Here is a 72,089-nt window from a genome sequence, read left to right on the forward strand (position 1 = left end):
CTGTGAAACAGGAGCAAAACACCATTTGGGAAACCTCCTGATGCTTAAGTGGCTCTCTTTTTTTTGCAACCTGCTTTTCAGAGTATTTTGGTGGTCTTTTTGTATGGTAGGGACTTAGCTGGCTACTAGCCTGAAACCTTTTGCTGTGCAAAAATGGGGTGCGCAGTGGATTGTGGGATGTTTCTGGAAATTGAGAAAGGTAAAATGTAGCGTGGGAAGGATTTTTTGTTTTTAATTTCATGTCATGCATCTGCCCAACCCTAATTCCCTTCTCAAGGAAATTCAATCTTTGGGACCTTAAGCAGACCAATTCCCACCCTCCACCCACCCCACACACCATTTCCCTTTTTGTTTTCCAGTTGACAGCCTAAACATTCTGTTCTGTTCTGGAAGCCACTGGACATAAGACTTTTTAAAAAATGATTTTAAATTCATATACTCCTGCATAGCTGGGGAATCCCATGAGAATCCAGAACCACTACCTTATTTTGTGGAGACCCTGTGTCACTTCCAAACTGATAGGCATGAGACCATTCAAGTTTGGTATTAGAAGGGATGAAGATATAGCTATATCCATATTAGACAGAGAAACATGCAGATCGATGGATGAGTGATCCAGAATGGACAGATAATGAAGAGTTTGGATTTTTATTTTTTTTTATTTTTTTAAAAAATAGATGTTCAGTGTGGGTGTGAGAGGGGAGGAGCAGATACTTGGCACTAACTGTATCACAAAAGGTAGGCGCTCAGCCTCACAGCATTTGTGCAATCATATGCCACAGAATAATATTAATGGATAAGATATCTGAAGTATGTATCACATTTTCTCAGGTACAAAATATTGGCCCAGATTCAGAGACATAGTCTTTATTTCGGTCTTTGACCAGCACATCAGCGAAACAGACAAAAACAATTCAAAACAATCTATACCTACAAAATAGAAGTCTCTGTAAAGTTACTTAGTGTAATAAGGAGAAGACGCTAAAAGTTAAAACTATGAAAATAAAACTATATATAAAGGTTAATGAAGACTAATAACAGTGACGCGTGGTATAGTGGTTAGAGTGCTGGTCTAGGACCGGGGAGACCCAAGTTCAACTCCCCATTCAGCCATGAGACTTGCTGGGTGACTCTGGGCCAGTCACTTCTCTCTCAGCCTAACCTACTTCACAGGGTTGTTGTGAGGAGAAACCTAAGTATGTAGTACACCGCTCTGGGCTCCTTGGAGGAAGAGTGGGATATGAATGTAATCATCATCATCATCATCTCCTGCCAATTCTTCCTGATTTCATTATATTTGGAAACATATTTTAATTATATAACCCAATGGCTAAATAAGATTCCAGACAAAGAAGCTTCTCTTCAATATAGGCTTTTTTAAAAGTGAGGAGCCCACCGTGACTTTGTGGCCTCTATGTCTCATATTTTGGTATCTTCCATTTTGAGTGGTGTTGCCCTCTATTTCAACTATCATTTAACGATCATGATATGGTTGAAGTTCTCAAAATATGGGTTGGAACCCCCTGGGGTGGGGAGTCATCATGAGCCACCTACAGTATAATCATGAGTGCAAGGATTTGGGGGAGATCAAGTTTAGCAGGGAGAGTCAGAGTTCAAAAAGTTTGAGAAATACTTCCTTAGTGATGGGAACTCCCACCGTACTAAAGGGAAACTTGTCTCTGGATCAGGGTCACAGGAGAGTTTCTTAGCTAGCTAGGGGCTGACACTTTTTGAGGCATGGGCAGGAGCCCGATCTAGCTAGTGGGTACATGTAAAATCAGAGATTTTCTCATTTTGCCATATAACCCCCTTTGAGAATGTTTTTGTTGAAAAGCAGTGTGTACATATTGTTATGATTATTTATAATTATAAGAATAAAATGAACAGAAGCATCAATACTCCTTTTCCTAAGCATCTGTATCATCTATGACTGTAGGCATCAGAAAGGTATAAGCTGAATAAGAACGGTTATATTTACATTCAGAAGCTTTTTACACAGAACAACTTCCTTAAATAAATAATAACTTTGTTACCTCTTATCCTATCTTATTTATTTATTTATTTATTTATCAATAAATAAATAAATAAATAAATAAATAAATAAATAAATTTTCTATGTAAACCACTTTGAGAGCCACTGTTGAACCTCTGGTATATAAATATTCAAAGCAGTAGTACCCCCTTTTGAGCATCCTGTCATATTTAACCACAGTAGCTAATGGGATTCTCCCCCACCTCCAGGTTTTCCAAAAGGCTATTTACTGCTGCTTCACTACGATTAGGGTTGCGGGGAGTTCGGATTAGGGGGTATTTATAGCACATTTAGTATATTAACAGCAAGATTCATACAACCAGCAGGATTATTCAGCTTTTTTTCATGATGACTGGCCCTTAATGCATAATATATGTTTTTTTTAAAGCTTGCACTTTGAGGGAGTTTTGAAAACAATACTCCAGCATTTTTGCAGAGCCCTATGGAGAGACCCCTGAGATAGCATGAGGTGAGGTAGATGTGTGGCTACCTGTCTGGGAGCAACTTTGTGGAGCATTGCCTCTGCCTGCTATCCTACTCCTGGGCATACTTGCTTCTTGCACCCTGCAATCTACTTCCAGTCCAGAGCTCCATCAAATACTGATTTAAAATGAAAGCATTCATGGTGTTCTAACACTCGAACAGCAGTGCACTAGAACAATGGAAAGGTCCAACTAAATCCATAGCAGATTTCAGGCCCTGTAAGGGCTGCAGGGGATGGGATAGATTATATGCCTGGTACACAGAAAAAGTGGGGATTCGAACCAGCAACCTCTTGCTCCCTAGGCAAGTTACTTCGCGTGGTGTAGTGGCTAGAGTGCTGGACTAGGACCAGGGAGACCCGAGTTCAAATCCCCATTCAGCCATGAAACTAGCTGGGTGACTCTGGGCCAGTCACTTCTCTCTCAGCCTAGCCTACTTCACAGGGTTGTAGTGAAAGAGAAACTCAAGAATGTAGTACACTGCTCTACATGCGGGAAATAAATATAATAATAATAAAATGCGGGAAATAAATAATAAAATGCAGGAAATAAATATAATAATAATAAAATAATTAAGTGGCAGCAGCAATATAGGAAGATGCTGAAAGGCATAATCTCATACTGTGTGGGAGATGGCAATGGTAAACCCCTCTTGTATTCTACCAAAGACAACCACAAGGCTCTGTGGTTGCCAGGAGTCAACACGGACTACACGGCACACAAGTTTACTTTACACAGAAAAAACAGGGTTTGGGGGGAGGGGGGCTTGGGAAGCCGATTCCCTTCCACTTGGTTATCCTTTTTTAAATGCACCTCACAGTGCTCTTGTGCAAGAACACCAAGACATCAGAGCAGCCCGGCAATACTGCTTTTCATAAACAGAGAATAATCACAGTTCCGTGATGTTTGGGGAGGGGGCCTGCATCGTGCCCCACTGTCCCATGAGATATCCTTTACAATGAGATAGTGAAGTGGTAGATCTTCCAGTTGCTCTTGTGTACTGGTGCTCTGTTGTACCGGTATTCTTGCACAAGAACACCATCGAAAAGCTATATATTAAAAAAACAAAAACAATCTCCAGGCCACAGGTAAGATGGAAAGTGTTTCCATTCGAGGGAAACTTCCCAGCCGCTGGCCCTACCCCAGCAAGACCGCAAAATATGGTTTGGAGTTAGTGTTTCCATTACACTAGCAAGTAGTTATCATTGTGCAAGAACACCAGGAAAACGTTTTTTAAAATTACTTTGGGGGGGGGGATCCACAAGCATTATGCATGTGCTCACTCATGTACTCGCCCCATTCTCTTCACTACCTGGGCAGGAGGCAGGGCCTCCTCTACAATCCTATTGGCCACAAATGGGCAGAATGGATGCGGGGGGGGGGTTGGCAGGGGGGGTTGGCTGGCTGTAATGTGAATGGGACCAATTTTCTCCAATCTATATATTTAATTCTCTAAGACGTACCCGTGGGTAATCCCATGTGTGGCAGCTCTCGCGAGAGTTTGGAGAGCTGCTGGATAGCGACGGGGATGGGGAAGAAAACAGCCATGGCGGCTGGTGGAAGCGGCCTGCCGGTGGAGCCGTGCTGGCAGGACGAGGAGGTAAAGCCGTGTCAGTGGGAGGAGGTGGATGGCTGGTGGAGCCACGCTGGTGGGAGGAGGCGGCCGGCTGAGCTGTGCTGGCGGGAGGAGGAGGTTGGCCGATAAGGCTGCACCGGCAGGAGGAGGTGGCTGGCTGGTGGAGCTGCACCGTCGGGAGGAGGTGGCCGGCCCGTGGAGCTGTGCTGGTGGGCAAAGCCACGCCACCAGGAGGCAGTGGCCGGTGGAGGCTGCCAGCCGGCCGACAGGAAGAGGTGATGGTGGGCTCGTCGGGCAGAGGCGACCAGCGGGCAGGTGGAAAAGTAAGCTCCGGCGGGTGGCTGGCGAGAAAACAATGGCGATGGCGGGCGGGAGAAAACGGCTGGGCCAAACTAGAGGCGCAGATGCTCTGCGCGTGGCCCAACTTGTTTATGCTTATTTGTGTTTGTATACACTTACATGACTTCCACAATAAAGCCCCCAGGCTCAGAAATCTACAGGATCACTTAATCATGGAAAGGACAATGGAACTTTTGTGGGAAAATCACATTAGACAAGAGAAATCGTGGTTGGGTTGATCTTGGCAGGTTTTTTGGGGGGTGGTATTTAGAACACTACCACTTTGGGGCAATATAGCCACTGCTTGCTTTCTTCTTTCTTTACCAGAAATTTCTCTATTGAGACATTCTTTAAAATAGATAGAAGTTACAATAGAAGTTTAAAGAAATTCTTCTTTAAAATAGAAGTTATAATATCACAGACAAAAGCCTTTAAAATCGGGGGGGGGGCAATAAGGGATCCAGCCTGCTCTCCATCTCTCCATCTGTCTTTTCAGATTAAGTCTGCTGCTTCCTTTTGGGAGAACGAGGATGGGGGTAAAATAAACTGTGACACCGTAAAAATGAAGATTCTGAGACTGGCACTCCTTTTTCTCCGAGCCTATTGGTGTATGTTAATGCATTCATGACATTCTCACGGTCGTTTGCTACTCGGCAGCAGAGTAACTGGGCAGCCGGTGCAAGTATTTGTTTTAAAGAATAAATCGAGGCAGAGAGAAACGTTACTGCGACTAACTCCTCCTAGTTATACGAATACATTTTTCGAAGAGGTCCGCTTTCCAGGATCGTACTCTCTGACTTGCTTTCGAGCTGCATCCATGTTCCCTCCTCTAAAAAAAAACAGCCTCTAAGCCTGCGCGTTGTCACCCCTCTTAGCCTCAGAGCAGCCGTGCCGTCCTCCTCCCTTTGTTTTGTTTTGGCTTTTTTCCGGCGCGTTACAAAACCAGCTTCGGTTATTTCCGTCAGAGAGGCGGGAGAGACCGGACGGCGTGTTTTTCCTGTTTCTTTCATGTTCGGCAGTTTTCGCCACTGGGTCCATCTCGACATCGGCTGTTTCCGTTACCCCGGGTTGGGGGCGGGGACTTGTGTTTATTTATATCTGTGGGGGGAACAGGAGGATTTATTTATTTATTTGCTTTTTGTTTTTAACCAGCTTGGTCACTATAGTTCCGCCGTATGAGATCAATAAATATAGATAAATAAATATGAGGCCGTTCCGCCGGCCGAACTGTTTTCCTGCTCCGACGAGGCGCCGAAGTGCTATTTCGGGCTCTGCAATAATCCCTGCCGGAGGGGGGGGGGGAGAGGGAGAGAGAAAGAAAGACGCGCTCGCTTTTCCTTTGCCCGGTCGTCCCATTTCGCCGCCGCTCAGCCCCCTTCGGGCATTTCCGTGGCAGGCGTTCGGCTGTTTCCGTGCGTGGAAGGAAGGGAGGGGGGCCCTGCGCGAAGGGGGAGGAGGAGAGCCGAGGCATGCTCGGCGGCGCTTGCTCCCTGGCTGGCTCCTCTCAGTCGGCCGCTGCTACTTGCCTGTCGCCGGGGCTGGGAGAGCCTGAGAGGGAGCGTGTGTGTGTTATGTGAGTGACGCGGCGGAGGTGTAGTTTGACGCGGTGTGTTACGTGGGGGAGAGAATAAAACTGCGGCGAGAGCCTAGGCGCGAACGAAAGCAGTGACGGAGCAGCCTGTAGCCGGTAAGAGGAGAAAAGAAAAGAGAGAACGGAGGAGAAACAGACAGACGGAAAGAAGAGAAACGGGGCGAGGGAGGGGCGGCAGCGGCGGCCGGGGCGGGCCGGCTGGCTGGCTGGCTGGCGGCGGGGCTGGGGGGAAGGCGGCGGAGGGGAGCCGCCGGGGAAGGAGGGGGGAGAAGAAGGAGCAGCGAGGGAGGACCGCTCGGCCTGGCGCCGCCGAGCAGGAGGGGCGCCTCCACTTCTCCCCCCCCCCGCTCTTCTTTTTTTAAAATTATATTATTAAAGATGGAGCCTTTTCTTCTTCTCCTTCTTCTCCCTCGCCGCTCCCCCTCCCTCTCCTCTCGGCAGCCGCTGCCTCCTCCGTGCCGAACCCGGCCGCAACCGCCACAGTCGGCCCCGCGCAACGAACAAAGAATAATGGCGGCTGGAGACGGCGGCGGCGGCGGCTGGGCAAAGCCAGGCAGGCGGCAGGGCCAGGGGACGGCTTTGCTGCTGCTGCTGCTGCTGCTGCCGCCGCCGCCGCGCTCCCACCGTGGGGAGGGGACGGCTCGGTTGCTTTCCGGGGTTGGGGGAGGAGAGGAGGAGGTGAAGGATGGGGAGGGGGGGTGGAATAACTGCACCCAACTCCTCCCTCCCCACCCCTCCGCCGCTGCCGCCGGTTCCTCCTCTCCCTGCCGCTGGAAGAGGGAAATGGCATCCGTAGCGCGCTCTCCAGTGTATTTCTTACTCTTGAAGCGCCCCCCCCGCCATCTCGTGGGGCGCGGGAGGGGGCCGGGGGTGATGTGGAACGCGGAAAAAATCCAACCAAACCACGAGCTCTAACAAGCCCTCTTTTCCGCCGGTGCGGGAGCAGCGCCTTCTTTGCGGCTCCACGAAATGGAGGGAAAACATAGCGCTTAGCGCCTGTCTAGGGCGCGCGCACACACACACCCTTATTGTGCGGTGTTTCTAAACATTCACACATCCATGCCACGGTGGTTCTGTCCACACACCCCCGCACCACCACCCCAAGGGGCACAGTGAAATTAAAGGGTGCCGTTCTGCTGTGTGTTTTGTTTCCCCACTTCTCGTTTTGGAGCGAGACGAGAGATCCAGTAGACCTTCCTCCAAGTGTGCCGCTCCCTGCTTAGCCTCCAGCTAAAGAACAGCGTATCCGCCCCACCCCAGAACGCTCCTGCCGCCCTTAGCAGACGTTTGTTTTCCCGCCCCTCTGTAGGCAGGGAGTTCCCTGGCGCTGTCAGCTGAAGGACGGGGGCAGCCCTGCCGCTGCTGCTGGAGCTTTGTAAAAAGGGTGCCTGAACCCGGTGTCCGGAAACTGGCTCAGGCTTGATTGTTCCTCTCCACAGCCAGATAGTTACCAGCGTCTTTTGGCGGGTGTTGAGTTCTTTAAAGATGAACTTTCTTTAAAAAAAAAAAAAGTTTGAAAAGTGCTTTTGAGTTTAAAAGGCCTTTAAGGTTCCCTTAATAAACTGCTTTGGATCAAAAATGCATTCTTGAACACTTTGTTTTCCTCTCAGCCTAGTTTTGGGTATTGTGAAGGGCACAATCAAGGCAATCTTGTCAACTTCAGGATAGCCAGGTTTAATACTCGGGTGCAATAGTTTCATCTCTTTTTACAGTTATTCATCTGTGCTGTGGAGAACAGTTGTATTAAAATGAGGCAGTTCTGACTTTTAAAAATAACTAGTTTTAAATGTACAATTAATGCAACTACATAGCACGGCACTGTAGAGTAGCAAAAACAAGATCCCATACCATCTAAATTTGGGTGGCAAAAGTAGAGGTAAGGATAACAAATCAGTGGGGAGAAGCAAAAAAATGGGAATACGTAGGGTATAACTGCATCTGCTTGCATCCCGCACATACTTTGGCTTTGTTCCACTTCAGGTTGAGGATTAAAAAAGTTAAATCAGAGGCTTCATGAAATAAGTGGATTTTAAGCTGGGGTTTGAAACTGGGACTTTTACTTTCATGGTATTATTTAGAGTAGGATATGTGATTGAGTAGGTCACAAAGTGTGGCTACATTTTGCAATAATACCCCTCATCCTATTAGCATTCTAGAGGATCTACTTTTTTTTGAACAGAACACATAAAGGTCCAGTTCACACTCTTAAAGTCCACGCTGTGTGAATATGCCAGTGGCCTTGTGTTCTGCCACATCTCTTGCACAGCAAAAGTGCAACTCCCTTAGGCATGTTCACATAATGCTAATCTTGGATTAATGTAGTATCTGAACTGGGCCAAAGAGGTTTCATGAAAAAGGGTGAGGTTTGGACCATGTTTACAGAATAGTTCTACACAATATTCTGCCCCATTATCTGACTACTAAAAAGTGAGTTTCATCACAGTTGTAAGTGTAGAACTGATGTTTGCAGCCCCCAAAATTCCAGTTGAAGTGCAGAAATTCTGGTGTTTTGGTATGTGTTTTTAAAAATGTTTTTCAGTTTATATCCAAAACAACTATTTCCTCTCTAGAAGTACATAAAATAATTTTAGCTTAGTTAAAAAAGAAAAAAAGATTGTTTCCATTTTTAAACTTCAAAAAGTCTTTTGGCACCTTGAATACTAACAGAGTTCTTGTGGCACATGAACACAGTTCATCAGTTGCATGCTGTTCTTAGCTGGCAGAAGAAACTAAACCATAGGGCTAGAAAGCCATGAAATGTCTAATATTTCTAAACTTGCAATTTTTAAAACTCATGTTCTCCTGTTTAAATATTTGACAGCAATCATACTTTGCCTTCTCCAAAAAATTTCAGTTGCTTAGTTCTTTGGAAAAAACCTGTTTGCGGGGTGGGGGTAGGGGAGGGAATCTGTGCCAAGATTTTAAAGTAATTTGTAAACATGTCATGTAGTGGGAGGAGGAAGCTGCTTTTCTTAACCTATCACCATAGTAGCTGAAATCCTTGCAAACTTGGGAAGAGTTTAGAGGTATTGGTCTGGAGGCTGTGTGTGTTGGGGATTATCTCCCTGTGCCCTTCTGATCTATCTTGGTTTACTTTGGCTAAATTGTCAGTGGGAGTCATATTCATAGGACCATAGAAAGCTGCCATATACTGAGTCAGACCATTGGTCTATCTAGCTCAGTATTGTCTTCACAGACTGGCTGCGGCTTCTCCAAGGTTGCAGGCAGGAGGAATCTCTCTCAACACTATCTTTGAGATACCAGGGGGGAAACTTGGAAGCTAGATGCTCTTCCCAGAGCAGCTCCATCCCCTGAGGGGAATATCTTACACAGTGTTCACACTTCTAGTCTCCCATTCATATGCAACCAGGGCAGACCCTGCTTAGCTAAGGGGACAACTTGTGCTTGCTACCCCAACACCAGCTCTCCTCCCAAACATACACTGAAGAAGCATTGTGGTAGTCTTCCCCACCCCCGCTGCAAAGCAACTTGTTTTTAATTGCTGAAGAACCGAACGGAAGGAACGTCCTTCATTTGACTTGATTCCATAGGGATCTCATCACAGAGCAACTTGAAAAAAGTAGTAATGGAAATCCCCCTTCATTTTACCAGAATGAGATGCTGTTCTTTGTCCAGTTTTCCAAATGCATTGGATTGCCTTTTCTGGACACCATATATGGAGTCATTGGTTGACTTCAGGCTACTTCTACTCTAGGGTAGGTTCTATGTGCCATAGAGACCAGAACACCTGCATTAAAGAGGTCTTAAGAGGGTGAGGTGTTTTGTTTTTTGGTTGCCACTATATTCTGGAATATGTAACTGTAGTGCAGAAAACTCGCATCAGTGTTATAATGCAACTGTTTCCCCTAGTACAGCTGTAGGGCTGTAACAGACTGCTGTGAATAATCTGGTCTTTGAAATGAATACAGTACAGTATGGCCCTTGCTTTACCTCTTCCTTTATATATATTTTCTGCAAACTGTACCACATATCACTTTGCTTGTTGATATCAACATTTCTATACTTGGCAATCCAAAAGTGTGTTAACTTGAATGCTATATTTAATCATTACTTCAGTCATGTATAATTGGATAGTCGCCTTAAATAAGTGCTGGAAACCCTGACATATATAACTTTAGAAAGGAAGTTTTTAACAGCAAAATCTTCAAGGTTGTCCTCTAAGCCAGTATTCTTCAAACATTACAAATCCAGGACTTGCCTTTTTATCTTGACATGGTATTTTTTTTACTGAATGTGTCCACCTTTCTCTTATGCTTTTCTCCTTCCATTTTTCTTCTCTTAAACTAAGAAACTAAAAAAAGTTAATGGTGCCACTGGTGAAACCCACTTGTGAGTTGTTAAAGGTCCAGTAATTTTCAATCTATCTACTTTATAGGTACTTTCTACACACACACCCCTGTCTGCAAAGGAATCTTAATATCTGCTTCAGAGCCTCTGTGCATTACAGAAGATTTGGGACATGTTTGAGAGTGCACAGTCGATTCATATGAATTCCAAACCATGCCTGTTGAGCCTCATTGGTGCCCTGCTTTAATAGAGTGCTACCTAAAATAGTTCTGAACTCTCAAACATCCTGACTTTTGGATCCCTGTTTTACCTACCTACTGAACTGTGGATGTGTACATGTGCACACACATACACACACACACACACACACCACACCAGCACCATCCATCTGCTTCATAGCAAGCAGGCAGAAACCTTCCATCCAGTCATGTATATTCAGCCTGCTGCTGTGCTGGCACTCTCCAGTAAAATGAAAGCCAATTTTTTTGTTGTTATTGGAGTCTGTCCTCCGTATATCTAAAAAATGCCACATGTCTTCTGTTTTGCTCCATGGGGTTTAATGTGTAATACAAAAAAGAGACACTTGCTTACTGGCTTTACATTTTTTTTCTTTTGGGACTTCTGTAATGTGCTCATATCTCCCTAAGGACTTCATTAGTCATTTATAAGAAAAAGCACTTCAATCAATCAATCAATCATGTTTATTTACAGTCATAGACCAAAATTTACATACATAATAATACACATAATATAGTAGTAATATATACATAATATAATCAGGAACATGGACTCATCCTAATCAGCAGTTTCCCGTTTGCATAATCTGGTTTACCATCTGTTGTCTAGCCTTCTTAGCTGCCTCACAGAACTTAGCAACTTTAAATGTTACTTCCTCCTTCTGATCTGAGAGCAGATAGTTGACGTAAAATGCATCTGTATGACCTGGGAAATCAGTCAGTAATGAGGAAATATAACAAGTTCGTAAGTCCCTATAGAAGAGACAGCGGAGTAAAATGTGAAAGATAGACTCCTGTTCTCCAGAGCCACAAGTGCAAGAAAAAGCACTTGAAACTGATTGAATTCAGTTCTATTTTGCTGCTGTTTTTATTGGCTATACTAAATTCTATCCCAGATGGGATACAGAGATCAACACTGTTAAATTAAAAAATAAAAACAATTTAAAGGGGGAAATACATGTGGAGTTTGCATTTTTTAAACCTCTGAACCCATTGGGTGCTGGGGGGAGTTCATGGATCACAATGGAATATAGTGCCAAAGCTAATTGAGATTGCAGTCTTTGGGCACATGCAGAAGTTAAGTTGCTTTTTTTTGCAAGTTATCCTGATCATTCCTATTCTTAAATGTACATATGTTACTATGTGAGCTGCAAAATCCTGGTTATTGTGTAGCGAGTAGCATGGCCATGGGTGCACTTCTTCATCTTCTAGAATCATAGACTTTGCTGTTTACCAGTAATTGTGATTGCCCAGCTCCTGCATCAGGAGTGTGAGTGTGCTTTCAGGAAGCCCTCAGTAACTGACATAAGGAAGAAGCATAACTCATGAGCTAGATTTTCAGAACTATTGTATTTTGAACATAAAATAAGATTGAGCACTAAAGCTATTTTGTGTACTTTACTGTATTAATGTCCTTGGGGATATCATTTGTATGATCATGGATACCAAGCTACAACTAATCTGTTATTAACCCTGTAATACTCTACTGCTTCTGTTCACTCAAAATGAAATACAGCTAAATCAGTACTTCAGACATCATGAAATTGTCTTTTATTTTCATGAAGAAATCCTGAGAGTTGAAAATGTAATGTTTGCATTTTTACCTGGGTTCTCATTTCTATAGATTACACTGCCTTTTTCTCTTCAAATTTCTGCTATACCATTATGGCTGGAATTCTTGATTGCAATGAAAGCTGGAGTTCTTACTGTTCAATAGCCCATGGGCTGCAAGAAGTTCTCGCCATTGAATGAGGCTGGCAGAATATATGTTCATTCAGGTTTGAGTTGTGTCCTCTAGGATGGTGGGAGACTGGGAGTTCACTTGTTCTCAGCGAGTTTATGCATTCTTTTCCTCTTAATTGTTACTACCAAGAAGTAATTGCTGGATTTACTCCTAAGTAACTTAAAGCATTGGCTAGGGCTGATTCAGTAGAAGTAATTTACTTTGCTCTAGTGCAGCCTGAGATAACTGGAAGCTATTCTTGGGTAAATGCCCCAGAGTATTCAGCATTACTGTTCTTTCTGGGCAGACTGAAAATGTTGGTGGCTTAATACTATCCATGTACATTGTTGAGCCTTACCTCACTAGTAGTAGCATACATAAGGATGATTGGGTCTCTGACTTCCCTGAAATAATTGAAATTTTGTTGAAAAATATAACTGTCTTCAAAAGAAAGTGACTCACATCCATCTTAGATGTGTTTTGGAAAACAGCAGTATCCTGTCTTGCAAATACTGGGTTTCAGAGAAGAGTACAAAAAATGTATGAATGCCAATTGAACTGTAAAAATTCCAGCATCCAGACTAGTCTTGTTAATGTTGTTGCACTAGTATAAGGATGACATACTGGACAGTCATTGTGCAAAATGCACATCTGTTCCAGACTCATTCTTGTGCTTGCATATCATCTTGCACAAGCCTGTATATATGCAAATAGGGAACTCCTTGCACGGCTTCTTACACAAGCCTGCTTGCATTCAAATAGGAAACTTCTTGTACAACATGCATTGGATAGTTCTGCTAGCAAAAAAAAAAAAGTCATCCTGCTCACTCTACTGTGGGAGCTTACCTATATTTAATATCTAAGAGCTGGTTACATTGATACAGCTTTTGAAATTATTGATAAGCCTATTAATGGTTGTACATGGAACAATTAAAATGTGGAGATGACACTTCCAATTATAAGTATGTACATGCTCAGTATTTCAGTGTTTCCTGGGATTTTTTTAACCCCCAAACAATTGGCTTTTTAATTCTGTTTGTCATTTGACTCTTCAGCTTGTTGCTCAGTGTCTCACTCTTGAGCTCACAGTTGCTTTAGCATTCTTTTTCAAATGTTCAAACTCTAGCTGCCACCACACAACTTTTTGGGGGGCATTACATGTGTGAGGGCTGTATTAACTAATGCCTACAGGGCTTTTAATTGCAAATGTACATATGTTATCTTATTTATGGACCATAAACATGTAGGATACAATGTAACCAAAAGTAAACACTTTAACGCCCCATTGATTTATATTGAAGAATTAAGCACATGCTTACATCCCTTCCATTGTGATCAGTGGGATTTTAATGTGCTTCTATTTGGCTGCATCATATCCATATTTATCTGCATTGATTCCCTGTATTGACAGTTGCACTTGTTAAGAACAAAGAATTGAATACAGTACTCAACTGTTAAGTTAAAAGCTGGAAAGAACATGCATGCTATTTGTTCACTCGCTCACTTCTGCACCACTTCCCTGATTGGCCAGTTTGAAAAAGAGGATGTCTTCTCCATATTGTGATGTTTCTGTCACATTCACAGAATACTTGCCTCACTGGCCATATACGTGCAATGTTAATTGCAGCCTCTGTTGATTTGAAGGTTTGATCCTACAAAGTGTGATAGCCTGTTTTATGTTAGTGAATGACTGATTTAAACATTAGATATATCTACTTTAGTGTACTTTAAAGTCTCTTGACATACCTTTTGCTTGGAGCCCTGCAAGTTTTTAATCTGCCATTGCCAGGCACAACATGAAATGTTCACCTTCCTTTCTATCAGCAGAAAAGTCAAATGCACTAATTAAAAATTGTATTTTGGTGTGCTGCACAGAGAACCGCTAAAATGTATGCACTTGCATAATAATAATAATAATAATAGTAGTAGTAGTAGTAGTAGTAGTAGTAATGGCTAGCATCCTGACTAATGAAACATGCACATTGGAAGGGTCTCTGGGAATGTTCAGGGAACCCTTGCACAAGTCCCCCAGATCATCTGTGGTTGCATTGTTGTGCAAGAACAAGCACTTTTTATGAGCACTTTTCACACTCTGGAAGCCCTCTGTAAGAACAGAAATGCGTTGTTGAAGGTCATTGATTGTTTCTGCTCTTACAGACCACTTCTAGTACACAATCAACACTCAGAAGCACAACAGTGCAACTGCAGAAGGTCTGGGTTGCACAAGGGCTCCTAGGACGTCCCTGCAAACCCACGTAACATGCACACTTGGTTAGGGGTGTCAGACAGTACTTATTTATATTTTATTTAAAATACTTATATACCACTTTTCAACAAAGTTCACAAAGTGGTTTACAGATAAGCAAGACAACGGTTCCTTGGCCCAAAGGGACCCTCAATATATTTCTTTCTTTCTTTTTTAAAAAAATGTTGGTTGGGATGCTGTGTTGTGTTGAATAGGAACAGTTGCTCTCCCTCTGCTAAATATTAGAGAGCCATTAGCAAAAGTTAAGGGGTAGTAGGGTAAATAACAGGGTTATATAGTTATATAGTTACTCAGTTATTCTTCCCTGAATTTAATTAATTAGCTGTGTTATTATGTAGACAGAAGCGTCTTAAGAACATGTTTGCACCAGGTTTTTTTTCCTAGGAGGAGCAGCAACAAACTGTCTTTGCTTGTCCCTCCTCACACATTCTGCTTCTGTTCTTTGGAAATGTGGAAAGGATTCATGCTTGTGAGGAACAGAGTAAGACTTACTTGAGCTTTTTATGTGTAGTGACAAGGCTTGCGTACATACTAGTAGATCCACTGGTTCTGAGAGCTTGAGCTAGGGATGAGTGAATCTGCTCGACCTCAAGCTGGTTTGACATTGAACTTGGTCAGCTCGAGGGCTTGCCCTCAAGCCAAACCAGTCTTGGTTCAGCTTGAACTTGAGCCAAACCCCCATGGCTGGTCTGGGGGTTCTAACAAAATAATAATAATTCTTTAAAACTCGCCATGGGGGGGATCTCTGGTGGTACCCCCTCCCCCCAGTCTCCAATTGGCCTGGTTTGGGCAGTTTCCCAGCCATTTTGGCCCATTCTGGGCCTTTTGTGCTGGCGGCAGCCTCCAAAATGGTCACCATCTGCACGAAGCTCTGGGTGTGAAGAGGCCCAGAATGGGCCAGTAATGGCTAGGAAGCTGCCCAAACCTGGCCAATTGGAGACCTGGAGGGAGGCCGGCACGGGGAGGGGGAACCACCAGAGAACCAGCCGTGGCAACAACCCCCCCCCCCGATGGTGAATTTTAAAATATATTTGTTAGAACCCCCAGAACGACTCAAATTCTAGCCGAACTGGGGGGAGTCTCTTTGGGGGGAGGGGAACTGAACGTGCCTGGCTCCATTCGAGTCCAGTTTGGACTCAAACCAGGCATACCCATTTCGTGCACACCCCTAGCTTCAGCCTGTTGCTTGAAAAATAAATTTGGACTCTTTCTAGCAACATTAGGAAAAGCTGAAGACTTTTGCTTGACCCCATTCCATGCCAAACTGATTACTGGGAAGGATTCTAACGCCGTTTTAAGTAGCAGCCCAGACCCCTTCCTGCCACAGGATCTGTCCATGAGTAAGCTTCCTAACTTACCATTAAAATAGTTTGTAAGCTGGAATACTTACTTGTGAATATACCCAATAGTCTTTGTGATGTTTGGACAAATATCCATGGTATGCATTTAACAAAGGAACTCCTTTTTCTGAAGCGATACCCAAAAGTGAAGCACTAAGCAGTTACTTCATCCAGAATTTGGTATGAAGGGTACCCACTTTTTCTGAGACATCCCTGGGAGCGGGGAAGAGTGAAGATGTCTTAAATAGAATAGAGAATGATATTACAAGCTATGTTAATTTTCTCTGCAGAGAAATTCATGATTGGAAATTAAAGTTTGTTTTAAGCACGAGAGGGAGTCTTGATGATGAATACTTCCCTCGTGTCATTAGAACACAACTGCCAATAAAGATTCCACTATGTGCCATATATGGCTATAACTTTCTGATTATGGATAGAATGACACTGCTAATATGGGTCTATCGCGATCAAGACACTATATTTGAAATAAAAAGCCCACCTGAGGGGAAAAACAAACTAGGCTTAATACTACTGCATATGTCTGCAAACAATTGAATATCACATTCTGTCATCATATTTGCACCACTAGCATCTGCCCCTTATTCTGTCCTGCTACCTGTTCCATTTTACATTAATGTAACTCTTTGACACTGACTACATCCAGACAGCAACTTCCCTCAAGGCTAATTTAGACTGTAATTCTGTGCACATATATCTGGGAATAAATCCCATTGAACTCAGTGAGACTTCCTTCCAAGTAGACCTGTGTTGGGCTGTTAGTACTGTTACCTGGAACTGAAGGGGAATATACAAGAAAGTAGTGTACATAAGTATGGGGATTTTATGTGACATCTAGTATTTTGGACTCTGCTGCCCATGCTAATCCTGCTAGACCCTCTTTTGTCTTTGAATTCGTTGGGGTCAGCTTAGGTACATTCCGTGCACGATACTTCCATCTGGCACCAGGATTAAATAATGTGATGGAAATGTTCCTTTAGCTTGTAGCACTTTAGTGGATGAAGATTGGATAATGTTTTACTTTTACTAACCACAGATCTAAGGGATAGGGCAGATTAAAGATTCAGGTAAATAAGGACTTGATAAATCCCAGGTGTTAGGGAGCTGTGGCACCTAGACTAGGAGGCAGTTATTTAGTAAATCTCTCAGGCAATCCTATTTTTGTTCCTTGTTACATGTTACTTGTAAATGGAATAAAAAGAAGCCCATTTACCCTTCCCCTCAACAGTGTTCATCACGAAGTCTGGTAATTTGGTAAAGTGTCCACTGTCTAACTTTCAAATTTGGGGGTTGGCTCCTAGATCCAAATAAAATTTGTCAAGGCCTGAGATAAACAATTTACTTCTACTTTTCTTTTTCCCCATCTCTCTACTACCTGAAAAACTACAAGCAGCTTCATCATCCTGTCATCTAGTCATGTAATATGCTAGCTCAACCACATTGAAACAGCACCTCTGTGTCTTTGCCTTGCTTTTATGGCTATCAGGACAGATTAGGCTATTCTGTAAAGGGGGTCTAGAAATCGAACAAATAAATAATATCAGCATCATGCATGTATCTATATAATTGCAGTGCTTTAGAGCTGTGAAACTGATTTACTACCAGTTCCCAGCATACTGCCTTCCTCTTTGAATGTTCCATCTCACTCTGCTGTGAATGAGAGGTTAATCCTGGATGGGGATGTGCAGACTGGAGCAGCTGGGGTCACTAGGCGCCTTCTCTAATGGTGTCCCTGGGTGCTCTGTATTGTCCCTCACTGTAGTAGCTACCATTCATTCCAGTGAGGAAAAGCAAAGCACTGGTTTTGACATCTTTTGACATTGGATATAGCTTCTGACACCAAGTGGAGTCCAGTCACCACTAACAGATACATGATGGTGAAGAGTAATGCCCCGCCTGAAGGAAACGCCAATATTATGGGGGAGGAGCAGTTTGCTAATCCCCCCTCCCCCACAACACAAAAATGAAGAAGCCAGATTTGGGTGGGAGAAGAGGAAATGCAGAATGTTGCTTCCTCTCAACCCACAGGCTGAATATTATTATTGTTGTTATTTATTATTCTTATTATTACTATTATTATTTTTTTATTAAATTTTATATTCCGCTCTTCCTCCAAGGAGCCCAGAGCCGTGTACTACATACTTAAGTTTGTATGTACAACATACAACAACCCTGTGAAGTAGGTTAAGCTGCAAGAGAAGTGACTGGCCCAGAGTCACCCAACAAGTATCATGGCTGAATGGGGAATTGAACTCGGGTCTCCCCGGCCCTAGTCCAGCACTCTAACCACTACACCACGTTGGCTCTTGTTTATGTTAATCTTGTTTATGTTAAATCTGTTATGTCTTGTTTATATTAAATATGGCTGTTGTTTGGGTTGAGTTTCTTACCTCTTTCTAAAGGCTTGGTGGCCATGTTTGATTTGTGGAAATGGAGTCTAGGACCAGATTTAGAAAGGTTCTGCCTGAGGTAATTGCCTCAGTGATGAAGGGAGAAGGAGTAGAGGAATGGGGCTTCAAAAGGGGCTGGAATTGCTATTTTCAGTCGTCTTTCAGGATTTGATGGGCCTTCTGCCTGAATATACAAAAAAGCCAGTGTTTGGATTCCATCACTCTAGAAAAGGAACCCAGGATGTGGCCATGTAGACAAGAGGTTAGGGCTATGCAGGTAGAGCCAAGATAAGTTATATATGGATTATGGGACAAAATTGATTACAATTTGGGACCCAGGTGAGAGAAAGCACTAGGTGTAGGAGACAGGGATAGCCGCCACCAATGACTGTCATTTTTTCTTGTGGGGAAAACTGAAGCAAAGTACTTACGGGCTCAAAAGCTTCTCTCCAACATCAGTAGGTCATGCTTCACCAAGAATCAGTGTAAGGTGGTGTCTATGCAGTCTCTTGCTCAGTTGTCACCATAGCCACATAAAGCCCAAAGTAATAGGGACAACTTATTTGGACAAAAGTTTTCTTGGTATAAAAAACAGACTGATCCAGTGTAATCTCATACATCCTGCTGTTTCTGTTGTACCATAAATAGAACTAAAACATTACAAAACAATATTTCTATCTATTATTGACTTATTTGGAGTATACCAAAAGTTTTACAAGTGATAGTGTATTTTTTATATTCTAACTATCCTGGCCATATCCAGCGCATGTGAAATTTGATTTCTGATGTGAATTCTCAGCTCTTTAAAAAATAATATGGACCTTGTGGTTGCAATTCTGTTTGAAAAAATGAACATGTCTGCTGAAGACTTTGGGTGGGAGGTTGAGCAAACCACATTTAACTTTGGTTAAGGGTACAAAATTGGACTATGGGATGCATGCTTACTTCTCTCAGCACCTCCCATCTCAAATGCAAATTTTCCCAGCTCTTCCCTTGCCTTCTTGTAGGCAGCTTCCAACCTTAGGTTCAGCTCCTAGTTTAGGAACCAGTCCTGCCTTATGTTGACCACTGCTCACATCAGTTCACATGTAGCACTATAGTATCATTATATAAGCTGTATATAAATGTAACATCTCTTGTGAAGGGCATGAGGAGGTTTCCACTTGAGTGGGGCGATGCTGGGGAAGAGATTATGTGACCACCTCCCATGACCAATCCTGGAAGTTTAAAAGAAAAAGAAAAAGATGAACCTCAAGCATGTGCCACTGGGAAATTTATTAATACAAATGATGTGCCCAAAGCATTTCTACAAATGTCTTCCTCAGGTGCAACTATGGAAAAGATTAAAATCTAAAGATAAGCCAAAACACTGGGCTAACTATATAATACAAGCTATGAAAAGGCTAGCACAAAAGTAGAGACATTCCCAGTCCATTATGTGAAATAAAAGTTAAAACTACAGGGTAAGTTCAAACAAAACCTTATCACTCTTTCGTGCCATTACAAATGCAGTAGACTCATGCGGATTCAGAGTAAAACATACAGAATTTTGCAAAAAACAAAGTTACATATAATGATGTACATAATGTTTTCTGATAATAGAATTTGGGTTTTCTTTGGGTAGAATTTTCCTCTATTTCAGTTGAAAAATATTTTAAAAGTATGTTTTGCCTTGGCTGTATTACAGTTTTACTGTGCCAGCTATTGTACTTCAGGGGAGGTATTTAAACCTGAAATGTGTGAGTCTCAGAGAAGACAGCTCAAAGCTAACGATTTAACTTGTTTTATTCATAAAAAGAAGGCAATCGGGCATCCAGTATCAAAACATACAATGCTACTACTAATACCAATCAAATAATCAACTAATTCAACATGTTCCTAATCTAAAAACCCTATCCACCATCATCAAAAGGCCCCAGCCCAACTGACATTACAGCTGTCAAAACCTCTTTTTCGCCAACATTCTCCCCTCCAAATATCCTTCCCTGCCCTCTTACTTCAGTGTTCTATGCTCTTCACAATCCCATCCAGATGCACCTCAGATTCCAGTTCACTCCAGCTCCTTTTGTAAACTATGCTGCATGCTCACAATATCCATTGTGAGGCTGACTTGTCTATTGCGGCTCAGGAGTTAATTGCGGCCATGACAACTGTGGGCCTATCCCAACTAGTGATGTGTATGGACTGGTCCAGAGGCCATTCTAAAGGCCTCCAGATGGGTCCAGACATGGGGCGGTTTGGTGCTTCGACGCTGGGGGGGTTCCTTTAAGGGCGGGAGGAGGGTGTACTTACCCCTCCTGCCACCCCTTCCCCCAGTTGTCAGCAAAAGGCTTCAGAAAGTCTTTTGCGCGTGCGCACATCACGTCTCCGCAACGTGTGCGTGATGCGTGCACACACAAAGGCTTTCTGAAGCCTTTTGCTGACAACCGGGGGAAGGGGGAGCAGGGAGGTACCCTGCTGCCCCAAGTGCTTACTAAAATACGTGCGCCGGTGGGGGAAAAGCGGCAGGAGGGGAAGTACACTCTCCCCCTGCCCTTAAAAGAACCCCCACCCCAGTGCTGGACTACAGCTCCGCAGTTCTGTGCACATCCCTAATCCCAACTAGTTTCAGGACCAACTCATGTTGCCGGCCACACACTTGATTTGGTCTTTTGTTCAGATCAGGGGGGTGTTCCTTGGGTGCGGGATCCTGTGGTTTCCCCATTGTCATGGACAGACCACTATCTGGTTAAAGTTGGTTTCACAGACACAACTCAGCCCTGCAAGGGTGGAGGACCTATTAAGATGGTTCTCTAGAGATGGCTGTTGGATCCAGTAGGATTCCAAAAAGCCTTGGAGGGTTTTGATGTTGGTCCTGCCAGTGATTCTGTCGATGCCCTAGTGGGAACCTGGAATAGAGAACTCACCAGGGCAGTAGACACAATCGCTCCTAAGCGTCCCTTCTGATCTGCTTTAAAAGTGGCCCCATGGTATACAGAGGAGTTGCAGGGTCTGAAGCAGCAAGGTAGGTGACTGGAGCACAAGTGGAGGAGAACTCGGCTTGAATGTGACAGGACATAGCATACAGCCCATTTGAAGGTTTATGTGGAGACGGTGCGTGCGGCAAAAAACAATTCTGGTCTGCACACATTGCTTCTGCGGGTTCACGTCTGGCAGAGCTGTCCCGGGTTGTGAGGAGTTTGATTCAGGCTCCTTCCAATTCAAACCAATCCCTGGGGACTTTATTCTGCTGCGATGATTTTAATGTGTTCTTTGTGGACAAAATCTCCTGTATTCGGGCTGACTTGGACTCCACTGTTTCTGCAGAGTCTATTAAGGTGGTGTCCAGCAATCCCTCTTGCAGTATTAGATTGGATCAGTTTCAATCTGTAATGCCTGATGACGTGGACAAGCTGCTTGGGGCGGTGCGGCCTACCACTTGTTCTCTGGATCCTTGCCCGACTTGGCTGCTTCTATCTAGCAGGGAGATTGTTGGGGATGGCTTAGTTAATATCATTAACTCATTGCTGAGGGAGGGTAGGAAGCCTCCTTGTTTGAAGGAGGCAATGATTAGACCATTTCTTAAGAAGCCTTCCCTAGATCCCTCAGTGATGGAGTTATAGGCTGGTCTCCAATCTCCCATGGTTGGGCAAGGTGAATAAGAGAGTGGTGGCTAACCAGCTCCAGGCAGTATTGGAGGAAACCAATTATCTAGACTCATTTCAAACTGGGTTTAGAGCGGGCTATAGGGTTGAGTCTGCCTTGGTCGGCCTGATGGATGACCTTTACCTAAATTGACAGAGCGGAATCTGCAGAGGGAGTGTAACTCTGTTGGTTCTTTTGGATCTCTCGGCAGCATTCGATACCATCGACCATGGTATCCTTCTGGATCACCGGGGGGAGTTGGGGATAGGAGGCACTGTTTTGCAGTGGTTCCATTTCTATCTCTCAGACATTCCAGATGGTGGAGCTTGGTGACAGTTTGTCTTTAAAATGGGAACTATTATATGGAGTCCCTCAGGGCTCCATTCTGTCACCAATGCTTTTTAATATTTACATGAAACCGCTGGGTGAGGTCATCGGGAGATTTGGTGCAGGGTGTTATCAGTATGCTGATGACACCCAAATCTATTTCTCCTTATCATCATCATCATCAGAAAATTGCATTCACTCCCTAAATGCCTGCCTACAGGCAGTAATGGGCTGGATGAGGGATAACAAATTGAAGCTGAATCCAAGCAAGACGGAGGTGCTTATTGTGGGGGATCGGAATTTAGGGGATGAGTTAGATCTTCCTGTGCTGGATGGGGTTACACTCCCCTAGAAGGAACAGGTACGCAGCTTGGGAGTGCTCTTGGATCCAGGCCTCACCATAGTATCTCAGGTGGAGGCTATGGCCAGGAGCGCTTTCTATCAGCTTCAGCTGATTCGACAGCTGCGCCCATTCCTTGAAGAGAACGATCTCAAAACAGTGGTGCATCAGCTGGTAACCTCCAATGTGGTACTGCAATATGCTCTACGTGGGGCTGCCTTTGTACATAGTTCGGAAACTTCAGTTAGTTCAAAATGCAGCAGCCAGATTGGTCTCTGGGGTAACTCGGAGAGACCATATTATGCCTGTCTTAAAACCGCTGCACTGGCTGCCAATATACAGGTGAAACTCGGAAAATTAGAATATCGTGCAAAAGTCCATTAATTTCAGTAATGCAAATTAAAAGGTGAAACTGATATATGAGACAGACACATTACATGCAAAGCGAGATAAGTCAAGCCTTAATTTGTTATAATTGTGATGATCATGGTGTACAGCTCATGAAAACCCCAAATCCACAATCTCAGAAAAATAGAATATTACATGGAACCAAGAAGACAAGGATTGAAGAATAGAACAATATCGGACCTCTGAAAAGTATACAGTGTACTGTGCTTGATTGGCCAGCAAACTCGCCTGACCTGACCCCATAGAGAATCTATGGGGCATTGCCGAGAGAAGGATGAGAGACATGAGACCAAATAATGCAGAAGAGCTAAAGGCCGCTAATGAAGCATCCTGGTCTTCCATAATAGCTCATCAGTGCCACAGGCTGATAGCATCCATGCCATGCCGCATTGAGGCAGTAATTGCTGCAAAAGGGGCCCAAACCAAGTACTGAATACATATACATGCTTATACTTTTCAGAGGTACAATACTGAGCTAGATAGACCAATGGTCTGACTCAGTATATGGCAGTTTCCTATGTTCCTATAGACATTGTAGGGTGGGGGTGAGGAAAATGCGATTCCCTTTATTTCCTTTACAAGTAACACATTTAGAACACAAGCAGGGCTTCCTGAGACAAAAGATTTTTTAAAATAACTTTGTCTCTGAATTTCCTAGTTTAGGTGCCATGACTCTCTGGAGCCGGGATTTTTCAAGCCGTGCGATATAGACTTAACCAGAAAAAATCGCCATCATCTATATATGTCTATCTTTGTATACCAAAGATAGCAGTTGAATAAAAGTAACCAGGTTTTGATAAAAAGTAAATAGCCTTCATACTTTCGTCAAATTGGATTAAGGAATTAATGAAAAAAATTTCATACAGATATATAACATTGTATTTTTATCCCCAGTGCTTCTAAAACAAAGTCTTGGAATGCACAAGCTTTTCCCTCTACCTATGTACTTCAGTTGTAATTTGAAATAGCTTCCTTGCAAGTAATTGCAATGAGGTAGTGGGGTTATGTGTGTGTATAAGTGTAATTGGTCTAAGAGTGATGACATTTTCTGATAGTGATTACTCAAGAGAAAACTCGAGAACAAGCTTGTTGTAAGAGTGTGTGGATTTTATTAGTGTTCTGTTCCATCAATTAAGAACAAAAGCTTCACTCTTTTATTAGTATCTCAGTTCTTTCTGAATATTGTTTCCTGAAAGTACATAAATAAAAATTGTGATTTGTTTTGTACGATCAATAATACAACATTCTCCATAACTATTCCATTAATGTGCTAGAATTTGGTGGTGGACTCTGGCATCTATTGACTGAGTTGATGTGGTATTATAGAGTGTTTTTATACATTCTATCTGCTGAGGGGGATTGTAAGCCATGAAATGTTTGGTTCAGCTTTGAGATTTGACAAATGGTTAGTTTGGCTGAGAAAAAAAGCTTCACATTGTCTTGGGGCAGGAAAAGTGGTAGGAACAATCTCAGTGGAAATGTTCTAGGAAATAGAGATGCTAAGAGGTAGAGAACCTAGAGAGGAAAGGGCAGAGCGTTCAATGTACTGGGGAAACCTAAACCTGAGGAAAAGGCAGATAAAAGACTACAAATATTTATATGGTGCTTTTCAACAAAAGTTAGCAAAGCGGTTTGCACAGAAAAATGATAGATAAATAAATATGTCTTCCTGCCCCAAAAGGGCTCACAGTCTAAAAGAAGCACAAGGTAGACACCAGCTACAGTCAGGAGGGATGCTGTGCTGCGATCAGATAGGGACAGTTGCTCTCCCCCTGCTAAATATAAGTGAACACCATTTTAAAAGGTTATATCTGCTCTGTTAGCATGGATCACAGAAAGAGAGAAACATACAGCTGAAGAAACGCAAGGTGGAAGAAATGGGGAGCTGAGAAAAGTAAGCCTTAATAAGGGGAGGGAGAGATGGGTTCCCAAGGCTTATGGTCAGGAGAGCTTATGTTATTGCCTAGAAGAAACAAGGGAGAAATGACTCCACAGAGAAATTAAAGGAAGCATGAATAGACAAAGGTAACGTATGCTGAAAAAGTAAGGGCTAAGGAAACCGTGTAGTTGAAGAAAAGAGTAGCCAAGGAGAAAGGTGGACTGAGACAAACTTCACGTTAGGTGGGTATAATAGGTATATACCACAGAAAAAAAGGAAACATGGTGTCCGCATTCGCACATAATGTGAAATTGGAGGTTGACAGACTCACCATTTCAATTTGAAACCATAAATCATATAGCAGACGTTCATCCAACCATGGTCTGGCAACCTCTGGTTTCAGGAGAGGGGAGCCCTTCCCTCTTCCTGGTCTGCCAAGGCCGATCCCAGCAAGCTCTGTAGCACCAGCATTGCCAGACTGTGGGCAAGACATCAGCATGTCACCAGAGTGGCTGTAATGGCCACGGTCTTAAAGGGGGAGTGCCAAGCCCAGTCATGCCTTTTCAGAACAGTCCACCCTCCCATTTAAATGAAAAGGGCATTTAAATGCCATGCCAGCGCATCTTCTGACAGCGATTGCATCGTCACCTCCTAAGAGCCCTGCAACAAAACTATCCTGCACAAGAACAATTTTGGGGGTGGGGGGAGTACTATTTTCCTGTTACTCGGGAAAGGGAAGGGAACATGATTTACTATGAGTGGATATTTATATGAGGGAAGTCAAAGGATTCCTAGGGCATGACCTAGGATGCTCTTGAGAGGTCTGACACCAGCAAAGCAGTCCATTCAGACCAAACCCCACTCCTGCTCCCCTGGCAGTTTGCTCCTGGTGGACTACTCTCATGAGAGGGCCAGTCTACTGGTGAGGAACCATTGGGGTAAACACCCTCGGTCTTCCATCAAACTGTGCACTCGTGAATTGAGCTAACCCAGCAAAGTGGGGCCTGGTTGCATGGGGCCCCCACTCTCTGGTTAAAGATAGAAATTTTGCCTTGCTATCCCCTCTTCCCTAAGAAGCCTTGCATGGACCCAAAGGAAATTGTGATGCTCCATGTGTCAGAGCCTAGATGCGTGTGCAGACACCAGGTGCTGGGATGGAACTTTACTCCGATTCAAAATTCCTGGGTTTGGGCCAGCATTGTGCCATATGCAGAACTGCTGCTGTGGGGAATCGTGGAAGGGGGAGCCTCAATTTTCAGTTACCTCAGGAAAGTTGGGTCGCTGTTTCAGGGCACAAGCAAGGGTGCACATGGGCAGATGACTGGCAGGGGGCACACTTTGACAGCTACTTGGTGGTAGTTGCCAAGAAAGGGAAAGCAGTTGCTGGAGTACACGTCCCCACAGCTTTCCTGCATAGAGCAACCCATGGCCTGACACACTCATGAGAGAGCTGTGCATGGGAGAAGGGGTTGTTTTGTTATTGTGCATTATTAGCAGTTCTTACTGTCACTCCAAAGACGGTTCTTCTCATGAGTTCAGAGTGGGTGTCCCCATGGCCTTACACTCTCATGAGTGAGCAATCCACTCCGGATCAGCATCCATTGCCATCACAGATGTTGAATTGTTCCTTTCATTGGAGCAGTGCTGACCCTTCTGCCCAGCCCTTCTCATGAGTAAGCCTATGAATTGCATAGGTACCTACAAGGGAAGAAGCTGGGCCCCCCTTCCCCAATTTTGTGTGTGTGCAAAAAATAGAAATTGTTCAAAAATCCCTGGTAGGGGCTGCATCTCTATAATTGTAGTTTCAAAAACTGCACGGAACCGTGGTTATCGCACCATCTGCGTTTGGACCTTACACTTGGGCAGCCAAACCTCAGGTCTCGGCAGCGAACCTTGCTGCAAACTGAATGTTCATTGGAGTTTGGTGAGGCAAACTGTAGGTTGCTTTCGCCGCGAAACCGCGGTTGCACACATTCAGATGTGATGGGGTTCCAATCTCTGTCTCATTTAACTCTAGTTTTGCATTACGTCCGAATTTGGCCATTTTCAAAAAAGAGAACACAAATTTTCATGAGATTTGCAGATGCTAATTTATAGATAGATGCAAATGGGGATGTCTCCTTAAAAAAAATTGTTCTGTTCTCACCAGGAATTATTCTCCCCCCACCCCCTGAAAGCTGCTCATATGCAGCTAAAATTAAGGCTTGAAATTCCTATTTTGCCACACACCTCAAAACCAGTAGCAGCCATGTTGATTGTTTTGTGACATCATGCTTACTGTCTTTCTTTGAGGCCTGGTTAGTAAGCATGGAGAGTGAAGTTCCCAGTAATAATTTAACCAAAAACAACCATGATTTTGAAAAATCCAAAAGGTACAAGGTACACAAGGGATGTGCACAAACTGGTTTGAATGTCCAGCGTTTCAGCTGGTTTAAAGATGGGAGGGATATCTTTAAGGATGGGGGAGGGTACTCTTTCCGAACGCACCGGCCACTTCCAATCCAAGGAGGCACCGCAGCGGCAAGGAGGTACACTGCTGCCCCTCCAGACCATTTTAAAAGACAGTGCTGGCGGGGGAAATGCGGCAGGAGGGGTAAGAGCACCCTCCCCCCCATCCTTAACTATATCCCCCCCCCTTCTAACTGGCAGGCGCTGGTTCCATGCACACCACTAGTATATAGTACCATTGTGCAAGAGTACAGGAGAGAGTTCACCAGAGAAACTATTTGCCTGCCTGCTAAGGAAAAGAAGCAACAGAAAGCATGGATAGATGCTGTGAGAAGAGAAAAGTAGTTCATTAAAAAATATTTGGTGTTCTTGAATCAGGACCATGTCACTGTTAGTACAAATAACTTCTAAGATGTTTTTTATTCCCAATATTGTTATGTTGTACATATTTTAATATGATCATTGTATTTTATTTACATTGTGTTACCTCAGAATGGCTAGGCCTCGGTGCATTTACCGCCCTCCAGCCTTGTACCTCATAAGGAGGAGAGGATGCTGGGTTCGGGCCAGAGGACTTAGAACAGTTTTATGACAGGCAGACATTCAACAGGTGCAACTTTACTTAGCATGTGAAAATGGAAGCAGCACCTGTTGATATTCTGCCTGTACTTCAGCTGCATGATAGCCAGAACTTTAACTAGTGAAGTTCCAATATCCAAATACTGGGAAAACTCCATTTACTCCATCTACTGAATTTCTGCCTGTCATTCAGCTTTGAATAGAATGACAGACAGAAACTCAGTTGGTAGCATTTTCCTCATGATGCTGAAGTTCTGGCTGTCATGTAGCTGAAGTATAGGCAGAATATTAAGAGGTACTGCTAAATTAAATCTTTGGATATACTTTTAATTTGATTGTGATCATGTGTTCTATCTTAAATGGTCAATTTTGGTCAGTATAATAATTTCTACACTCATTAATCACAAATGAATTTGAAGATTGGAGATGGAAAAGAAATAATGGCAGTAATTCAGCCTGTCCTATGACCACTGAATAAGTGGTCCAACAAGCACAGTTGCATTTTCCAAAAGGTGTAAAGCTTTTCCTCCAACACTTCCTTCCTTCTTAGGACTCCTGCTTTCCTCTACAATTTTGGTTTAAATGGGCCTTCATTGTCTACCTTCCAGAGAGTCACCCTATTAATTTCTTCTCCTTCCTGTCCCTGTTCTGCTCCATCTTTTAATAGTATTTTATTTGTCCTGTCAAAGATTAAAAGGAATTCCTACATAAAGTATATCATGTATAACTTGGTTTTAAAAGTTAGTGCTTAAGATCAAGCTTTGATATTGAAATGTTGGGACCTGGTGCTTTTCTACAACTCACAGCTAAACGCACACCAGCATCAAAATGGTGTGATTTCTAGATCATTGTAGTCATTCCTCAGTCGTAGCACGATATACCATGTTTTACACTAAAGAAGCACCACTTCAAGATTTTGAAGGTCCAAAATTCTGTGACTATTGTGTAAGGCCAACCCAAAAGTGTGAAATAATATGAAATAAAGCGATGGTTAAAAAAAATGCTTGTAAATGTTATCCTTTCCCTCATTATAAGAGTGTTTTGGTAACTTGCCATTGCTTGAAAAAATGACCAATATGCCCAGTGATTCAAGAAGTAAAATGTTATATTTTAAATGCACAATGTGCAATAAGAAGTGTGTTCAGTATATTTCAGGGTATCCTTTTCTCATTAAACTTTTTAGAACTTGCCTTATCCAAGAATGTGTGGTTTCGAAATTCAGTTCTTGAGTTACAAAGGTAAGAACAATGAAATATTTGATAAACAATATGTTTCTGAACAGTCAAGTAGTGGTGATGGGCTATAATAACAGTCATAAAAACAAATTGTAGAATAATATTTGATCTGAGGGAAAATCAGTTCTTGACACAAAGCTAAATTCTAATTTAGGTATCCTTTCTAATGTTAATATCTACCATTATTTTGTTGTGGTGACTCATATTTAGCAGGGAAACAGCAACTGTCCCTTTCAGCCTAGTCTCTCCAATTACTGTTACTGGCATTTTCTTTCTGGTTTTAAAGAAGATTGTGAGCCTTTTGGTGGACAGGAAACAGTTTTCTTTTTGTTTAAAAGCTACATATACATGTTCTTAATTTTTAAAAAAAAAACCCAAAGCATCAATTGTGGTGGTGTGTAGTTATGATCCAAGAGATCATATTATAATTGTATAGCCTGCCTTTCTATTAAATTCCTCAAAGCAGCTCACAACATAAATAAAGTATTATAATAATGGCCAACCTCCTGACTAAGGAAGAGATAGTATTTCCAATGAGGTTGCACAACCCTCAGTGACCCACTTCCAGGTCATAAGGAGCACTTTTGAGGGAATGGGAGATGGGCAAAAATCTCTCCTCCTGGCACAACCAGTGGAGCTCTACTAGTATGTAGTGCAGAAGTGCCAGCACTCTTCATAGAACACTGATACTACATTACTCTAGATGTCAGCCAGTAATTTAAAAACTGAAAGATAAACTAATCTAAACATCAGAATCAAACAAAATACCGGTAAGCAACATTTGAGAATAGTAACTCCCAAGAACATTAATCCCTCCCCACAAAAAAGCTTGAAATATATCATTTACACTGCCTTTATAAAGGGGCTGATCAATATTTCTTTTGGGAGGAAATTCCTTAGAAGGACCAGCACCAAAAAAATCTGCTGCAGCAATGACCAATCTGCTACCATTCATGCTGGTGTTGCAACCTACAGAAAGGCCTCGTGTTCAAATCTTAAAGCATAGGGAGGTATATATGGAAAATGTTGTAGAATCCCAGGCAATATGACTTAAACCATGGATTCCCAACCTGTGGTACTCCAGATGTTTCTGAACTACAACTCCCATCATCCCCAGTTACAATTTACTGTGGCTGGAAATGGCAGTAGTTGTAGTTCAGAAACGTCTGGAGTACCATAGGTTGGGGAACCCATGCTCTAAACCAGGCTTCCCCAAACTGCAGCCCTCCAGATGTTGCTGAACTACAACTCCCAGGATACCCAGCCACAATAAATTGTGGCTAGGGACTCCGGGAGTTGTAGTTCAACAACATCTGGAGGGCCGCAGTTTGGGGAAGCCTGCTCTAAACCATTAAATCTGACACCTTGTAATAAATGGAGCTCTTTCTACTGGTGAAGTGTGCTCTGTGCATAGTAGTCATGTTTCAGCATTGTAGATCAACTGCCGGTTCTGAACTACAGTTTCAAGGATAGTCTCACATAAAGTATGTTGGAATAGTCAACTCAAGAAGTTATCAGGATATGAACCACTTTAGAGAGGTTGTGTGCATGCCTAAACTAGTTTAGTAGTTTAGTTCACTCTGTTTTGAAGAAAACAAATAGCTAGAACTGCACAGAAAAATATAACTTTATTTCTACCCAAGTGGTACTCAAAGCAGTGTCAATCATGCTTTTGTTGTGAACCGCCCAGAGACGTAGGTTTTGGGCGGTATAAAAATATGTTAAATAAATAAATAAATCATCCAAGATATGATTTGAAAGACTGGAAGTGAACTGCAGGCTCCTGTACCCCCACCTCCCTTCTCATTGCAGTTTCACTTTCTGTTTAGCAAAAATCATAGTTTGCTGAGACATCTGAATTTTGATGTCTAAGTGCAAACTATGGTTTGCACTTATTTTTCAAATCAGAATTGGGGTTTCACTTCAAACAGTAGTTTCCAGTTCTGGTTTGGGGTGCAAGTACAAATCATAATTTAACAATTCAGATATTATGGAATGGATGTAATGGTTTGTGCTAAATAGGAGACTGAAGCTGTGCACAGGAGGAGAGGGAGCACACAAGTGTGCATTTATGACCCTACACACCATGGCTTGGAGAATGTCTGAACAAGGGCAGTGAGTACCTTTGCAAAAGAATGAGACAAAGATATAATGGTATAGAGAGAGACTTGATTAAGGAATGCCAAGAGATTTAAATATTTTCCCCAAGTGTCCAAAACACTTCATAGAGACAGAGGTTCTGGTTATATAGAAAAAAGGATGGTCACAGACAGGAATTCTTTCTAGTTGTATTTTCATAATACTCTGTAATCATGAGGACAGAAATTATTTCTTAATGAAAGTTTGGTTTGTAAAAACAGGATTGTCTCACATTTAGCCTTTAATGTTTATACACAGTGAATTGTTTAAGTTATGTCTAAGGCTATTTAAGATCCATATATTAGCCCTGAACATGTATACCCTAGGAAAAACACTATCACTGACATCCTAAGCATGCACACTTTGAGGGACAGCAATGTAACGAGAGCCTTTCACAACTCTCCCTTCATTCCCTGTTGCTCAGTAGCAATTAGACTTCCAGTGCTGTTCGCATTCTAGACAGTGTTATCTCTAAGGCGTGTGTGTGTGTGTGTGTGCACGCTCACACATTTTTTGATGTCAGCTCAGTTAACTTTAGATTCTGCTCAGGTTTAATCAGGAAGGCCCCACCCTGAATGCATGTGCGCTCACACTGACTTGATACTGCCGCCCAGAACAAAACTCATTCCGCACACAGATGAAAAAAGTTAGAGAGAACACTGTTCTGGAAGGATTCTGCAAGCTTGCAGACATATTGTGTCATCATGACCCTCAATGATGTGTTTGTGACCTTGCAGCCCTTCTGGAGTGCAAGCAGTGTTTGGGAGTCCTAATGGCTATTGCACAACAGTGTGTGTACAGGGGGAAAGGCCCTGCAGTCATGCCCCTGCAGTTCTTTGAAGTGGACACACTTCCGTAGGATGACTTTCATGGAAATGTCCTTCATGGAAATTATTTTAACCTGAAGGTTCACATGCTTCATTGTGTTGGCTGAGTTCACAGTCAGATCCAAAGTCAAAATCAAAAGACAACAATGCCTGAGTGATATGCAAATATTTTATGTGTTTCCCAACCACATATCCTTGATTAACTGTTGGTCATCTCAACACAGCTTTCTGTGCATAGTCAGAAGTGCAGTGTCCCCTGTCATCTGTCTCAGAGGTTTCTGCCACAAATTTCTCCTTCCCAAATTTTCTGTTAGAACACTCAGATATTGGGTTTCAAAATCTAATCATATTTACCACTATGGTGACTAGTACTATATGCATAGTTGTAGTAGACTAGTGTTCATTCCATTTAGATCAGAATGTTCAGGTCTGATTAAAATTCAATGTTTCATCAAAAACAATGCCTCTCTAACCCTCTGGGCCACAAATAATTACCTATAATGTTGGACTAAGCTAGCTTAGGCATTAAGAGAAATGCTGTGAAAGAGAGTTTAATCTTGGTATAGCAAATAAAACTTCATGGAAATGATAATTTGGTTTTTAAAGTTCATGCCATAAATCCTTGTTTAGAATTCTGTACTGACTTTTGCAGATATGTTTCTACTACTAACTACTAAAGAAATTTGGACTCTTTTTATTCCTTTCCCTTTTGACTTCAGCCATATTGGTCTTTGTGTTTATTGAAGAAAATTAATATATACAATGTGGGAAGCAATCTTAAACACCCTTAGTATGGTGTAAATTTCATTGAACTCAGTTGAACTTACTTCTAAATAACCTCTGTTGAGTTGTGCTGTTTATGCCTGTAACTCTTGGATCTTTGTGTTGGTCCAGTATCATTCACAATGTGGGCTTTGTGCCTGGGCAATAGTCCCCACGGAAAGATTCACAAACTCTTCAAAGTGCTCTGAAGCTCTGCCCTTCGTGCTTGCAGCACTCTCTCAGTTCCTTTCCAACCTGTTGTGTGTGCTTCCCTTAGGATTTGCTCCTTGGTTGTCCATGGTTCCTGGAAAACAAAGGTTTAGCAGTTTTCTTACTCAGTTTTATTGAACTTTGGATTGGTTTTTTTTACTACTGTTTGCTTCACATCTCAGTTTTATCTCCCTGTCTTGGTCTAATGGACTCTAGAAAAACTTTCAAGTGTTGTTCCTCTTGCCATGGGACCTTGCCCTCCAATAGGCACAACCTTTGTCTCCTTTGCCTTGGAGAGGACCACAACATTTGCACCTTCAAGATTTGCTTATCCTTCTCTAAACAAACTAGAAGAAGCAGGATGTTGTGGGAGCAGGATGACTTGTGGGAGCAGGATGTTATGCTTGTGGGCCACTTTATACCCTCCAACCCTGATGCATCAGCATCAGCATTGTCAAAGTCAGGCTCAGCCTCTAAGTTTCCCTGTAGGAGACTGTCCCTGGTGCTTAAAAACAACAACCAAGATCTCCTGAAGGAAACCCATCATAAGCACCACAAGCACAAACACAGAGAAGGTCATTCCTCACTGCAACTAAAACACTGCAAAACCTCCTCACCATTAATGTCTACACCACCGTCATAGACATCGACAACCTTGCACAAGCCAGCAGCAGCATTCTCAATACCGACCCGTTGATCACCCTCGACACCAGCTCTGGCTTTAAAGTCTATTCACCCACTGTCCACTACATCAACACTTCCACCTTGTTGTCGATACTGTCAACGTCGGTCTTAGGTTGGACACCATCTCTGTTCTCACTCTTCTTCCTCCTCTCCAGAGATCATCAAGTGGCTTTGGCCACTCCTCTATCAGCATCATTTGCCCAAGTCCCAACAGCAGTGTCACTCTTGACATTGACCACCATACCAGCTTCCTCCTTCAGAGTTCATGCTTCTCTGCAGCAGTTTCCGATATCAACTACATCTCAATCTATGTTGCCCAGGGACCCACGGCTCCCGTCTTCCATTCTGACATTGCTGGCCTTTGGGTCTCATTTTCCATCAATGTCATCGATATCAAAGGATTTCGACTCCATCCTAGGATCACCTATGACTACGCCCTCTGGCTCAACCTTTAAGGGCTTCTCTCTGCGGGGTCTCAACATCGATTAGGAGGCTGAGTCCAGTATGCCACAAGTTCCTAAAACACCTTCCGTTTTTCCAGGGAAGGCAACACCTACATGCTTTCCTTCACGCTACCCAGCTCACTCCTGGAAAGAGCGACAGAGCTTTTATCTCTCAGCTTATTCTCCTTACAAGGGAAGAGTGGATTACTGGAACTCCCCAGGAGCTCTTGATCCTGGCTACATAAGGAAGTTGGGAAGCTTCGAAGTTCCCCTTTACGTGCCTTCATCTTTTCTCCCTTATGATTTTGAGGAGTTCAGCCTTTGGAAACTCAGGAGGCTCATGTCCACCTCTGATTATCAAAACCAAACTTTCCTTCTACCAGGTCCTTGCCTTTCAAGCACCCTCTAGATCCTCCCCCTGTTCCACAGCTTCTGGCAGAACAGCCTACTAATTCATTCCAACTATCTGCTCCACTTGAGCAGCCTACTATCCCCTCAGTTCTTCTGGAAGTGCCTTCGAGTATAGAAAGGACTGCAAATTGCTGTTTAAACACCCTCCACTTAATTCATTGGTGGTGGACTGTGCTATGGGAATAGATCTGGACGAAGTCACTCTGTCTCAATTGATAAGGAAGGAAGGAAACTGGACTCTGTTTGGTCACAAAGTTTACTCCTCTTCTTCCCTTTCTATGATGATAGCAAACTGCATGGCCTATATGGCCAACTCAGTGTGGGAGAGCTTCAGACACAACATGAAAAATTTTCCTGAAGCAATTCAGACAATACTTTGAGAACAACTCCAGAAGGGCAATAGAGTCTGTTTCTCTGGAAACCCAGTTGGCAGGGTTCTGTTCCAGGTACTTCCAAGTCCCAAAGTGGGCTGGAGGCCTGCATCCTATTTTAGATCTGCACTCCCTGAACGAATCCATCCACAGATGTTTCGGATGCTGGCTCTAAAACAACGGTTTCCTCTCTTGGTGGAAGAAGAGTGGCTTGCCATTCTGGACCTGAAATATTTCTGATTCACTGTAGGGGACCAGATTTATCAATATACAGTCCTCCCTTTCAGTCTCTCCACAACTCCATTCATTATTATGAAATGTGCAAGCGCTGTTATTGCCATCTGAGGACACAGGTAATTTCAGTATTGAAAAGCTTGGACGATTGGTTAATCACCTTGACCAACAAGGACGCATTGATTGACCAAATAAATCAACTTAGTCCTCTCTTTTTTGGACAACTTGGGCATCCAAGTAAATTGGGAAAAGTTCAATCTGTTGCCCCAGAAGTCTCTGCCTTACATAGGAGCCATACTCAACATGAAGGTCAAATGTGTGTTCCTCCCAGTGGAGCAATGACTCTCAATCATGAATCTTTTTCACTCCCTCAGCTCTGACCCAACCCAAAATGCACAGACCATCCAACATACCTTGGGCCTGATAGCATCCTACACATTGAACGTCGATTATTCCAGGCTGGGTATGTGACGCCTCCAACTGCAGTTGCTGTCCAAATTCAAGCCAAACATAGACAACAAACAAATGTGGCTTGTAGTTCCTCATACTGTACTGGACTCTCTCCTCTGGTGGACAAGTTCCACTCTCCTACACCAACAGTGACTGTGATGACGATGCTTCCTTAAAGGGCTGGGGCACTCATTGTGCAGGCATTTATGCACAGAGTTTGTCGAACCACCAACAGATGTCCCTACATATATATATTTTTTAGAACTTCTTGCAATCCTCTTGGCCCTGAAGATTTTCCTCCCACTCCAATCCAGCAAAATGATGTAAATGCTCCTGGACGACAGCAGAACTATTGTGTATGTCAACCACCAGAGTGGCACAGACTAACATCTCTCTGCAGCCTTGCCATTCAACTCTTGAGACTGGTGCATTCACTGCCTAATCTACCCCCTATGTCTCCATATGAAGGGCACTGACAACCTTCTGGTGGACAATATCAACTGGAAGATTGAGATTGATATATCTGTCTCAACTGGGAGACAGATATAGCCTGTCAACACCAATGGGAACTCAACAAAGATGTTCTCACCTATATTTTCCATCACTGGGAGATTCCCCAAGTCGACCTCTTTGCAACACAGCACAACAAAAAATGTCCCCTTTTCTGCTTGAGGGTGTGAATGGGGAAAGGGTCCTTAGGAGACACATTCCAGATCTCTTGGGAGACCCGGCTTTTTTTACCTCTTTGTGCCCTTTCCTATCCTGTCCAGGGTCTCAATCAAAATTCTACATCACAAAACAAAGTGTATCCTACTCACACCATGGTGGCTGAGACAGCCTTGATTTCCTCTCCTCCTGCGACTGTCTTGGATCCCACTGTCGTCTCCATCAACATCCCGACCTCCTGCATCAGAACAGCAGCAGTGTCCTTCACCACAGCCTCAGGACTCTGAATATGACTGTGTGTAGGCTGAACTTCTAGATAACATTCTCCTTCATGAAAGGAAGGCCTCCACCTGATGCAACTTTATCTGCAAGTGGAAAAGATTTGTAATTTATGCAAAGGATTTGACTCATCCATGTATGTATCTGCAATACATGCAGGATGGGGTTCCAAGACTGTTTTCTCCCACCCTATTTGTAGGAGATTCTTAAGGGTCTGAATAACCCTTTTTCCCCAGTGAGGAAACCGGTTGAGCCTTGGAGCCTCTCTGTAGTGCTCTCAAATCACACCAAGGCCCCTTTTCAGCCCCTGTCTTCAACATCTGTTAAACTGCTTACTCTGAAAATGGTATTTTTAATTACCACCGCTAGAAGGGGTAGCGAACTGACTGCCTTAAGGGTTGATATGTATTACACTATCTTCTATACCAAGAGTGGCCATGTGAACTGACCCCATTTTTGTACCCAAGATAGTCTCCGACTTCCATATTAACCAGAACATTATTCTGCCAACCCTTTTTCTGAACCCAGTTTCATCCCTGGATCATTCCCTAGATCAGGGCTGCACAATTTTGGCCCTCTGGCTGTTTTTGGACTTCAACTCCCATAATCCCCAGCCACAGAGGCCAGTAGTCAGGGATTATGGGAGTTTGTTGGCCAACCTCCAGGAGGATTCTACAGCCCTGCCCTAGATGTTCACAGTAGGCTACTGTTCTATATGGATAAGACTAAAGATTTTGGAAAGTCAAAAAGACTTTTTGTTACCTTTGAAGGTGCTCACAAAGGCCAACCTGTATCTTGACAAAGACCCTGTATCTTGACAAAGGCTATCAGAATGGCTGGTCCAACTTATCCTCACTTGCTATGACTGGTCCAACTTTTCCTCACTTGCTATGAATGATACTACATTCAGTATCAAAGCCCATAAGATACTGAGATACGCTCAAAGATACACTCTGTGCACAAAGGGCAGAGCTTCAGAGCACTTCAAAGAGCTTTTCAATCCTTCTGTGGCGCAGGCGCAAAGCCCGCATTGTGAAGGATCTCATTGTGAATGATACCAGATCACCAAAAGATCAAAACTTACAGGTAAGCAACCTGGTTTTGGGTTGTGTTGTTAACACTACTTGTTTTCATAAAGTCACCAAAAGCGTTTGGTGACTTCTATGCTTTTTATCACCAGAACTGCACTTTTCACTTTATGCCAAAGTTAATAAGAATTTGAACAAAGAAAAAGTTCTAGTGTACAATATATTTTTGGTAGCTGTAAATTCTGTAAAACTTAGCAATACAGTTTACAGAGGTGTCATGAAAGAAGTAAAACTGTACTAATAATACAAATAATTATCCTTGCAGATAACTAAATGACCATGGAATCTGGCACAGAGAACCAACAGAGTGGAGATGCAGCTGTTACAGAGGCAGAAAACCAACAGATGACAGTACAGGCACAACCACAAATTGCAACATTAGCCCAGGTACACATTTTATTTTATTTTTAATTTGATGTGTGCTGTCTTATCCTCAGACTGTCTCAGGATAGAGTTTGAGAGAAGCAGAGATCTGTAAAATTTCATAGAAATTGGTAATTCTGTGACTATTGGCCATGGCTTATATGTAAAAGCACAAATATTTTCATCCATATCAGTGTCATTTAATGTGATATTGGACATTTAACCTGTCTTCGTACTTACTATCAGCTTTTTAATTAATTAATATAGATTTAATTCATTCCCCACAATATTTTTTAAGTTTTTATATACTTTGTTCAGATATTTAGTTTACAATGAGAAAGATCCCCCAGTTAATTAGACACTTAACCTGGCTTGCACAACTAACGTATCCATAATATGATGCTTAGACTCCCTGACTGATGACTCTAGCTTGACTATGAAGCTAATAACAAGGCAGCCTCTGAGATGGCAGGAGGGGAGGGATTTCCTTTAATTATTCTTCCTCAAGAAGAAACTTTATACTAAAATTATGGCTGCACAGCTCAAATCAGTCCAAAATACTTTCCCTCTTTGCTACATCATGGACTATACGTCAGTTAAAATTTCTATATATCAATGTAAGACATGTAGAAATTGGATTTGTCCTAATTTATTTATTTTTTAATTCTGTGGGCTGTAGATTCAAAACAAAAATTGCCTACCTTTGCATTTTGCACTCATTTGTATTCATGAGGATATGTTTTAGCGACATTTGTTAGTTGCATCAAAGGAAGGCTGTTAAGTCAAACTCACAATTTCTTCCAAGAGATGTGTATTTCCTGAAGGACATTTTTGCTGAATAAACACTTTCAAGGTAGGTCGGGTGTTGCACCAGTCTGGTATATCTGGCTACCACAGTTTTGCTATACAATCTTGCTACACAATGAGTCTTATTATCTGTTTGCTAGGTCTCTATGCCAGCAGCTCATGCAACATCTTCTGCTCCCACTGTGACCTTAGTGCAACTGCCTAATGGGCAGACAGTTCAAGTCCATGGTGTTATTCAGGCAGCCCAGCCATCTGTTATTCAGTCTCCACAAGTCCAGACAGTTCAGGTATGTGTAAAAGATTTTTATAAAACCATTATCTCATGAAGCATAGAAACACTGGCTAAATTACTGTATACTGAGCTTCATTAGTTACTGTGTAACCTTGACCTGGCCATTTAAGTTATTGAAAGGAAGATCCAGCTAACAAGAACTTGTTGCAATTCTTCGTTACTTCAGGAGGTTGCTTCAGGGCTTCAACAACCTCCTTTGTTGTAGGATGTTCATGCTATTTAAGAGTTAGTTATAAGTTAGTTATAAGTTTATTCGGTCATTGACCAGCAAACATTTACAATAAACCAGTACGTATTTTACAAATAATATAACAAAACCTGGCCATAACAGAAATAATATCAGTGTCCTCATTAGTTAAAAGATAATTTAAATAAAATTCATCAGACCGGCCAGGCAAATTGTCTAACATAGGAGATAAAAGTCTTAAACGGGGTTCCCTATAAAAATCACAATAAAGAATAACGTGTGAGGTGGATTGTATAACCCCTTTGCCACATGGGCAAAGTCGTAAAAATAGCGGAACTCCCTGCTATATAAGATGAAAAAGTGACTTCAAAACTGCATGTTCAAAATAGGGTGGGGTCTTCACAGCTAAAATTAGTTCTCTCCCTGTTTCTGTCTCATTCCTTACAACTTTCTCTTGGCTTCTAATAATTTAATTTGGCCCCATTCAGCTTTTGTTCTTCTCCAATATAGGCAGGGTCTGGCTTGAGGCATAGAGATTTTTCAGAAGTACAGTGGCAGAAGAAAGCTACTTGAGGCCTAGGTGCTGTTGCATTTGCCTTGATAAAGAAACTATTGCAAATGTATGTGTGAGGAAAAAAGGAATGCCCAGGGATGGACTCCAAGATACCTGATTCTGCATAACAGCCAGCACAAGTGCTAAGGAGGGAAGAAGAAAGTTGTCTGGTTAGCTAATGAGCAATTACTGCCCCATTACCCACACAACAGAATAGTTGTGGCAACAGAGCAGCATGCATGATAAAGACTGGAGCTGTGGCCTCCTCTCTCTTTTGATAAGGATATGTCTTCCAATTTGGTGAAACACATGCTATGTTCAACACTCGTACAATAAGTACGAGTAACAGGTACAGATTTGTACACAACTACAGTCATTCACAAGTTATGCTGAATGCGGGTACAACAATACTCTTCCTATATGTATCATGCATTTGAAGGGCCTGTATCCAGGTTCACTTTTTAAATGAACATGGGCACTGTCATTCACACAAACATGTGTATGAGTTTACAGACATTTGTACGCAAAGCATGTTTGAATCAGGCTCTGGATGACTTGTGGGAAGGAGAAGCAGCATGTGCAGCCTACGAGATAGCATTTAAAGTAGAAATGTGCACAAACAGCTTATGCATGGACTGGTGGGGAGTGGTTTTCTTAAGGAGCCAGTAAGGAGCTTCTTACTTACTCCACCCTGCTGCTTTTCTGGGCATGGTGTCGAGTTCCCAACTAACCATGCAGGGCTGCAGCACCGTTTCCTGCAGCCTCCACACGTCGTTGGCATGCACACACTCCGACCATTTGCATGGTCTGCAACACCATGTTGACCATGCAAATGGCTTGCGCACATGCGTGCTAATGCCACACAGAGGCTGTAGGGAACAGTGCTGAAGCTCCATCTGGATGATTAGGAACTGGGCACTGCATCCAGAAAAGCAGCGGGGCAGGGAGGAGCAGGTAAGGACCCCCTTGCTGTCTCCTTGAGAGAACTGCTCCCTGCTCTGTTGAGCCAGCTCAAATGCCCGTGCTTGAGCCGACTCATGCACGTCCCTCATTTAAAGCCCGGCAGGCACTGGCCATGGAGGATTCCCTTGAGGTTCAGTTAGGGAGCCCAGGATCAAGGATGCTGGTTTTACAGCCCTTTACATCTGAGATCTTCAGGGAGAGAAGATGTAAGGTGGGGAACAGGCACTATCATGAGTAGCCTTTTTCTCAGTTCCTGCTGAGAGAGAACATGTGTTTATCTGATCTAATTATTTCAATTTCCCATGTGGGAGTTTTGTGTATGCCCACACATGTACTTGTATGTGTGAGCATACAGAGATTCAGTGTGAAAGTGACAATGCATTTGCATGTGCAGCTTTTGTTGTGGCCCACTAACCAATTTAAAATTGGTGGTATAGTCCCTAGACAACATAACAGTTTCCTGTCTCTGGTTCTAATAGTCTGCCACATTTTTTTTAAAAAATCTGAGTGTTTAATATGGTCCTCATTCTAAGCAGGTTCCAATTTTCTATCAGAGTCCTTTTCCGCTGAATATGAAAACAGGAACCAATTAGATTGCCCTACTTTGAGCTTCCCAAAGGTATCTGGCTGGCCACTGTTGGAAAAAGGTTGCTGGACTATTGGCCCTTAATCTGGTGGTCCAGCAGAGCATTTCTTGTGAAATATATATATATATTGCAGAATGATATTATTTTGATACTGACCATTTTTCTTATCTGGACTTTGTGAGTTCTGTACTTTCTGATGCCTATACCTCCAACTACTTATGCTAGATTTCAGATTTACTCTTTCTTACATGTGAAACCCGTGAGAGTTGAGATGACATGCAAAATGAATTTCTAACTACTATGAAACAAGATAAGAAACTGATAAGAAAAGTATTTGGAATTCAGAAGATGATTAAAGACAGGAATGCAGTAGGAATGTTGAAATACGAAGTCAAGTGTTTCACAATCCTTCATATACTGAACATTGTATAAAGCTTAAACTGGCATGTACCTGCAGGTCTTGAACTATGCATGTCCTGTCAGTTGTTTGGATGTGGGCTGCTGGTAGTCTTACTGGTGTCTGTAGGGATGATTTTGTTTGAATAAGCATAATCTCGTCACACACTGAGTTTTTCTATATCAACTTTTCATATATTCAGTAATCATTGAGGTCAGCAAATTCTGGCTAGGCCCTACCTATAGCCCCATGTTGCCATCTGCTAGAAAGTACCTTTCTTACTTTTGGCACCCCCTTTTGTCCCAGAGGCTAGGGCTTATGGGATTCTATGTACCTTGAGTTCCATTGAAAAAATCCTCTCTGAGAATGTCAGAAATGACAGTAGATCAACATTTTTTACCCTACCTAGACCTGCAGACTTTTCATGTGTGGTATAGAAACCTTATGATGTAGGCTTCCTGACCATATTTTCGTATTTAAGTTTGCATCTTGTTAAAAGTGTTTAAAATTGTGATATTACTGTTCTCTTATATCTAGATCTCCACTATTGCAGAAAGTGAAGATTCACAGGAATCTGTGGACAGTGTCACAGATTCCCAGAAACGCAGGGAAATCCTTTCTAGGCGACCCTCTTACAGGTAGGAATTGAATTTCTGTTACAGCAAATAGGCAGAGGAAGGTTTTACTAAATATCCCTAGGGACACTTTTCTGTAATTAGCATATGGTGACATGCCAGCCAGAAGTCATTTGTGCAGCTTTTATAGTTGTCTTAACAACCAGTTTCTTTGTTGTTATACAGAGCCCAGTACAGTATTTGCAGCCATAATAACTGTAACAACAGCTGCCAGTGTTTAAAGCAGGGCTGCTCAACTTTGGCCCTCCTGCTGATGTTGGCCTACAGCTCCCATAATCCCTGGCTATTGGTCACTGTGATTGGAGATTATGGCAGCTGGAGGGCCAAAATTGAGAAGTCCTGGTGTAAAGGAAGCATATTAATGTTAAGCACAGGCGGACATGACAAGCACTCCAACGTTCCAACCAGCCATGTCTACTGCACACATGAAGGGCAGCCCAAGGGCTGTGGTGGAGGTGGACAGTTGTACAGCTACTTTAAACAGTGTATGGGCACTTGCTTTGCACTACTTTTATTGTTCCAGTGGGAAGTAGTGCTGTGGAAGTGCCCATGTACTGCTACATTTATTTATTTTATTATACTTGTACACCAACCCAAACTTCCATCTCTGGGTGATTTACAACAACATAAAACAAACCAAAACAGAAATTAAAACCTTAAAACAATTTAACCCCCAGATGCACAGCTAACGTGGCTCTCCGTAGAGAGGTTGGGTTACCACCTTGAAAATGAAAATCTGGTTTTGTATAATCAAATTCTGGCTGCATTTGGTTTTCTTCCCAGTCGGTTTAGCGCCTTTAGTATTAATTGGCAGCTTCACATCTAAATGGGAAATAGCTCTAAAAACAAAATTGCATCAACTGGGCACGTCCCAAGAAAACCTTATAGGGACAAGTTTAGATCAAGTGATATGTTTCGTTAAGCAATGACTATTGGACATAGATCTGCAGAAGGAGTGTGCTTGACTACCAAGGAGAATCTGTATAGGCTCTCAAAACTTCAGCCACAAACTGGCTGAATATTTAGAGCATATGTTTTTACCTAAGTTTAGAGCATTGACCCTTGCTCGTTTGAATGCCCTTCCCTCGGCACTCCTAGACGGGAAATATAAACAAGTTCCATACACATTGTGTCACTGCCATTGTGGCTCAGGGGATATAGAATCAGTTCTTCATGTTATTCTGTACTGTCAATTTTGTAGGGATGCTCGTATTAAGTTTATTGCTCCTCTCTTAAAGAACCATCCTGGCCATACAGATCAATTTTACTTGGATTTTTTACTGTCAAATTTTAAATTTGTTATTTCTGTAAATGTGGCCAAGTTTTGTTTTGTTGTATCCAAACTTTGTAGAGTTTGTATTAGCAATTTGAATATTTTGTAAATTATAATTGTATTATTTTAAATGTTAAGCTGGTCTAAGGACCGTAATAAATTTACTTACTCTTACTCTTAAAACAATTTAAAACCACAACTGGTTGCACAACTGCTTACCTCTGCAGCAGCCACAGCAGGTTGGAAACACCAGTTTGTTATCCCTCATCCAGCCCATTACTGCCTCCAGGCAGGCGTTTATGGATGTTATGCCTTCTCCTGATAACATGGAGAAATAGATTTGGGTGTCATCAGCATACTGATAACACCCTGCACCAAATCTTCTAATGATCTCTCCCAGCGGTTTAATGTAGATGTTAAACAACATCAGAGACAATACAGAGCCCTGAGAGACACCATAGGAAAGTTCAGATTTTGAAGAATAACAATCTCCAAGAGACACCATCTGGAGTCTGCCTGTGAGGTAGGAGCGGAACCACTGCAAAGCAGTGCCTCCCATCCCCAATCCCCTCAGACGTTCCAGTAGGGTACTATGGTCAATAGTATTGAAAGCCGCAGAGAGATCCAAAAGGACTAAGTCACACTTCCTCTGTCAATTCCCAATTGGAGATCATCTATGAGGCTGACCAAGGTAGTTTCTACCCCATGAAATGGGTCTAGATAATCACTTTCCTCCAAGACCTCCTGAGTTGGGAAGCCACCACCTTCTCAATCACCTTGCCCAACCATGGAAGTTTGGAGACAGGCCTGTAATTGTTTAACTCTGAGGGATCCAAGGCAGACTTCTTCAGAAGCGGTCTAATTATTGTCTCCTTAAGACAAGGAGGCATCTTGCCCTCCCTCAGAGAAGCATTTATAATCTCTACCAGGCCCTCTACAACAGCCTCCCTGCCAGATAGTATAAGTTATGTCGGGCAAGGATCAAGAGGGCAGGTGGTAGGCTGCACCATTCCAAGCAACTTATTCACATCCTCAGGAGTCATGAACTGAAACTGATCTAGGGTCATCATATAAGAGGAGCTGTTGGACACCTCCGCATCAGACTCTGTAACAGTTGTGGACTTTGAATCTAAGTCGGCCTGAATACGAGATATTTTGTCCACAAAGAACTCATTAAAAACATCACAGCAAGTAACTGTTGGTTCTAAGTACTGATTCAAGGGGGAAGGGGAGCACATTAGCTCCTTCACAACCCTGAACAACTCTGTCGGACATGAACTTGCGGACGCGATACGGGAGGAAAAGTATAACTTCTTTGCCGTACATATCACCTGAGCATAGATCTTCAAATGCACTCTATGTAATAATCTGTCAGATTCTAGTTGAGTCTTCCTCCACCTGTGCTCTGGTTGTCTACCTCGCTGCTTCAGCCCCCGTAGTTCTTCCGTATACCAAGGGCCTAGTTTCAAAGTGGGTCGGACAGGACCCTTAGGGAGCTTATTTTTTGAAGGAAATCCTCATAAGATTAGTTTTTTAGCATGAGTATTTATTATTTTCTTTTATAAAATCTGGTGTTCATAATGAATTGAACAAGTCACAAATTATTCTTGTCCCAAATATGTGGTTTGAAATACCCTGTTGGCAGTATTCAGCAGGACTAAGGCACCAGTTGGGTTTAAAGAACATTTCCCAGTGGTGTGTATCATCACTTGGATTTGTCCATAGCTGTAATAGGGGTAGTCATGTGTGTCATACCCCCAAATTTGTAATAGTGTTGAACTAGAATAGGGGCAGACATGTCTTTGGCTTCATTATGCAACATTTATGCTACGATATTTTAATCTTGGAATGTAGCACTGCAAGTCTGAGAAATTGAGCAAAATATTATTTTTGTCTCTGCATTTTGGTTCACATTTTTTAAAAAATTACAGCAGCTTCTAAACCAAAGACTTGTAAGTGAATCTCTGTAGTGCCATGTTTCGCTGCATATAATATTCTCTCATTCTTCCCTTGGAGATGTGCAGGTGTTAAGTGTTTAGAACCCAGCTTCATTAATAGGCATTTCTGTCAGGAATTTGATGGTTTTGGACTTGCACAGGACCCAATTTCTTATTTTTCCTCTGTGTTCATCTCTTTCCTCATTTGTCTCTGATAATCTTATCATCTGCCTGCTCAGGCAAGCAGTTTTTGATTCTTCATTATTTTTTTCTCTTTCGCCTCCTTTAAAATTATGTCTTTTCTGTTGGTACCGCTCTTACTATGTTCCTTATTCTTCCTTACCTGGATTACTGTAACATTCTTTTTACACCATTCTTTCACCTATTTCTCATCTTTACTTACTCTCTTCTTAATTGTACTAGCTGCTCAATATTTCTGCCTGCCATTCAGACTACATTTTCTCCCTCCTTCCTCATCTTCATGGACTCCTGTATTCATTCCAAGCATTTCTAGCTGCTTGCCTTGTTTTAATAATGAATTTAGTCTCTTGCAAGTCCATGTTAATTTTTACTATGGTTTCTTCTCCTAGTTCTTTTCACTCAGTGGTTCCTAACCTGCTTGCTAAAACCCACATTTCCTCAGACCTTTCTTGTAACTGTCTATTTGCATTTCCTTCCCTCAATAGTTTCACTGCTTATCTAGCCTCTCTTTTTTTAAAAAAAAGCTAGCTGATCCAGCTCAGAGCATCTGCGCCCCTAGTTCTCTGTCTCTCCTCCCCACCTTCATTTCCCTCCTTCCTTCAGCCCCAGTCCCCGTTCTGCTTTCCTTTCCCTCCCTTCAGCCAGCCTGGCAGCGCTTTCCTTTCCCTTACTGCCCACTGGCAGCAACTTTCCTCACCAGCTTGGCCGGTGCTTTCCTTGCCCGTCTGCCAGCTGGCTGCACCGCAACTGCCTGCCAGACTGGCCGCCACCACTTCTCCTCCACAGCCAGCCTGGCAGCCACTGCTTCTGCACCACAGCCCCCTGGCAGTGGCTGCTTCCCCTCCACAGCTGGCTGCCACTTCTCCATGGCCGGCTGGCCTGACAGTGGCCACTTCTCCTCCACGTCCAGCCGCCACTTCGCTACAGCTGCTTCTCCTCGGTGAGTGGCTAGGCCACCCATCCCCGGCACTAATCGGCAGCTCGCTCACAAACTCTTGCAAGAGCTGCCACACAAGGGGTTAGTGACGGATACATTTAGGAGAATTATATAGAGATACAGTAGATAGATAGATAGATAGATGCTCACTCATCTTTTTTTTTTAGTTGCTTTCTATGCTCAGCACATATACACTTTTTAGTTTTACTTTTTTCCATTCTCCATGATCCTCTTGTAGCTTAGTTGATTTAGTTGTGAGCCTGCAGACAGAAACTACCTTTATTACCGCTATCTGGTAATATCTGTAAGATGCATTGATTTAAATAGAGGCAATTTAAAACAACAATTTAGATCACCAAGAAAAAAGGCTAGTTTAAATAATTGATTTAAGTCAACATTTTCCATTTATTATATAGATACCTCTTAAATAAAATTGTATATGAATTGTTTCCTATAACCATAAAGATATACAGATTTAATACTGCTTTATTCTGACAGCTGGGTTTTGCATCTCTTTGTTGTGCTGTTTACATTTGCCACAGTATTCCTTTTTTTACCCAGTTAAGGGAATTCTGAAAAATATATAGAGTCTATTTTATGACCTGCAGTCATGACAGATTCGGTAGTTGGGTGCTGGCTGGAAAGAAGAAGAAGGTTCTTCTTTCCCATGTTCCTTTCTGCTTTAGTCTTCCCCTTCTTCCTATAACTGTCCCATCCTTCACTCACCATACAAAATGTAGTTACTAGACAGATCACTGTCCTCCATGATTGCAAGGCAGATGTCCATGTTGTTTGATTTGTAGATAGTGTCATACATTTATAATTACATTGAGCCAGTTGTGGATATCAGGTAATTACCAGACATAAAATAGGAATCAAGGATCACCCAGATGGGCCATGATAACTCGGATGACTTGCCAGTCTGTACTTGGTCCCCAGTATCAAGTCATAATATAATTACATGAACAATTGTGTTTAAAAAAATATTTTCCCTACAGCTCATTCTTTACAAAGAAAATGCCCTTTCATGAGTTCATAAGAGGGTCGTAAATTAAATATTAGCTTTATAAAAGTTAAGTTTCCTTTTTAAACCACATTGTTTTTAATAATGCACTTTTAAAAGTGAAGTAAAAGAACAGTTCAAAATTTGTAGGATTTAAACTTCAAACAGTATTCATTTTATTGGATAATGACCATATATGGTTAATTTAAATCATAGTAGATTTTAATGTGAGAAAGATCTGCATTTCTTGAGCATGGTGTTTTGGAATTATTGATCTGATAATTAAGTGTTAAAAATCTGTTGATAACCATAACAGTTAAAATATGATTATTCAGAATTTCTTTGGAAAGTAGAAAAACAAATTAACCCTTTCCCTGAGTATATTCCGGTTTAAAAAGTAGTGCAGTCAGCTAATTTCAGTGGCTGGATTGTGTATGCAAAATTTGGTATCTGTAGGTAATCGAGAAGTATGACTTTATTTTGCACAAACAAATTCTTCAGAATATATAATAGATGTCATGTGGCTGCATTTGGAGTACTGTGTCCAGTTCTGGTTGCTTCATCTCATAGAAGATATGATAGAGCTGGAAAAGATGCAGAAAAAGACAACTAGAATTATTAAGGGATTCGAGCAGCATTCTCACACAATGTTTTTGGGCTTCTTAGCTTAGAAAAATGGCAGCTAAAAATGGACACACTTGAGGTTTATAAAATTATGCATAGTGTAGGGAAAATACATCAAGAGAATGGTTTCTCCCTCTCATAATATTAGAACCTTTGGTCACTCAGTGAAATGTACGGGCATTCGATTTATGACAAACAAAAGAGCTTCTTCACACAATGCACAATTTAATTAATATAAGGAATTCACCGCCACAAGATGTGGTGATGGCCACTAAGAAGGGATTAGATAAACTCATGGGGGATAGATCTATAAAAGGCTGTTAGTTATGTTGGATAAATGGAAGAATGGCAGTATAGCCTTTGAATGCCATTTGCTGTGGGGGACAAACAGCAGGGAAGAGATATTGCCTTGATGCCCTATTTGTGGGTTCCCAAATGCATCCAACTGACCGCTGCTGGAAACACAATGTGGACTAGATGGATCTGTAGTTTGATCCATCAGAGTTCTTGTATTCTTGCATCTGAGTCAGCCTAAATGTCATTCTGGGTATTCCCCATACTTCTCTTCTCTGCGTGTTACTATGTGACTTGGTGTGCTTTTTGCTCTTCCAGCACCATGAAGCTACTAGAGTTGGGTAAGATTTCTACCACATTCCTTCTTTTTTAGAAAAATCTTGAACGACTTGTCCTCAGATGCCCCAGGAGTGCCAAGGATTGAAGAGGAAAAATCTGAAGAAGAAGCAGCAGCACCTGCCATCACTACTGTCACGGTGCCAACTCCAATTTACCAGACGAGCAGCGGACAATACAGTATGTGATTGTGTTTCTCATTCAGCAGTGGGAGAGAAAGAGCATGTCTAATTCTTTCAGTTCTTCTTTTTTTAAAAAATGAAGAATACGTAGTATTTATTTAGCACATTTTTCCTGAGTACTTAAAGTGTTCAACGTCCCCTTTTTGCTGCTTTCAAATTTTTTAAATATAATGTCAGAAATGCTGAAAGTGCAGGCCAAAGGAAATGTGTGCAAAGAAAACAAAAGATAATAATAATCCAACCCTGTGAGTACTGCAGCAGAATAGAAATGCATATAACAACAGTTGCAATGTTTCTACTGTCACAAAAGGCCAGACCTTACCTCAGCAGAACTGCTATACTACAAAACCAAAAGCTCTACCCTGATGAAATGCAGCAGGGGTATGCAAGGGCACTTGAGCAGCAGGAGGAAGCAGGGCCTGTAAACCCTTTTTGTGCACCATCCTAAAGGTCTTCCTTCAGCTCAAACAGTTCTTGGAAAGTTGCCCTTATGTAGGGCAGAAAACTGTGTTCCCTCTAATTTTTTTCATCAATGAGCGGAATGAGGTTGGTTCTGGGCAACAGTATCAAGGAGTTGTGCGTACATATGCATTATTATGTGCCACTATAGATACAACACAGACAAATACTGAAGGCAAGAAATGTATTTTACAATTCTATATATAAAATTGGGATTTATAGCTTTATAGTGCCAAACTAAGTGTGCTAGCTTTTGGTTTGAAACTGAGCTCTTAAAATCCCATAAAGACAAAATGTATTTTGTCTGAGCTTTTCTAAAAGTAGTATCTTCTTGATATAATGATTGGTTTTGACCTTTGCATTAGGCTCCTACTTGCTGTACTCTATTCTCTTTTCAGTCGCTTAACAAAATCTTTATAATTCTTGGGGAATATTGCTAGATTCACTCAGCAAAGATCTGGAATAAATGGATCACATACAGAACAAAAACCTTCAATTAATTAACCAGGAAATATAGCTGTTTTTGTTGCTTAAACATGAGTCTTTAATAGATTCTTTTTTCTTTTTCAGAAAAATTCAGAATATCATATTAACTATTATTGTCCTCAGCAGAGTTTTAACACTCAATGATCTCTATAAAAGTAAAATGTGATGTTCAGAATTTTTCTGAAAAATAAAAACTTTTCTGAAAAAGGAAAAAAGACTCATGTAACAAAAAGTAACAAAAACAGCTATAAATGTTCCTAGTTAATTAACTGAAGGCTTTTGTTCTGTATGTGATCAAGTTATTCCAGATCTTGTCTACTGATGGAATTTGCACTATTCCCCAAGAATTATCAAATTTTGATAAGTGGCAGAGAAGAGAATAGAGTACAGCAAGCCGGAGCCTAACACATAGGTCAAAAGCAACCACCATAAGCTCGGACAGAATAAATTTTGTCTTTATGGAGTTTGAAGGGCTCAACTTCAACACCAAAGCAACACCATGTCCAAGGAAAACAGAACCCCTCCTCCCCCACACCCCTTATCCTCCACTCATTCCATTCACTCCTCCTGTGGGGAAGGCACCTTAACCACCCAAGCAGTAGGGATGTGCACAGAACCAGCAGGAGCCGGTTTGACAGTGAGGGGTGGGGTAGCTTTAAGGGTGAGGGAGGATGCACTCCCTCCCCCCTCCGCGTTTCCCCCACCGGCGCACGTCTCGCTAAAAGCCCAGCGGGGTGGCAGCGTACCTCCCTGCTGTCCTGCTCCAACGTTATCTGGAAATAGCAGCTGCGACTGCGTGCGTTGCGCACGCATGTCGTGCACATGCACCCAATGTGTGCAAGTGCGCTGTGTGCACTCAGGTGCTACTTCCAGTTACTTCCGGATAGCTTCGGAGGTGGGGCGGCAAGGAGCTTTGCTGCTGCCCCGATGGGCTTTTAGCGAGACGTGTGCCAGTGGGGGAAATGCAGCTGGGGGGGGGGGGTAAGTGGATCCTCCCTCACCCTTAAAGCCACACACACACACGCCCCCGCCGTCAAACCCTCAAGCCGACCTCTAAAAGGGCCTCCAAACCTGTTCATGCACATCCCTACCAAGTAGCCAGGGCCTGGGTGATAGGGAGGTTAGTCTGGAGAGCACGTCAGAAGAGAGGAAGCCCAGTCAAAGGAGCACGCAGGTTTGGGGTCGCTGTTCCTAGCAGCGGTGGGGATCCCACTATAGTGCTGCTGGGCTGCTCCATCTTTGTTACTAATCAGGGGCGTAACAAGGCTGGAGTGGGCCCAGAGACAAAAATTTAAAATGGGCCCCTCACTGATACGCACACACACACACACACTTCACATGTGACTTGCCTCTGGGGGGCCCCTCGAAGTGTGGGGGGCCCCAGGCAACCACCTCCCCTAGCCTAATGGTAGTTACGCCCCTGTTACTAATGCTGCTGCTGCTTTGGGAGCTGGCTCCAGGAGTGCAGCCACCTCCTGACGCTGACTCCCCAGGCGACACTGCAGCAGGGGCACTGGAAACAGCCTGCCTCTGCCTTACCCTCCCCGAAATCCCACTCACCCACCCCAGCCCAACTCGTTCCGCTGCTCCCTGAGGCGCTGCTAGTACTAGGGCAAGAGAACTGAATGAGAGGCGGGGAAGTACAAAGCAAATGAAATCTCCAAGAAAATAGGACCGTTTTGTGAATTGGGTGTTAAACACCACAAGATTTCAGGAGTCCCTCTAGCCTTCTTCCTCCTCCTCTCCACTTGCTTTCTTTCTCCCTCTCTTGCTGGGAGAAAGCCTCCCTCTTTCTCTTACTCTTCCTCACACAGGAGGAGCTGAGGAAGGAAGGAGTGGCTCTCCAGCACCGTGCCCCCCCCCCGCTTGCCATTGGGATGCAGTACAGTGGAAGGGGGGAAAGTGAGGAGCGGCTTGGCTCAGCTCAGTATGATGGTGGTGGGAAAGGAAGATATGACTTGCAGCAGCGGGGTGGGGAAAGGTTCATTTTAGCTTTCCCCCTCCACCTGCATGCCATCCCACACTGTTCAACTGGAAACTTAAAAAGATCAGCACTGTGCAGCGTGGCTTGGTGGGGTGGGGGAAAGGAAAAGGCAACTCCCAACAGCAGCACAGTGAGTGCCTGCTGAAAACAGCTGTGTGGGGTCTGGAGTCCTATGCGTGCATGCTCACATGCACACCTTAGAAGGAAGGTAGGCAGGAAAGGGCAGCTTTGTTCTACTTGCCCAGTGTAGAATGCTGTGTTAGCAACACCTGCCATCATGACTCTGATGGGCAGTGAACAGAAGCAGTTGCAGTTATCGTTGTCAGGTGAAAGGTTATTGCATTCTAATTTACTTCCCATTGACACTGGTTCTGTGATAATTGCTCTGCAGTGGCCATTGCATGCAAACATGCATTCATCTTGTTGCAATTATCACATGAGAAGCATTGCCATGTGGATCATCCTTACCTGGTGAACATTCAAGCCTGGGAGGGAGGACTGAGGGCATAGTGCTTGTGATTATTATTTTCTCTGGTCCCCAGTGTGGTCCTGGTTTTTTTTTAGGGACTGGTGTTGCTGATATCCACCATCAATATGGCAATGCTGTGCATGCAGGTATTGTCTGCATGAATGGATTGGTGTATATGTGGCGAAGCAGAGGAGTCTGTGCTAGAAGCATTGAATGAGGGACCATGTGTGAACGGTGTTCCTGCTGCAGTCTGAATGAGGTGTAGCGGACTGAGGAACTTCATGAAAGAGGATAGACAATGATGAACTAAACTGAAAAAGTAAACTGAAGAGGAGAAACCGTATGTGAAGAAGAAAAACGAAATGAGATGAAGAGGCAGTGGAGATAGGAATAATAGAATAGCGGTCTGGCAGAGAAACGGGTGGAAATAAGAGGGGGAATTACATAAGCATATAGGAGAAAGAAAAAGCAAAATGTGGGGGGTGGGGAATGAATGTTTCCTAACCATTGGAATGATTCTGTTGACAACAATGAATTTTCTCACATTAGTGAAAACTCAGGAACCGTCATAATAGTCAAAGTCAGTTTCCATAGAGCCTTGCTATTATTGAACTATTAACATTCAAATTATAAGCATGAAATATTTCAGCATGCAAGGTAGATACATATATCAGATTATACTTTTCTGCATGTTGAATAACAGCTCAAATGTATTTCTTCCCAAGTACATTGAAACATCCAGACTGGCACTGTGTAGGTGCAACAGTGCTGACTTCCGCTCGAATGCCACACTGTCGCACAAGTGAGGGAAGGGGCAATTTTTTTATTATTTCCCCTTCCCTCCGAAGCCCACTGTGACTCTCAGGAACATATTTTAATGGTGCCAAGTGGGTCTCAGAGGGAAGAGGAGATAGTTAAAAGTTGCCCCTTCCCCTGTGTGTGAAGTGACACAGCATTCGAGTGGAAGTCAGCACTGTTGCACCAGCACAGTGCTAATCTGGATGTCAGCCACTATAATTAGAATTTTGTGTGCATGTAACTGAGAGGCTACATTTACTGATCAATAGCCAGTTTTATTTATTTCTTTTCCCTATTTAAAAGGGAGCAGTGTTCAGTTTGCCGGAAGAAATAACTGTCTAAGTAAGGCTCTTTTAAAAATTAACGAGCAATTCCAACTGCACAATCAGTGTGAAAAACACAGACTTAGCACTGGCAAAGCAGTGGCAGCATTCTTTACACTGACCTGCACAATGATCCCTGTGGAAACTGCTAGAATTGCAGCCCTAAGACAGTGTCCCCCTGCATTGACAGCTGCAACATATGAAATCGTTCAAAGAATCACAATATAATCCAACATAAAACAGTGGTAGCAAGGACCTTGAAGCAGACTTACTTTAAATGTATTTTTCTGACAAGAACTATATACTGGAAACAATTGTGTTCTGGTCATGAGGAACTTAACATTCTAACTGCTGATAAACATCTGCCTGCTTTCAGTTGCGATTACCCAGGGAGGTGCAATACAGTTAGCTAACAATGGCACCGATGGAGTACAGGGCCTGCAGACTCTGACCATGACCAACGCAGCTGCAACCCAGCCTGGCACCACCATTTTACAGTATGCACAGACCACTGACGGACAACAGATTCTTGTACCTAGCAACCAAGTTGTTGTACAGGGTAAGTTCTTAAGTTATTTCCACAGATTAGTGCTAGATGAACTTAATTTGTGTAATTAAATTCTCTATTATGAATCATAGTGAAACAAAACACGTTTTTGAGGAAGGTCCTGTATACTCTTTCTGGAAGAAATGGATAGTAGACTAAAGAGGTTGGTATGGGTCAGAGAATAGCTTTGCCTTCAATTCTGAATGATACTATCTAGGATCTGGACAATAGCCCATATTTCAAAAGAACATTAGATTTGTTTGGTTTGGTTTCTGGCATTGAGGGTTTGGTTTCTGGCACTGTCAAATATTCTTTTAAAAAGAGTGACCTATTAGTGGTGTGAACATTCTTTGCTTTTGGAGCAAAGGTTTATTAAAAGCTAATTTGATGAATCATGGAAATGTGGAGGCGGGTAGCAATAGTGACTGATATCCAGACTAATGCCTCACCATTCCAACAATGTTTTCCAGTGCGCAAGTGCAATTTTAATCGCTCTCCTCTTTCCTCTACAGTTGCCTGTGCCTCCCAAAAACATGTCCCTGGGGGTTTCCCTCAGGCACAGAGGGCTGCAGAGGTAGGGGAAATCGCCAAAAAAAAACCCCACACCCCTTCCTACCTAATGAAAAATGCTGTTGTATCAGCATAGCATTTGTCCAGATGAGACACAGATAGGGATGGTGGAGGTTGCAAAGAGAATCAGAAGATGAAGGCAGATATGGCTTGGTAGAAGGAAACTGCACAAATTGGGGTGCTTTGAATCAGAGAAAGGGTTTGGACAGGAGAAGCTGAAGAGTGAACTAGGAAGTAGACTTGCTTCTTATATTGGGGTCAAAGAGACAAGGGGCAGGGATGAGCAAAACAGAAGGAAAAGGCAGAGGGGGATTAGGAGGACAATGAGGGAGAGACAGGGGTTGCTGGCATGTCATGTAATCGTGTAGGTGCAGCCAAACCAAATGGGCAGAATCCCAGTGGCATCAACCAATAAATTTGCAGTGTGGGAGCAACTTGAACATGAGCTCTATGTATTATTCGTACTGCTTTGTTTATCATGTCCTCTTCCAGAACAGTCAAATTTAACATTCTCCTCACCACCACCCATGCTTTTTTCTCTCAGCTGCCTCAGGAGACGTCCAGACCTACCAAATCCGCACAGCACCCACAAGCACCATCGCACCTGGTGTTGTCATGGCATCCTCTCCAGCACTTCCCACCCAGCCAGCAGAGGAAGCTGCACGAAAGAGAGAAGTCCGTCTAATGAAGAATAGGTTTGTTTGCTGTGTTAACTTGGATTGTGTCTTCATGCAGAACTTTAGAGACTTCTGTATGATTTTGTGATGAAGTGTGGTTGTATTACTAATTAAAGTGGATGGTCACTCTTCCTTCCTTCCCTCAAAAGAACTTTGTCTGAACTTGGTCTTTTTTCTGTTTCTTTTTTCTTTTGTGAAAGAAGGCAAAGACAATATAATAGTGATTAATTGAGCAGCATGCCATTTATAAAATCAGGGTTCTTATAGCCCTGATTTACCCATAGATTTGGTCTTCTAACAGCATGCACTGTTGTATTCCATTGGCCTACTGCAGCTCTCTTTTGTAACCATGATTGGGTCTAAACACCTTCACTGAATATGAGACTTTCAACTTTTGGTATTTTTTAGTTTTATATTTAATATAGGAGACAGTTTGAACTCAATGAAAAGATATCACTTGTTTGTCTAGAAAGGAGGGTCATGTTTGCACTTGTCCCCAAATTATAATTTTGTTCAGACATTTAGCCTAAATTATCAAAACTTAAAATCAGTGTATCATTATTGGACCAGGTTCGCAGTTTGGGGATGCTCATTGATCCAGCACTGCCACTAGAGGCTCAAGTGGCCTCTGTGGCTTGGAGCACCTTTTATCAGCTTTGGCTGATACGCCAACTGCAACCTTACCTGGACAGAGATAGCTTGGCCACGGTTACACATGCTCTGGTAACCTCTCACTTGGGTTGCTGCAATGCATTGTATGAGGGGCTGCCTTTGAAAACAGTCCAGATACCTTAGCTGGTACAAAATAGGAAGAATCTTAACTGGGACTGGACCATTTTGAGCATTTCACACCAGTGCATCATTAGGTGCACTGGCTCCCAGTTGGTTTCCAGGCCCAATTCAAGGTGCTGGTTTTAACCTTTAAAGACCTAAGTGGCTTGGGACTGGCTTACCTGAGAGAGCACATTGCCCCATATGTCCCAACCTGGGCCTTAAGATCGTCTTTGGAGGCCCTCCTCTGAGTCCCCCTGCCAAACGAGGTGAGGCCGGTGGCTACTAGAGAGAGGGCCTTTTTGGTGGTTGCACCCCATTTATGAAATAATCTCCCCTGGCTTAATCACTTTGTTCTTTTAGACCACAGGTAAAAGACCTCTTTGTTCACTCTGGCCATTTGAATTTTGGTTTTTAAATTGCCTTGTATTATATTTTGTATTTACTTCCCCCCACACACACTTTTGGTCTGTTGTGATTTAATGTGTTGTATGTTTTTATTTCCTGTTTTAATGTTGTATTGTGAGCTGCCCAGAGAACAATTTGTTATGGGGTGGCTAAATAATAATAATTTTCCCCCATTATTTTTAATAATAATAATAAATATTAATAACAACACAATACACCAGATAGAACTGTAGTCGAGAAGAAAGAAAAACAAGTTAAAATAATCGACATAGCAATTATAGGGGGATAGCAGAATAGAAGAAAAAGAAATAGAAAAAATCACCAAATACAAAGATCTACAAATTGAAATTGAAAGGCTGTGGCAGAAAAAGAACAAAATAATCCCAGTGGTAATTGGCGCCCTGGGTGCAGTTCCAAAAGACCTTGAAGAGCACCTCAACACCATAGGGGCCACAGAAATCACCATCAGCCAATTACAAAAAACAGCTTTACTGGGAACAGCCTATATTCTGTGATGATATCTATAACAACTGACAATAAAATTCAGCCATCCCAAGTCCTTGGGAATGACTCGATGTCTGGATAAAACAAACCAGTCAATCACATCTGTTTGACTGTGTAATAATAATAATAAATGTTATTATATATTCAAGTATTGTTCTGAGTTTTCCATATTCTGTTTTACCTGCAGGGAGGCAGCACGCGAGTGCCGCAGGAAGAAAAAGGAATATGTCAAATGTCTAGAAAACAGAGTGGCTGTGCTTGAAAATCAAAACAAGACATTGATTGAAGAGCTAAAAGCACTTAAGGACCTTTATTGCCACAAATCGGATTAATTTTAGATTCCCATATTTGGTTTATTAATGTGGGGTAAAGACTGGTTTGGTGACAACCAGAAAGACAAAGTGAACTTTTTATTTTCTAAACATTTCTTTTTTTTTCTACGCGCAAAACTGCCTGAAAGCAACTGCAGAATTTAATTCATCTGTGCTTTGCATTAAACTGTGAATGTTGAAACACCTGCCTCCCCTCCCAGTTTCCCCTCACAAAATTACTTTCATCACAGTGCATCCTGAGTGTGAAGAAAAAGAACAGACTTCTTCGTCTCCCTTCCTCTTCAAGAAGTAACTAATGTTCACTTGTGAAGTTATTGTGGGGGATGGATGTATTTCAAGAATTAGTGTGAGCTCGGATGGGTGTATTTCAAGAATTAGTGTGAGCTCGTCTGAATGCCTTAGAGACAGTCACCCCAGCCTCTGCCCTGAAGTATTCTGTGGGCCAGATGCATAACCAAGGTATGATACACTGAGGAAGCAGTGGTTGCCAAATTTTTGCATGGTTTCAAACACCCATTATCAAACTGTTACAGCTGTGTGGTAGGATGATGCCAAAGGATATGTACTTCAATACTTGGGTATGAAATAGTAGCAGGGAATAAATGAACATACTAATAGGAATTTTTTTTTCATCTGTGGCTTCCATCTGTATTTTTAGAAGGTTCCCCATACTGTAAATACAATTATAATTAAGCCTGGTTCCATAATTAGTTTTCTGTAATGTTTTGACAAAATTTCATGTATTCATACTTCTGAATTCACTTCAAGAAATCATCAAATACTTTTGAGATTCTGACAGGCATGAACTCCTAGTAATCAGAAGTGTGGGAGCAAGTAAAGTACAATTGAAGTTTAGAAGACAGTATCACTGTCATAAAGAATGATGCATTAAAGCACTGCCATTTTGTTTTTGTTTTATCCAGAGGCAAAGTTACCCAAGGCAACCATTAGCAGAAGCATGGCCAACACAGTGTACAATGTGAGTGAAGAAAGAAAAATGTATCTGGGCATCTCAAATTCTCTTAAAGGGTTGGCCATCCTAACTAATATATTACAAATATTAGTTCTTAAAATTGTACCTCTGTTCAAACTGTCAGTTTTTCTTTAGGGCTTAAAATCTCCCTTGATGTGATAGCTTCAAAAAGGAATGTTAATTTTTTCAGTGCAGGATAACACACAATGTGGTAGGAAAATACCTTTGCAAGAAGTTCTGTGCATAAATGGTGTGAGATTTACCCATTGAACTCACTCTGCAAACGCTGTAAACCAATTGATTTGACTGTGTAACTTGGAGATTGAGTAGAATACAAGTAAAAGTTGCTCACCTGTAAAGGTGGACAGGAGTCAGACCCTGCGGGAGTAATAATGGAGCAGCTACCCTTTCTCTAAAATATTTTGAAAAAGCTTAAATGTAACATGATAAACATCAAACTTTCTGATCAACATTGCAATTTCCTTAGTTTATGGAAAAATTATTGGGGGGGTGTGGGTGGGACCAGAGTGGGATTAAGTAAACCGGATATTTAGTTCAATTTGAACATCTAGTCTTCGCAATTAATGTTGATCTTCATGCATACAAGCAATTAATATATACAAGCCCAAACTGACTCCTGGTCTAATTAACTAAAATATTAGTTAATCTTCTAAAGGATCATGAAAAACAACAGGGCATGCTTTCATCTGCAGCAGTATTGGAAATTAGTCATTTTATTTTAAGAGGGCCTTTTCCCCCTATGAGAATTAAGACCAAAGTTTAATCCTCACTGTTTAATACAGAGTCAGATTACCTCAGGTCAGATTTTGTTTGCATGATGGAAGTTGCAAAACAATAACATAATTCTCAGAAAATAGAACTTTTCAAACCTTACATTTTAAGCAGTCTATTTTTCTTCGCTAGGCAAAATTGGTGTCCCTCCTACTTTTACTTTTCTAAAAAAAAAGCGGGGAGGGGGCATTTTCAACATATGTGTAAGATGTTTTACATCTGGATTGTGAGCCTCCTTAAGCACGTTGGATGGGGCAGGACAAAATAAGTGCAGCAATTCAGGAAACCCATTAATTCTCACAATAGTCTTCTATAAATCTTGCAAAGATTTGGGAGTATAGATTATGGTGATTTTGAATCCACAATTTTTACCTGCATTATGGGGTTGGTTCCTCACCCCACTTGAAATTCTGGCAGAATCATGGACTCTGTTGATTTTGTAGGAATTATTCTTGTATTCCTAATCTCATTGAAAACCATTGTGGTATTTGTAGTTTGGGATATTTGGGGAAAGCCTCTGTATAAAGCTGGCTATTTCTATATCAAATGATCTGTTTAAATTGTATAAAATGATGCAATAATCCAATTTTTTTTTGTATAAACGATATCAGAAAAGCCACTGGAAAATTTCCACTATTGTTACTTCCTCTATAATTGACTGAGGCGGGTCTTAGCTAATAGGTCACCAGCAGAAGGGGTTATTATGTGGACTGACCCTACCCTAGATGCAGCCTTTCTAAGGTGCAATCAGTCTGTAATGAAGGTTTAATATAGATATGTTTGCAATGTCCCAATATCGATTGTGGCTGCTCTATAGGTAAATTCAGGGTTTCTGTGTTAAAATATTTCACCAGCAATAAGATAACATTTCAGTCAATTTTTACTTATCCATACGGAGATACTGGGGCATTTTGGCATTGCTTAAGTAATACTAATGATGTTTTCATTGAATGCAGAGCTGGCTAGTTTACCTGTACCTTTGCAATTCTAACATCCTAAGGAACAGAAGTCAATGTTCAAAAACAAAAAACCCTCATTTTGTATTTTGCTAATTTATTGAGTCAAAAGCAGGATTGTGTTATTCAGCTGTTATAGATTTGACCCCTTTGCTGCATAACAGAAATTTTGTAAAAATTCTCAAGTTTGCTGTCAGGCTTAATTGAAAAAGGTGTAGAAAGGGCTAGCTCCATTATAGTCATCATACACAGCATTGGTTTCAAGTACAGTTTCTATATTTTACAAAAGAAAAGGTACCGTGCAGGCAGTTAAGATATTGCCCAAGGTGCTCCTAACTCAGATATTCTTGGGAAATGCTTATGTATAAAATATGTACATATATAAAATATATATACACAGTATATAATCTATAGCTCTGAGAGCTTTTAAGTCAGGAATGCTGAGTATTATAGTATATTGAGGTCGGGAAAAAAGTTTTACTTTGTGTGTGCGTGTGTGTGAACGTGCGCTTAAGGGTCCCCCACCCCACCCAGTACTTTGAGCTATATTATTCTGGCGCTTATGGATTTATGTTGTAATGTTGTTCAGTTATCCATTTTCCGTTTTATTTCACTGAGAATGATTATTCTTTTTTGGATGGTGAAATATGGAATTATGTCAACTGTTGTATGAAGCTCTTCTTGTCCCCAGATTCTTAACTGTGTGCTTTGTCTCTTTGGCAGCTATACTTTAGGGCAAAAACAATATGAAAATGTTTGGTTTTATGAAGGGAACTAATGAGCCCTTTTGCTTCCCCACCCCCAGCCCCCTTGTAAGAAAAGGATTTTATTCTGTGTAGTTTTGCAGCAGCTTACTCCAGACTTTAGCAGTCATCAGCAGCATTGCTTGAATGTAAAAGCACACTTCTGCCAGAAAAGTTGTGGTTCTGTGGTATCTCAATTTCAGAAACATAATATTACCTGGAACTAAATAATTATCAGAAAGGGGTGAACTCTCAATATCAGCAAAATTGGTTATGACTGAGCGGTGAAACATACAGTCAGCAGCCTTGTGTGATATGCATATTAGTGGATGTACACTTTAGACTGCAGGTTGAGGATGTTTGAATGCTCCTACAACCCTAGGATATGAAAGAACTAGAATGTCAGGGGAGAAATTCTAGTACAACCTTCTCCCTGATTTCCTTGTTTGCTGTTGATAAATGGGGTTTTCTTTTTTTTTTAACTTGAAGAGGCAATGATAACATTCGATCCCCTGCCTGAAGCAGTAGAGCCCAATAGGAGAACATACTGAGGGTACTGATCATGCAGCTTGACTTTTTCCCCCTTTTCATTTGACAAATTCCTAGCGTGGTTATTGTGGACAGAATCTTGTTACACTTAACTAATCAGCTGTCTCAGGATAACTCTTAAATGAGGCAGTTCTTGCAAGGGAATCTGCACAAGGCAGTACCAAAGTTTAGAGCTCAGTGTAGGTTGAGGGGATTCCTGTCTTTCTAATGGTAATGGAAATAGAATAGAAGCTAACACTTGATTAGAGGAACAATCGTAAGAGAGACAGATAAATTAAATTTCAGTGATGTTAACTCAATTTTGTAGTTCCTGGACAGGAATTGAAAAACACAGGAAAAGAAAAACACAAGTTGATTAGATGTTTTTACCAAGAGGCGTAGCTGCAGAAACTAACCAATCTGATTTTTAAAAAGCACAATGCTGAATGTTTCCCAGTGGCAATTAAAGCATGTTGATATTAGTTATACACATTTTAAATTGAGATGAAGATTTTTGACATGTGATATAAACTCATAGTTTGCATATGTTAAGATTTTAATGCCTTATGGACAAATTTCCTTGATCCTCTAAATTTGCTAGATATAAAAAACACTTACTATAGTGAGTTCTAAACACATTAAGAAGCACAGATAGTTTGGGACTGTTAAATAAAGAAATAAATGGTGCTGAAATGTTAGCAGTCCACTGCTTTGTAATACGTTCAACTTCCATGCTTGAACGTAGCTTAAATAATTACATGATTTCATTGTAAAATGAGAAATTAATAGGAGATAGATCAGAATGTAACCCCAAATATTTCAAGCTTAAATGTGTTTTTTTAATGTATGTAAACCATAGTCCAGGACAGGCAGACAGAATATTTAGCACAAATAACTATTAGTTGTATTTTTGGTACTGCAAGTGCAGGTCCCTACTGACCTCTAAAGTAAGCTTTCATGCCTCTTAAAGCTTGTTTCCACAGACAGGAATTCCTGGAGTTGATTAAGGATTGTTATTGTGAATCATTGTCCCTTGTTTACACCTGCAAGTAATCTCATGGCATCTTGCGGCACCCTCTTGCTCACTTTCTCAGGGTTTTGTGTGCACATGGCATTTCACCATTTTGTTTCTTTGTTAAGTATAGGTCATTTATTTCTGGGATGCTAGATTCATCTGTAGCGTATCTATTAGGTGGAGTTGAAAGCTTTACCTCAATGTAATGAGAAAGCTGATGACAGCTAAGTTGGGATAAAGCTATTTTTTGTCTGTGGGGGTACATGCTGCAAAAACCAAGCATTGAAATCGTGTGATCACTGTGCACTTGCAGTGTATTCTGAATGTGACCCACCTATAATTGCATACCCACAATATGATGTTGTTTACATATGGCCACTTAACCCCACAGTGAAGCTGAGGCAGCCAACATTCTTTAATTATCCAGGAAGTTTTCTCATCATTTTTCTTGTCCACCTAATTGACTGGTTGATCATGTAAACAAGTGAGAGGTTGTTTCAAAATAACTAATTGTGTAATCAAGCATTTGCTGTAAGGACTTTGGAGAATATTGTATCAAAGTCAGTTGCCCGAGTCTCAACTTACCAGAAATCTGTGATGTGAGGGACAATCTGAGAATGAAAGGGGAGAGGATGGGAATTTTTAAAATGTGGTTGTAATCAGAAAGGGTGTGATTAAAACTTAAGTTTTTTTAAAAAAATTCCCACAAGTTGTATTTTCAACTCCATTTTTGTGTAATACAATTTGAAATAAAAAGAAATTAAATGCCCTTCCATTCAATAGCCTTTCAGTTGCATTTAAAATCTTACTCTATGTATAAACTTCCTGGTTTGAGGAGCACTAAGGTATCGGGGAAAGAGTTTTTCAACTTGAGCACTTTCTTCTGTAAAGTTCTCTCCTGTTGCATTCAGGTACCAGTCTCCACATTAAGAATTTACAATTTGCAGTATAAAACCTCTTTAGAATAATGTGGGAAGTTTCAGAAGGGAGGGCAGCTATGTTATTTTTATTTACTAAAAACTGTAAAATTCACCCTCCCTCATTTCTGATTCTTTACCCAAAACAATCAGCACAAAGCAGGGTATTGAGCTTAAAAATATTTTCTGTTGAAATTTAATTACTAAGCAAAAAATGTTGACTGGAGATGGATTAAGTTCATTTGAGAATTCCCTACATCCTAGAAACATCCCTGTCTTATTTTTGTAACTTATCCTTTGTGCTTTATTTGTTTTTTTAATGTACTGAGTTATATTGCATTTTATTAACATTATGTACATACTAACTGCTTTGTGTTTCAGAATGCTAGTAATTGCTTTGTATATTAAAGTGATCCTTGTGAATTTGTGAATTATTGTCATAAAAGTGCTTTTTCTTACTGTAAAATTTGTGGTATAAATTGTCATAACACCCTTTTTACACACTTATGTGCAGACACATAAACATGCTTTTAAAATCTTTTCCAAGTGTCTTTTTTCAGAGAGGGAGTCATTTATTTAGATGCTGTAGTTTCAGCAGTAGTTGCCAAGTAGTCAGCTGGGAATAAAATACAGAAATAAAAGCACTTTCAGCTCATCTGAAACAAAGTAATATTGTTCTTACGTTAGTGGTGGGAAACCAAGGCTGAGCTGCCAAAAAGCACAAGCAAGAGCCTCGGGGCTTTTTCCTTCCTAACCCTTTCAACTCCCAAATCCCACATCAGAATAACACACGGATCATTGGTTAAGGCTCTAATCTTATGCACATGTACATGGGTGTAAGCCACACTGAACATACTGGGAGCTAGGGACATGCTTAGGCTTGAGCTGAATGCTCAAGTGTTTCACACAAGTCCCCCAGAGGTAGATACCACAAAACCAGTCTGGAGCCATGGTTTTCAAAATGTGCCCTGCTAACCCACAGAAAGCTATTTGATGTTCTGAAGCAAAAAGATTTTCCATAGTAAATAAACTGCCCTATAGACTGTCCCACCATTACTGAAATGTACAACCACAGCATAAAGAGTGTTTTTCAGGGCACTACCCAAGAATCCTCTGCAAAATAGAAGTGCTCCTTAGCAGACTTGGGGTAAAAGAAGAGGTTTCCTGGGGGCGGGGGTAGAAAAACTGAACATTGAATCAGCTCTAAGACACAAGGACTTTTTCACAAAATACTGCTGTTTTAAATAATTGCCCTGAATTTTGGGTATTCTCCTTAACCGTAGAAATGAAAGTATAGCCAGGCTTAAATGTGAGCTTTATGATCCTTTACTTTTTTTGTTAAACACTGTTAAATGTTACTGGCAAAAATATAATGTTCTGTGGGGAGATAATTTGCATATAGAGGGACAATAAGTTGTTTGTACATTACTGCACCCTAGTTTTCAAATATCAATCACATGCATGGAAGAGTCACACATGGTACACATTTTCTTTCCAACAAGGTTGCACAGCACTTTATCAACTTACTCTACCACCACCCCTTTTTTAAAGTACTTCCAGTTGCATTTGAAGAATAGCTGCTGCTCTGTTAGAAAAGTGGAGCAAGGCCCTTTTGAGGTGAGCAGGTTACAGTGTGAAATGGGGTCCTCCAGCACAGTGTTTCTCAACAGCCGGTCCGCGGACCAGTGCCGGTCCGCGACGAGTTGAGTGCCGGTCCGTGTCTTAGGGAATTAACCCCCTCCCCCACTGTGAACCTCCTCCGTGTTTTTTTAAAAAATGTTGAAATTCCAGCCGCTGCGTGGCCGAGGGAATGGCTATGAGGTGTGTGTGTGTGAGCCAGTAGTCCTTCTATCCCGCCCCACCCGCCTCGGCAGCGGCTGATAACAGAGCCACGCTGTAGCTTGCCATCTAGCCCGATGGCACTTCTCAAATGCGAGGCGAGCTCGTGTAGTTAATAGTTAAAAACACAGAGGTTTGCAGCTGTCCTGGACAGCCAGAGTGGCTTTGCTTCTGCTCCTCCTTTGTGAGTGTGTGTAAATGTATGAGCCTAAATCTGCTGCTATCTAATTGAGGTGTTGGGATTCCTCGCGTGAGAAGTTGATTTGTAGTTTGAACACGTGGCTCATTCAAAAAGCCTGAATATTCAAATGATTTTCTATCCTCTTCCCTCCTTCCCCTCTGGATTTTGTTTTTTTTTTAATGGCAAGGTGGTGTGCCTACATTCATGCTGCCAAAGGGGCTTGGTGGCAAGACAAAAATAAAGTCATTTTCCCCAATCTCTCCTCCTTTTTCTTTTCTTTTCTTTTAAACCCACCATCCGACTTCCAAAAGCGTCATGATTTCCTCTATTTAGTATTAGTATTCTGATTTGATCACGGGCTCCCCCCGCCTTTTTTTAACTCCAGTAAGAGAGAGGGGAAAGAGGTGGGTGTGGGAGGGACAGATACAAGCAGCGGCAGCTCCCCCCTCCCTTCTTGGTGTTTGTTTGTTTTGGCAAGACAAGGGGTGTGTGTGTGTGTGTGTGTGTGTTTTAAAGTTCAGTTGGGAGAATGTCCTCCAACTTCTCAACCTTAGCTACCCTTCCCCCGCCCCATTATCTTTCCGGGGGCTATTCTCTTCGGCTCATGTCCTGGTCGTTCCTGCCTCCGGTATGTTGCCCCTGAATGCTAACATGGGCCGAGCTCTTTTTGCAAGAGGTGTTCAGCCCGGCTTGTAGAACTGGGCTGCACTTATTTAGTAGAGCTTCAGCTTCAGTAGCACTATGTGAGGCCTTTAGGGGAGTTGGCGCTCGGTTAGCCTGGGCGACGACCTGCGTAGTTTGTGGTCCTCTCTTCTTCTCTCTCCCCACTTGCAACTCACACACGCTGTCAGGTAACGTGCAAACTGGGATTCTTAAAAGCCTTTTCATCACTGAGGAGGAGCAGGGCTGCCACGAATTGGAAGAATATTTTTTAAAAAAACACGGAGGTTCACAGCATGCGGGGGGGGGGATAGAAAGACTACTGACTCACCCCCCCACACACACCTGGCAGCCATCCCCAGACAACCCCTCAGTCACGCGCCGGCTGGCATTGGAATTTTTAAAAATACATGGAGTTTCATGGCATGGGAAGGCAAGTGGCAAGCAGAGCGAGGTGCAGCGCGGTGGGGTGGTTCTTTCCATCAGTTTCGTTTAAAACTTTCTCTCTCTCCCTCAAGCCAAACCTACCTATCATGTTTCCATCTCCTTCTTTTCTAGCTTTTTCTTTCTTTCTCTTCCTCTCTCTCTTCAAGCCTGCCTCATCCCCTTTTCCTTTTTCTATCCCTCTGTGTGTCTCTCTCTCTCTCTCTCTCAAGCGAAGCCTACCCCATTATCTTTCTCAAGCCAAGCCAGAACTATTTCCCCCCTCTTTCTTTCCCCGTCTTGCTTCTCTCTTTCCTTCTTATAAAAGCCTGTGTGGTGAAGGATAAAAACAATCTTATCAAAAATTAAGAGAAAAACTTCTCTAATTTTTTTCCTTAGAAATGCTCCATGTTAAGTGTGATGATTTGGCAGAGGTAGAAAGGAAAAACAATGCATTTTATTGTTATGTTATATATTTTGTACAGATTGTATTGAATTTATTTTATTAGGATTTTTAATTCAATTTATTTTATTTTAATTTAAATTAATCTTGGCCTGCCAGAGCTTCAAAATTTTTGATTAAATTCATTTCAATTAATTTCACTTTGATTTAATTAATTGATTGATATTAAGTTGAGTTGTGCACACTTGTAGTATACTTTAGAACTAATAGATAAACTTAAAACCCTTTTATTAACTGCTGGTCCAGGAAACTGTGCACAAATAATGTACCGGTCCCTAAAACTGCGCACTAAGAATTTACCGGTCCTTGACTCCAAAAAGGTTGAGAAACACTGCTCCAGCACATAAGAGATAACTGTGCCTTCTGCTCCCACTGTTGTTTCTAGCTGCACTATACCCAGAAGCTACAATCCTGCATGTTGCTGGCTTGGTTAAACCTCATTGAAATTACTACATTAAATGAGACTAAAATAACACCTCACATAAGTCATGCTCCCATGAAAGTGTGTTGAGCAATCAGAGAGCTGTGCTAGGCCAGGTGCAAACTCCTGTTGATTTAGGATTATTTTCAGCCAATTTTTCCCTCCCAAGAACATCTGAGCAATATCCTAAATTCAAGAGACACCTCTCCCACAGTCTGTATGCCTTAAGTGCTTCATCTGATTGCGAAGTTTCCCAGAGCTTCAGAAGAGTCCTCTGTCTCAACAGTGGCACTCAACTGGCCAGCCAGGAACACATGAATTGAAGACTATGGGGTCTAAGGAGTTTTAGCTCTACACAGGTTTGCAACCACTGCGACTAACCCTTGGCTCAATCAGATTTTGTACCTTGGAAAGTAGTGCTCAGGCTCTGCGCAGCTGAAAGATCTGCTTCTTAATGTGTCACGCTGAATCATTGGCTTTGGTTCTTTCATGGTATCAAAAAGCAGAGATGGGAATAATTAAAAATATTGTAAAATGTGTTTGTTGCTTCACATTTTGTTGGGTGGGGCAGGGCTTGGAACATGGTCAGACTCTGATATGGTTGTGTGCGTTCACGTAGGCTGATACCTTTCCAACATCACCACAGCTTGTTACATTTATATCCCATTCTTCTACTGGGAGCTGAGTGGTATACATTGGGTCAGGCTTGCAGGAACTGGTTTCAAGTTGAGGCCTAGAAAATCCTGTTAGTCATCCTTTTCTGCTAAACAGCAAGTGGCACAGATGAGTGATAAGGTTTGCATTGATATATTTCTTCACAACCATTTACTTCTCTTTATCCTTACAAGAAAAGGAAAGCTCCTGAAAGATTTTTTCTCTGGGACTTTCTAAACTAGTCATTTCAGAACAGTTTTCTGTTGAAATAAAATTCAAAACTTCCTCTCCTTTAGGACTCTTTCAGAAATGAGTGACCTTCTGTAGAACAAGTCAGTGACTCCTGTGCATCATCCACTGAAATAAGGTTCTTTGACGTGGTCTTTGTCTTCTACACATATGGGCTATGTGCCTGTGCAGATACCTTATCAGAATCTAACAAGCTCGATTCTCCTGCTTTGGGCGGGAACCCCACCCACAGCCATTATATGCAGCTTCACAGCTCCTCATCCCCTAAGTCCTTTGTACACGCTTCAGTGAAGATGGTGGAGTCTGCAGCTCATCAACAAGTAGGATCGAGATATCCCCTTGTTTTTTCTCCCTGCTTATTTAGTTTTCTTCTTGTTTTCCTAATTCTTTCAGGTAATAGCGTTTTTTCATTTGTTGCGCTTTGTTTTTGTGGGTTTTCCCCCTTATTTTGAAGCTCCAGTCTCAGCCGGGATGGAGCATGGTGGCCAGCCGGCCTTCAGCATGCATGCTGAGCACGACAAACTTTTAAAAATGCATCTGCTGTGGATCTAAGATCTCTTCCCCCAATACTCATACTGTGTGTCTATTGTGCTTGGCGGAATCCCACATTGTTGAGACCTGTCTTCATTGCCAGAAGTTCACAAAGCAGGATCGCAAAAATAGGGCTTCTTGCTTGCGTGCAGCCCTGTGGGAGCTGGCTCTCCGATCATCAGAAGCCTTGTCGCAGTAGTGTTCAGCGAAGATGGGCTCACCAGAGCAATCGGAGCATGCTGTGTTGGCTCCTGCAGAATCTGAAATCCCAGCTTCGGTACCAATATCAACACTCTCGGTCACTATACCATCGATGGCTTCTAGTGAGCCCACACGCTCGGAAAATCCTCCTCAGAGCCCAGCATCTTCGGTACCTAAATCTTCTTCAGATCTGTCAGGGTCAGTACCAAAGTTGAAAACGAAGAAGCTGAAACTACAGAGAGACTGATCAGCGGGTCGTCATCTCCCTCCTATAGAGGAGGAGGAGGTGGTTCCAGCATCAGAGGTGCTGGTGGCTTTGGATCGTAGATCGGTGTCGAAGCGGCCCAGCTCGCCAGTGGTGATGGAAATCCCCTACGTAATCAACAGTCGTAACAGGTCCAGTAGAGAGCCTTCGGTGGTGACAGAGGAACAGGGTTATCCTTCTTCGGAGTAGGCATATTCCCCAACCAGGGCTGCAGCAGATGCTCCTTGGATGCCTAGGCGACAGTCACCCCATTGGGGCTTCCAAGAGCACGTTCTGCTTAGAGACAGAAGTACTTGTTGAGGCACTCCACATCATACAGACAGGAACGATGCTGGGATCACCATGATCAATCCCATCAGGATTAATACTGAACACCAGAGTATCGCTCCCCCTTGAGCGCGGTTGAAGCTTCATATGATGTGTGGCGCCGGGATACTGAGTCGGGTGATAGATACCAAGGTAACTACAGATCTGAGTACTCTGACTATGCTCACCCGCCATATAGATCCCGTTATTTTGAGGATTCCACATGTGGGAAGTCCTTGACAACAAAGTCCTTGGCGAAGACCCCCCTCGCATTCGGAAGGGAGGTGTCGTAAATCTGTTAACTCAGCTAACCCAACAGGATTTACAGCCCCTTCAGCTCTCCCCTGTGAGTTAAACACTAAGTAGTAGCGAAGCTGCACGAAAGAAAATGAAAGACTCACAAAGAAAAATAGTAGTAAACGAATCAAGTCCCCTGAACTAAACTAGATACCCCCCTCTACGATAACTGAGTAATAACTGAAAAGAAAACAGAGCAAGGAATGAATAGAACAAAGGACACCAGAGCAAGGAATTGACAGAACAAGAAACACAGAGCAGGAAAGAACAGAACAAGGGCAAACTGGAACTCGAAAAGTTGAGGAATTCTAAATAGAAACGTGGTCTGCAGTAAGTGAAAGTTGCTACAGCATCTGTGCAAGTCACAGACTGCTTAATATATGGCTCAAGAGAACCGGCAGCCAATCAGGCTTCCCTGAGTCAGCACTTCTACTTCCTCTCCTGTGATATCCTGCGCCTGCATGTCTCCCACTGAGCCTTCCTGTTGAGACATCTTCTCAAGACAGGTGAAATCCCAGCCTCCTCCTCAGCCCTCATGTCTGGCAGCTGTTCTGATTCCTCAGCTCTAGAATCTGGTCTCCCTGCCAAATCCTGTTGCTGTGCCTCTGAGCCCTCACTACTACCAACTGAGTCCTCCCGTTCCTCCTGAGTCAGAGGTCTGAGCCATGACAGGAGGCCACATTCCCGCTCACCTCAACTCTCCCCAAGGTACCATGCAGAGCGTCATGAACCATTCCTTTCAGCACCAGTGATGCCTCAAACCGCTTCAGTACCAGACACTCAAGATGACAAGCCGGGCTCCCCCTCGGGTTTGACGCCCACGGCACAAGACTCTTTGGCTCCTCTGGAGCCCGATTATGAGAGCGAGGATAGCTCACAGGACTCAGAAGCAGTTTCTCTGGGATCATCCCCACTTGATGTCTAGTCGGACTCGAAACCGATTTCCCCATCAGAAGACCTCAAACTGTACACGGCATATGTGATGCAAATGGCTTCCACCCTGGGCGTGAACCTGGGTAATCAACAGAAAGGAGAACTAGACTCGCTGTTCAGTCTAATTGATTCTGAGGCCAAGATACCAGCTGCTCTGCCCCTAAACTTGGCATTGCTGAAATTTGTTAAAGGTAATTGGAAGAAGCCAACGACGCTTTCCCAATCCAACAGATGTCTGGAAAATTTATGTTCGGTGCAATTGTGAGCATACGTCCTTTTTGAAAGATCACCCCGCTCCAAATTTGATAGTTGTAGAGGCATCCCTCCAACGAACTAGAGGCCACAGCCAGTCAGCACCGAGCGATAAAGAGGGCAGAAAGTTGGACTCCTTTGGAAGGCGGCTGTACTCTGCATCAGCATTACAACTGAGAGTGGCAAATTACCAGGCTTATAACACCCAATATAATCATTTTTTTTTTGTGGGAGAAGGTAAGTCCCTTTCTGGTCCTCCTCCCACAAGATAAGAGAGATCTGGCCAAGTCTTTTGCCCGAGAGGCCATTCAGATGGCCAAACAAGAACTCTATTCAGCCCACCATTTGGTGGAATGTGCGGCTAAGGTGATGGCCACTTTGGTGGCACTCAGAAGACACACGTTTGCGGTCATCGGGATTGCACTATGAGGCCCCGATCTAGGATTGAAGACCTGCCCTTCGAGGGCTCTATCCTATTTTCTGAGCAAACAGATGATACGCTCCAGAAGGTACAGAAGTTGAGGAGCACAGTGCACTCCATGTTGTACACTTCGCGTACTAGTAAGCCACAGAGGACAGCCAAATGGTCTCCTTACCAGTCAAGAAAGGCCCTTTCCCAGCAACAGTCTCCTTTGGAATGGTCCTTTCATGGCTCCAAGTTCCAACCGAGATACAAGTCAGGAGGCCAGCCCAGTAAGCCAGCCTTTCAGAAGCAGTGCCCAGGTGTCCCCCAGAAGAAACAATGACTCGGGGCGCTACAGGACTCAACTGGCTCCATTCTTGGCAAGCTGGGATAAAGTGACTATGGACCAATGAGTCCCCACGATCATGCATTTGGGGTATGTCCTGGAGTTTTGTGGGACACGGCCAGTGTCCGGGGTTGTGG

The 72,089-nt window shown here is 42.4% G+C and overlaps 1 protein-coding gene across 6 annotated transcripts; it reads left to right on the plus strand.

The window, feature by feature from the left end:
• The first annotated feature begins 5,862 nt into the window (after positions 1–5,862).
• Positions 5,863–59,068, plus strand: CREB1 (cAMP responsive element binding protein 1). Of its 6 annotated transcripts, none has more exons than XR_008313555.1 (11): positions 5,866–6,116; positions 29,090–29,144; positions 37,971–38,092; positions 39,016–39,162; positions 42,392–42,492; positions 49,132–49,274; positions 52,770–52,820; positions 54,172–54,354; positions 55,457–55,607; positions 57,460–58,063; positions 58,528–59,068. XR_008313555.1 is itself a non-coding variant. In XM_053285202.1 (10 exons), the coding sequence occupies exons 3-10, from the start codon at positions 37,979–37,981 to the stop codon at positions 57,602–57,604; spliced, it is 1,035 nt and encodes a 344-aa protein (XP_053141177.1). In that variant the 5' UTR covers positions 5,863–6,116; positions 29,090–29,144; positions 37,971–37,978; the 3' UTR covers positions 57,605–58,236. The 6 variants fall into 6 exon arrangements, 4 of the variants coding, with proteins under 4 accessions (XP_053141177.1, XP_053141182.1, XP_053141181.1 ...); XR_008313556.1 differs by having other exon boundaries at positions 57,460–57,892; XM_053285202.1 differs by lacking the exon at positions 58,528–59,068 and having other exon boundaries at positions 5,863–6,116; positions 57,460–58,236.
• The last annotated feature ends 13,021 nt before the right edge of the window (positions 59,069–72,089 follow it).

This window comes from Hemicordylus capensis, chromosome 1 (assembly GCF_027244095.1).
Source record: "Hemicordylus capensis ecotype Gifberg chromosome 1, rHemCap1.1.pri, whole genome shotgun sequence".
Classification (NCBI taxonomy): Eukaryota; Metazoa; Chordata; class Lepidosauria; order Squamata; family Cordylidae; genus Hemicordylus; species Hemicordylus capensis.

Bases quoted from the DNA above. Each gene is read 5' to 3' on its own strand.
- CREB1 (XM_053285202.1), top strand. From the start codon at position 37,979: ATGACCATGGAATCTGGCACAGAGAACCAACAGAGTGGAGATGCAGCT. The intron at 38,093-39,015 runs GTACACATTTTA...TCTGTTTGCTAG, and splicing joins AAATTGCAACATTAGCCCAG to GTCTCTATGCCAGCAGCTCA. The intron at 42,493-49,131 runs GTAGGAATTGAA...CTTCTTTTTTAG, and splicing joins TCTAGGCGACCCTCTTACAG to AAAAATCTTGAACGACTTGT.